The sequence below is a fragment of the Monodelphis domestica genome, chromosome 8 (assembly GCF_027887165.1).
Source record: "Monodelphis domestica isolate mMonDom1 chromosome 8, mMonDom1.pri, whole genome shotgun sequence".
In the NCBI taxonomy this organism is placed as follows: Eukaryota; Metazoa; Chordata; class Mammalia; order Didelphimorphia; family Didelphidae; genus Monodelphis; species Monodelphis domestica.
This window is the reverse complement of record NC_077234.1, coordinates 177,525,793-177,597,881: the sequence shown is the minus strand read 5'-3', so window position 1 is coordinate 177,597,881 and position 72,089 is coordinate 177,525,793. Positions and strand designations below refer to the sequence as shown.

General features: G+C 34.4%; 1 protein-coding gene across 1 annotated transcript; it reads right to left on the bottom strand.

Annotated features, from left to right (window-relative positions):
* Positions 1-20,782: 20,782 nt before the first annotated feature.
* On the bottom strand, positions 20,783-70,429 carry TNFSF13B (TNF superfamily member 13b). The gene is made up of 6 exons (XM_007501306.3): positions 69,938-70,429; positions 69,708-69,807; positions 47,231-47,287; positions 26,953-27,065; positions 26,716-26,866; positions 20,783-24,799 (listed from the first exon to the last, which is right to left on the bottom strand). Exons 1-6 carry the CDS (start codon positions 70,259-70,261, stop codon positions 24,687-24,689), a joined length of 858 nt encoding a protein of 285 aa, XP_007501368.2. The 5' UTR covers positions 70,262-70,429; the 3' UTR covers positions 20,783-24,686.
* Between the last annotated feature and the right edge of the window lie 1,660 nt (positions 70,430-72,089).

Here is a 72,089-nt window from a genome sequence, read left to right as displayed (position 1 = left end):
AGAAAGGAAGATCAGTGGAATAGACTGGGGGAAAACGACCTCAGCAAGACAGTATACGATAAACCCAAAGATCCCAGCTTTTGGGACAAAAATCCACTATTCGATAAAAACTGCTGGGAAAATTGGAAGACAGTGTGGGAGAGACTAGGAATAGATCAACACCTCACACCCTACACCAAGATAAATTCAAAATGGGTGAGTGACTTAAACATAAAGAAGGAAACCATAAGTAAATTGGGTAAACACAGAATAGTATACATGTCAGACCTTTGGGAGGGGAAAGGCTTTAAAACCAAGCAAGATATAGAAAGAATCACAAAATGTAAAATAAATAATTTTGACTACATCAAACTAAAAAGCTTTTGTACAAACAAAACCAATATAACTAAAATCAGAAGGGAAACAACAAATTGGGAAAAAATCTTCATAGAAACCTCTGACAAAGGTTTAATTACTCATATTTATAATGAGCTAAATCAATTGTACAAAAAATCAAGCCATTCTCCAATTGATAAATGGGCAAGGGAAATGGATAGGCAGTTCTCAGATAAAGAAATCAAAACTATTAACAAGCACATGAAGAAGTGTTCTACATCTCTTATAATCAGAGAGATGCAAATCAAAACAACTCTGAGGTATCACCTCACACCTAGCAGATTGGCTAACATAACAGCAAAGGAAAGTAATGAATGCTGGAGGGGATGTGGCAAAGTAGGGACATTAATTCATTGCTGGTGGAGTTGTGAACTGATCCAACCATTCTGGAGGGCAATTTGGAACTATGCCCAAAGGGCGACAAAAGAATATCTACCCTTTGACCCAGCCATAGCACTGCTGGGTCTGTATCCCAAAGAGATAATGGACACAAAGACTTGTACAAAAATATTCATAGCTGCGCTCTTTGTGGTGGCCCAAAACTGGAAAACGAGGGGATGCCCATCAATTGGGGAATGGCTGAACAAACTGTGGTATATGTTGGTGATGGAATACTATTGTGCTCAAAGGAATAATAAAGTGGAGAAGTTCCATGGAGACTGGAACAACCTCCAGGAAGTGATGCAGAGCGAGAGGAGCAGAACCAGGAGAACATTGTACACAGAGACGGATACACTGTGGTATAATCGAACGTAATGGACTTCTCCATTAGGGGCGGTGTAATGTCCCTGAACAACTTTCAGGGATCCAGGAGAAAAAAAACACCATTCATAAGCAAAGGATAAACTATGGGAGTGGAAACACCGAGAAAAAGCAACTGCCTGAATACAGAGGTTGAGGGGACATGACAGAGGATAGACTTTAAATGAACACTCTAATGCAAATACTATCAACAAAGCAATGGGTTCAAATCAAGAAAACATCTAATGCCCAGTGGACTTACGCGTCGGCTATGGGGGGTGGGGGGGAGGAAAAGAAAATGATCTATGTCTTTAACGAATAATGCTTGGAAATGATCAAATAAAATATATTAAAAAAAAAAAAGAAAGTGACGGAGAAAATATTAATAATACTGAATTAAACTTAACTGTGAACCATTTGTTTTCCAGAGAGTCAGTTGTCAAACATTTACCAACATACCCTGGGATGTAACTCACCTAAATAAAAGATCCTTAATAATTTTTAATATTAAAAAAAAATTGTATGCATCATAAGAGTAGTTAGAAGAAACATGCATAGGGAAAGATTGGGGCATTAAGAAGATTTGGTGAAAGTGGGGGCAAAGAAAGGAAAAGGGAGGGGGGAACCATCAATAATACTAAGATTTACTTCAAGAAATGGGGAGGGGCTTAATAAAATAATCTTTCCCATATAAAGATACACATGGAAAGGGGAGGGGAAGAACTCTCATATGAGAAGGAGAGGAATAGAGCGTGAAGTGGAATTACTTAAACCTTACTCTCAGTGAAATCAGATCTGAGAGGGAAGAATACCTAGATCCAGTGGGATCCTGAATTCGATCTTATCCAACAGGGCAAGAAAGAAAGGAAAATTAAAGAGGGGGAGGAGGGAGAGAGTATCAAAAGGGAGAGAAGGAGAGGGGGGAGGGGAAGGGAGCATAAAAAGGGAGGAGCTAGAAAGGGAAGCATATCAAGGGAGGGGACTAGGGGGACCTACCTAAAGTAAATCACTGGTTCAAAAGGAGATAGCTAAAGAAGAAAGGTCAGAACAAGGGGAAGATATCAAAATGCCAGTGAATCCACAAGTGACAATCATAACTTTGAATGTGAATGGGATGAACTCACCCATAAAACGTAGACAAATAGTAGAATGGATTAGAACCCAAAACCCTACCATTTGTTGTCTTCAAGAAACACCTATGAGGCGGGTTGATACTCACAAAGTTAGAATTAAAGGTTGGAGTAAGACCTTTTGGGCCTCAACTGATAGAAAGTAGGCAGGAGTTGCAATCATGATATCTGACAAAGCCAAAGCAAAAATAGACCTGATCAAAAGGGATAGGGAAGGTAAATATATTCTGTTAAAAGGGACTCTAGACAATGAGGAAATATCATTAATCAACATGTATGCACCAAATAATATAGCACCCAAATTTCTAATGGAGAAACTAGGAGAATTGAAGGAGGAAATAGACAGTAAAACCATATTAGTGGGAGACTTAAACCAATCATTATCAAATTTAGATAAATCAAACCAAAAAATAAACAAGAACGAGGTAAAAGAGGTGAATGAAATCTTAGAAAAATTAGAGTTAATAGACATATGGAGAAAAATAAATAGGGACAAAAAGGAATACGCCTTCTTTTCAGCACCACATGGCACATTCACAAAAATAGATCATACACTAGGTCACAGAAACATGGCACTCAAATGCAGAAAAGCAGAAATAATAAATGCAGCCTTTTCAGAACACAAGGCAATAAAAATAATGATCGGTAAGGGTTCATGAAGAGCCAAATCAAAAATTAATTGGAAATTAAATAATATGATACTCCAAAATCGGATAGTTAGAGAAGAAATCATAGAAACAATTAATAATTTCGTTGAGGAAAATTACAACAGCAAGACATCCTTTCAAACCTTATGGGATGCAGCCAAGGCAGTACTTAGAGGAAAATTCATATCCCTGAGTGCATATATTAACAAATTAGGGAGGACAGAGATCAAGGAATTGGAAATACAAATCAAAAAACTTGAGAACGAACAAATTAAAAACCCCCAGAAGAAAACCAAACTAGAGATCCTAAAAATTAAGGGAGAGATTAATAAAATTGAAAGTGATAGAACTATTGAGCTAATAAACAAGACTAGAAGCTGGTACTTTGAAAAAACAGACAAAATAGACAAAGTAATGGTCAATCTAATTAAAAAAAGGAAAGAAGAAAGGCAAATTAACAGCATCAAGGATGAAAAGGGGGATCTCACCTCCAATGAAAAGGAAATTAAGGCAATCATTAAAAACTACTTTGCCCAACTATATGGCAATAAATATACCAACCTAGGTGATATGAATGAATATTTACAAAAATATAAGTTGCCTAGACTAACAGAAGAACAAATAGGTTTCTTAATAATCCCATATCAGAAAAAGAAATCCAACAGGCCATCAAAGAACTTCCTAAGAAAAAATCCCAGGGCCTGATGGATTCCCCCAGTGAATTCTATCAAACATTCAAAGAACAGCTAACTCCAATACTATACAAACTATTTGACATAATAAGCAAAGAGGGATTTCTACCAAATTCCTTTTATGACACAAACATGGTACTAATTCCAAAGCCAGGCAGGCCAAAAACAGAGAAAGAAAATTATAGACCAATCTCCCTAATGAATATAGATGCAAAAATCTTAAATAGGATACTAGCAAAAAGTATCCAGCAAGTGATCAGAAGAATCATTCACCATGATCAAGTAGGATTTATACCAGGGATGCAGGGCTGGTTCAATATTAGGAAAACCATCCACATAATTGACCACATCAACAAGCAAACCAACAAAAATCACATGATTATTCCAATAGATGCAGAAAAAGCCTTTGATAAAATACAACACCCATTCCTATTAAAAACACTGGAAAGCATAGGAATAGAAGGGCCGTTCCTAAAAATAATAAACAGTATATATCTAAAACCATCAACTAATATCATCTGCAATGGGGATAAACTAAATCCATTCCCATTAAGATCAGGAGTGAAACAAGGATGTCCATTATCACCTCTATTATTTGACATTGTATTAGAAACACTAGCAGTAGCAATTAGAGAAGAAAAAGAAATTGAAGGCATTAAAATAGGCAAGGAGGAGACCAATTTATCGCTCTTTGCAGATGACATGATGGTCTACTTAAAGAATCCTAGAGATTCAACCAAAAAGCTAATCGAAATAATCAACAACTTTAGCAAAGTTGCAGGATACAAAATAAACCCATATAAGTCATCAGCATTTCTATATAATTCCAACACAGCTCAGCAACAAGAACTAGAAAGAGAAATCCCATTAAAAATTACCTTAGACAAAATAAAATACTTAGGAATCTATCTCCCAAGACAAACACAGGAACTATATGAACGCAACTACAAAACACTCTCCACACAACTAAAACTAGACTTGAACAATTGGAAAAACATTAACTGCTCATGGATAGGATGAGCCAATATAATAAAAATGACCATCCTACCCAAACTCTCTATCTATTTAGTGCCATACCCATGGAACTTGCAAAAATTTTTTTTACTAATTTTGAAAATACCATAACAAAGTTAATTTGGAAGAACAAAAGATCAAGGATATCCAGGGAAATAATGAAAAAAAAATACAAAGGAAGGGGGCCTTGCAGTCCCTGATCTCAGACTATATTATAAAGCAGCGGTCACCAAAACAATCTGGTACTGGCTAAGAGACAGAAAGGAGGATCAGTGGAATAGACTCGGGATAAGTGACCTCAGCAAGACAGTATATGACAAACCCAAAGATCCAGCTTTTGGGACAAAAATCCACTATTTCATAAAAACTGTTGGGAAAATTGGAGGACAGTGTGGGAAAGATTAGGTTTAGATCAACACCTCACACCCTACACTAAGATAAATTCAAAATGGGTAAATGACTTGAACATAAAGAAGGAAACTATAAGAAAATTGGGAGAACACAGAATAGTACACATGTCAGACCATTGGGAAGGGAAAGACTTCAAAACCAAGCAAGAATTAGAAAGAGTTACAAAATGCAAAATAAATAATCTGGAATACATCAAATTAAAAAGTTTTTGTACAAACAAAACTAATGTAACTAAAATCAGAAGGGAAGCAACAAATTGGGAAACCATCTTCATAAAAACCTCTGACAAAGGTTTAATTACTCAAATTTACAAAGAACTAAATCAATTGTACAAAAAATCAAGCCATTCTCCAATTGATCAATGGGCAAGGGACATGAACAGGCAGTTCTCAGCCAAAGAAATCAAAACTATTAATAAGCACATGAAAAAGTGCTCTACATCTCTTATAATCAGAGAGATGCAAATCAAAACAACTCTGAGGTATCACCTTACACCTAGCAGATTGGCTAACATGACAGCTATGGAAAGTAATGAATGCTAGAGGAGATGTGGCAAAGTGGGGACACTAATTCATTGCTGGTGGAGTTGTGAATTGATCCAACCATTCTGGAGGGCAATTTGGAACTATGCCCAAAGGGTGATAAAAGATTTTCTGCTCTTTGATCCAGCTATAGCACTGCTGGGTTTGTACCCCAAAGAGATAATAAGGAAAAAGACTTGTACAAGAATATTCATGGCTGCACTCTTTGTGGTGGCCAAAAATTGGAAAACGAGGGGATACCCATCAATTGGGGAATGGCTGAACAAATTGTGGTATATGTTGATGATGGAATACTATTGTGCAAAAAGGAATAATGAAGTAGAAGAATTCCATATGGACTGGAACAACCTCCAGGAAGTGATGCAGAGCGAAAGGAGCAGAACCAGGAAATCATTATACACAGAGACAGATACACTGTGGTACAATCGAGGTAATGGACTTCTCCATTAGTGGCAGTGTAATGTCCCTGAACAATCTGCAGGCATCTAAAAAACACTATCCACAAGCAGAAGATAAACTGTGGGAGTAAAAACACCAATGAAAAGCAACTGCTTGACTACAGGGGTGGAGGGGATATGACTGAGGAGAGACTCTAAATGAACACTCTAATGCAAATACCAACAACATGGAAATGGGTTAGAAACAGGAACACATGTGATACCCAGTGGAATCGTGTGTCGGCTATGGGAGAGGGAAAGGGGGGGTGGGGAGGAAAAGAAAATTATCTTTGTTTCCAGTGAACAATGTTTGGAAATGACCAAATAAAATAATGTTTAAAAAAAACCCAATGCACAAGATGAAAAGGGGGATTTGTAATATAAGAATGAGAGATCCAGGGGATTGCAATGAGAAGCCAGACTGAAGGAGATATCAGCTGAAGAGCAGTGGGAGGGGGACAGAGAGAGAAGCCTGGCAGTTCTAAAGTAGTTAGAACTCTGAAGCCAATTGTCAATGCTTTGTCTTCCAGCCTGGTAGGTGGAGGAGGAAAGTGGTTTTCCTGGAAGCTGAGAAAGAGCCCATCCATATGGGACCTGTTATTCCTTTTGGGACCCAAAAATACCTCCACTAAGACTCTTCAAGGACAGTTACCTGAATTCTCAAGGGGGTTTGGATTTGGACTCAATCTGGCCAGAACCATCCAGAGGTTTCCCTGAGATTTCTCTCTCTCCCTGACTTGTTCCTGGATTCCTGAATTATAAGCTAGTTAGCTGAGGAATAGGAATCAATCAGCAGCTGGCCAGAAGAGGATTCAAGGCACTCAGCCTTGAACCCCAAGAACTTGGGGGACCAGTCTGCCAGAGGGGACAAGTGTTAGAGTTTCCTACTCCCCATTTTCCTTGCCTGACACCCCTACCTCTCCTTCCCTGCGTGAACCCAAATAAATTGTTTACTACTTTAGAATTAGGTCTGGCTGTTTTCTGATATTAGGAAAGGGGGCAGAAGATTTGGGGAGAATCACATTTCTCCCCAAAGGGGAAGGTTAGCTCAGGATCCCAGTGATCCAAATTGCCTAACCCAAGGAACAACATCTCTCCTTGATAGTGGGGTGACCCCAGGTTTCTGAAGGGAAGTGACAGTGGGTGTCCCTAAGGAGACCAAAGGCAGAAGAATCCATCCTGCTTCCAACAATAGCTGAGACCAAAGGGGACCTAATCTCTCCAGGTCTTGTCTTCCATCTCCCAGAACTATCCTCTGAGAAGACATTCCCTCTGTCAGGGAGACAAGACTTGGCTACCTTTCTCCCAGAAAAGAGAGGGGGAAGAAAAAAATCCCCCTCTCTCCACATTTCCCTCTCTCTCCTTCCACTCCCCCTGTTCCCCTCCCAATCCTTCTATTACACTAACTTGCATCTGAAATCTTTTACAGTCTTTTCCCCCATTAGAATGTGAGTTTAAAAACAGGGATCATCTTACTTTTCAATCTACATCCTCATTACTTATATCTCAGAACAGTGATTTTTACATAGCAAAAACTAAAAACTGCTTCATTCATTCAAGCTAGCTTAGTAACCATTGTCAAATCACTTAATGTGTCTGAGTTTCAGTTTCCTCATCTGTAAATCAGAAGTAATGAGCTGGAATTAAAAAATTTCAAAAGAAAACAGGCAAATTATCATTTATAATCTTAAAAAATGTTTAGAATCAATACTATCTGGAGAAATTAAAATTAAAAAAACATTGACACATTGCCCCATACCAATCAAATTCACAAAGATAGTAATAGAGGTGATAAGTCAATATTGGAGTGACTATGGGGAAAAAGGAATGCTTTCCCACTACTGTTGGAGATGTTAATTAATCCAACCATTTTGGAAAAATATTTGGAATTGTGCAGAAAGGTTTCTAAGTCTTTCATATCCTTTGACCCAGAGATTGCCCTGACCAAGGAACTTAGTGACAAGAAAAAACCCAAATGTACAAAAAATTTCATTATTTCTAATAATAGGTTGGAAATCAAATATGTGCTCAACAATAGTGAATGGCTGGACAAAATATAGTGCATGAATGAAATGGAATCCTATTTTGCCCATTATTTCATTGTAAGGAATGACGAATATGAATAGTTCCAAACCACATTGTAAGATTTTTAAGTGATAGTGAGAGGAGAAAGAATGATATCCACCATACTGAAGCAACATGTAAATGTAGAAAATACATGCTTGTTGAAGTTCAAAGATGGGGAGGTGAGAATGGAAAGGTAAACAGGGAATATGCTTGTAGAGTATTGAGTTAAATGAAACTTTAGCTATAACCTGTCATTACTATTATTAATTTATTTTGTATATATTTTGTTTTGATGCAGCAAAAGTTCAAACAACTCCACTTGTGGAACAAATTCACCCATAACAGCTTGACTCATATTGGCAGAGGGAATTTCTTCACCAAGAGTTCCTTATAAACAAAAAATTACATTTTATGATTTTGATTGATAATGCAGTTGTTTTAATTTTTAAAGTTCAATTTAAAAAAGAACATGTACTTTAATTCTGATAGTTTGATGACAACCTAGTCTATTGTCTTTGAACTAAATTCAGTTCTGTTTTTCCAATTTCTCATAATAGTAATGTGTGGGAGGAAGAGAATACAAAGGTGAAGAAGGACTAGGGAAGAGGTATTAAATGAATTTATTCTTATCTGTGATGGACAAAAGAGGAACAAAACAGAAAAAGAGACACAGATACACAAACAAATGCACAAAAACACAGTTTGGTTTAGAAATACATCAACCTCAGCAGGAATACAAGCAGAGATAGTGAGAGCTAACAGAAAGGATGACACGTGGAGGAAATAATCTTTTTTTTAAATTTTATAGTATTTTATTTGATCATTTCCATGCATTATTCATTAAAAACAAAGATCATTTTCTTTTCCTTCCCCCACCTCCCGTAGCCGTCGCGTGATTCCACTGGGTATCACATGTGTTCTTGATTCGAACCCATTGCCATGTTGTTAATATTTGCATTAGAGTGTTCCTTTAGAGTCTCTCCTCTGACCTGTCCCCTCAACCACTGTAGTCAGGCAGTTGCTTTTCCTCGGTGTTTCTACTCCCACAGTTTGTCCTCTGCTTATGGATAGTGTTTTTTCTCCTTGATCCCTGCAGATTGTTCAGGGACATTACACTGCCACTAATGGAGAAGTCCATTACGTTAGATTATATCACAGTGTGTTTGTCTCTGTGTACAATGTTCTCCTGGTTCTGCTCCTTTCGCTCTGTATCACTTCCTGGAGGTCGTTCCAGTCTCCATGGAATTCCTCCACTTTATTATTCCTTTTTGCACAATAATATTCCATCACCAACATATACCACAATTTGTTCAGCCATTCCCCAATTGATGGGCATCCCCTCGTTTTCCAGTTTTTGGCCACCACAAAGAGCGCAGCTATGAATATTTTTGTACAAGTCTTTTTGTCCATTATCTCTTTGGGGTACAGACCCAGCAGTGCTATGGCTGGATCAAAGGGCAGACAGTCTTTTATCACCCTTTGGGCATAGTTCCAAATTGCCCTCCAGAATGGTTGGATCAGTTCACAACTCCACCAGCAATGAATTAATGTCCCTACTTTGCCACCTCCTGGAGGAAATAATCTTAAGAAAAACAAGTTTTCCAGATCCTGAAGCAGTCATTAAAAGGAAATTAAGAAAAGTAAAGAATTAGAATTTAAGAGATTTTCCTTCATTAGAGAATTATTGAACACTTTTATATAAATATAAGAAAATATTATTGTACTATAAAAACGATGGGACTATTTTATAGAATCCTGGGTATCATGAATTGACAGAGTAAAATGAGCAGATCAAGAACAATTTATATACATTAATGATAACACTGTAAAGAAAAACAACTTTGAAATATTAGAACTTTGTTCAATGCAATGACCAATCTCATCTCCTGGCAGAGAGATGATCTTCAATATTATTATAGATTTCTCTCCAAAATCATTCCTTTCCCATACTTGCTTTTGATGCTACATTATAAATATATGATTATCTGGAAATACAAAATCAAGCTACCTACTTTCACAGAGAAAGAAGGTCAAGTAAATTTTGGCCTCTCCATTTGGGGAATATTTCCTGGAGAAAACAATCAGTCTGGAAAGACTCCCAACCTCACAAATAGAAAACATCTTTAATAAGACACAGACTCCTTGCACATAAACTGCTTGAAGAGAGTCTATGTTCATTATTTTTACCGTAAAGTGACAGAAATAGCTTTAAATTGTTGCTAATAAAACACTGCTTTAAAGAAAAGTGGATGGAAAATAATTATTTTTGTAAATCAACAAGCTAGAAATTACATTCTGTAAAGGATTAAAATGGTAATACAGATGGCAATTCCTCTAATTCAGCATCAATGAGATTCTGAATTTTCCAGGTAATTAAATTCCAGGCCAGCAAGCACAGACTGCACCTATTAGATGAGATTACCTAATGTGTCCTAGGACCACAGCTTAAATACATATGTAAATTGTGGAGATTATCAGGCACACATTCAGGCTTATGTATGTAATAACGCTGTGTAAAAGCCTCATTAGGTGTGATTAATTAAAATGAGAAGAAAGCTGTTCCCAAACACATTTTTTTTCTGACCTCCTGCCTTGATGCCTGTGTTCGCTGGGTCCTTACTGAGGGTGATGGACACAAAAACAAGTCCGTGGGATTTGAAGAGTACATGCAGGGTTAAGGCAGGCTCCCTAGACTATATGAAAGTGTTGTGGGGAAGAAATGAACTCACTAGCGATGGGCTGTCTACACATCTCATTTGGTATTTCATTTAGAACTGTTTGTTGTCTCAGGAACTACAGTACCCTGAGAGAACTTCCGATCAGTGACTCAGAAACACCTGCGCATTGGCTGGTACCTTTGCGCTGCTGGACAAGCCCTGAAATTATTCCTGGCACCTGTTGTGGGTTGTGCAGGGGAGGCATCAGCGGAAGCACTCGGCTAGCCGCGTTACTTTAGCTTTCAGATTTCGTTAAAACGAAAGGGAGGACAATAGAAGGAAGTCAGTCAATGCAGAAGCTGGTGAGCTCGGAGTCAAATCCTGTGGTTAGGATGGAGAGCAACTATTTTCCCCCTTTGTTGTCGTTAGCAATTTCTACTTGGATAACGGGTTTCATGCCAAAGCAGCAGCACCTTCCTAGAATCTGCGTACCTGAAGGTAAGCGGATGGATGAACTCTCCCTCTTCCCTTTTTCCTCTCCTGCAACAAGGAGCTGCGTACAACCACGAGGCTGGCAGGATGAAATATATCCAAGAAATGGTGATATGGGCACTCAAACGCTTCCTTTCTCTGCTAGGCTTGCCCAGGGTTCAGAGGAGAGTTAATATAACCTAGTAATTACAACTTAACAAGAGGGGCAATGAAGCATGGTGGGTGCTTTGGACACCTCTCACCTCTGACACACACTAGCTTGGCTCTAAGCACCTCTCCCTGCTTCAGGACCCTCTAAATTATGAAACGCAAATGCGATGTTGGTCTCGCTTGGCCAAGGGAATTTCTTCACTAGGAGTTCCCTATAATAATGAAATCACTGAATAAAATAAATGATTAAAATGATTTACAGCACATTTCTTTGGTCTCCTATAATTCCGAGTCTGATTTTGACGTTATTTTTCTCCCATCCCCCTACTTTTTCAGTCTTATTATGGTAACTAGAAACTGAGCCATCTGGGGGTATTTGCAAATTAAAGCAATTGAGACAGATTGCACATTGGGGTATGGAGGGGGTGGGGAGGAGAAGGAATGTAATACATGTACTGGGCTGCTGGGTGGCTCAGTGGATTGAGAGCCAGGCCTAGAGACAGGAGGCCCTAGGTTCAAATCTGGCCTCAGACACTTCCCAACTGTGTGACCCTGGGCTTGAGCCCCATTGCCTAGCCCTTACCACTCTTCTGCCTTGGAGCCAATACACAGTATTGATTCCAAGATGGAAGGTAAGGGTTTAAAAAAAAAAAAAGAAGCTTCCAAAAGTGGGGAAAGAGAAGCTTTTATAAATTTGTTCAAAGAGACTGAAAGGTAATAGAATGATAAATCCCACCACCATTACTAGGTAAAATGCTTCCTGACTTTCTAGATACCAGACTAATATGTATCCCACTATAGAATGCTGTCCTCTTGAGATTTCTCTCTATTTGATGTGCCTCTTAATGTTCATTTTAACCTGATTTCTTCTATGATAGGAGCTCAGAATGAGGACCCCATTACCTGTAAGCATGGCAGGTTAAGGTAGCCTGTGTGGGTAATCTTCCCTTTCATCCACAGCATTTTTGTCAGTTTGCAAGTTAAACTTTTTCTAGGAAGAGGAAAACTTGGAAAAAAGAAATTGTCTCTATTCGAATACTGAGATCTACAGACTAATGGAGGACCACTTAACTGGACTGAGATGCCACATTATTGTGTGCAGGCTCAAGAGCCCAAAAAGAACAATGCTCAATCATGTATGTTTAAGTGCCATCACTTAACTTGCCTCAATTTCCTAAATTCTTATTAATTTTCTAGTTAACATTTAAATAGCATATTCTATAACTAGACATTAATGATAATTTTAAGAGGCAGAAAAAATTATTTGTAATCATCCATTTTAATCAAAATTGTATTATCCTGAATATAAAATATCTAGTTAGCATAAAAGTTATAATTATTCCATTGAAGTTTATTAAAAATTAAATCAATCAATCAACAAATATTTGTTAAACATCTACTATGGGCCAGGCTTCATTCTGGGCACAGGTAATTAAAAAAAAAAAAGGAGAACTCCTTGGACTTGAGGGGTTTCTAGTCTGTCATAGGGAGGTATTATGCACAAATGCATGTACATAAAAAAGATACCAAAAAGACATGGTGATGTTCTTCAATCATTTCTGACTCTTTTTGACCTTGTAGGGATTTTCTTGGCAAAGATACAAAAGTGGTTTGCTATTTCAAACTTCAGCTCATTTGATAGCTGAGGAACTTAGGAAAGCATAGTTAAATAGCTTGTTATGGGTCACACAGTAAGTAAAATTCTTAGGCTGAATTTGAACTCATGAACATGAGTCTTCCTGATCCAATGCCTAGTATTCTATCTATTGTACCACCTGTCTGCCCCACCCACCAGAAATAAAAGATATTTTTGGAAGGCAAGCACTAGCTGCTGGGAGTAGTGGAAAAGATTTCATGCAGTTCATAGCACTTGAGTTAATTCTGGAAGAAAGCTAAGGAGAGAAAGTGAGGAGAAAATGCCTCCCAGGGATAGAGAACAGCCCTTACAAAGGCATGGAGACAGGAGATGGAGTAGTTTGGATGAGGGACAACTTCATTCAGAATCAAAATATTCAAACTGAGAAAACACTTTTAGTGCCTATAACTTTATTTGTCTTTATGATTGGCAATAAATGTGTTTCCTATATGGCTTCCATTTCTGTTCCATTGTCTAACTCATTTTTTTAAATAAAAGCTATTGAGTCTTTTGATAAAAAAAAGGTTTCATTGAACTATAGGGTGCATGTGAAAAGGAGAAACTTAACACATCTGGAAAGGTAATATAGGTGCCATCTTCTATCCACCCCCTTTTTTTACATATCATCTAAAACAACTTATCTCTGCCTATGAATAATTCTTCTATCTATTATGATAATGAAAACAATTTTTGAGGGTTACAAATATAATTTTTCAATATAAAAATATAATCAATTTAACCTTACTGAAGTCCTTACATTTTTTTCCTCTTTCTTGTTTACCTTTTTATGGTTTTCTTGAATTTTATATTTGGGCATCAAATTTCCCATTTAGTTCTGATCTTTTGGAATGTTTAGAAATCTTCTGTTGTGTTAAATGTCATACTTTCCCCTGAAAGTATATAGTCAGTTTTGATGGGTAATTGATTCTTGGTTGTAGACCCAATCCTATTGACTTCTTGAGTATCATATTCTAAGCCTTGCCAACCTTTAGTGTGATTACTGCCAGATCCTGTGTCATACTGCCTGGGGTTCCTTGATATCTGAATTATCTCTTTCTGGCTGCTTGCAATATTTTTTCCTTGTCTTGGAAGGTCTTGAATTTGGCAATTATATTCCTGGGGGCTGTCTTTTCAGGATTTACTGTAGAGGGTGATCTATGGATACTTTCCATGTCTATTTTGCCCTCTTGATGAAGAATATCAGGGCAGTTATCTTGAATAATTTCTTGTAGTATGATGTCAAAGTTTCTGTTTATTTCTGGGTTTTCAGGTAGACCAATGATTCTCAAATTGTCTCTTCTAGATCTGTTTTTAAGGTCATTAATTTTTTCAGTGAGATATTTCATGTTTCCTTCTATTTTGTCATTTTTTTTTACTTTGCTTTATTAATTCTTGCTGTTGTGGTAGATATTAGCTTCTGTTTGCCCAATTCTAGTTTTTAAAGACTGGTTTTCAGTTATGATCTTTTGATTTTTGTTGTTGTTGTTTTGGTCTATCCTGCTTTTCATGGTCTCCAATTTGTTTATTTCATTTGATCTCTGTGCTTCTTTTTCTATGTGGGAAATTTCGTTTTTTAAACTGTCATTTTATTTTAACTACTTTATTTTTCCCATTTTTCTTCTATTTCTTTCTTGGTTATTGAACTCCTTTTTGAGTTCCTCAAGAGCTTGTGACCAATTTCCATTGTTTTTTGTTTGTTTGTTTGTTTTGTTTTGTTTGGAAAATTTAGATGTATTTGCTTGTTTGTCACTCTCTGCTGTGGCTTCTACGTTTTGCTCTTTTTCCTTAGAAATTACCCAGCGTCAAAAGCTTTTTCTGTTGCTGCTCATTTCTTTTGGTACTTGTGAACTGTGGTTTCTTTGTTTTGGTGGACATCGTTGTCTTAGCTTCTGTCTCAGTATTATCTTCCCTTACCAGCCAGAAGCTTGAGTGAGGAGGGCAGGCAGTTCTTTGTGTAGTAAGCTTTAAAGAGTTTTGCCCTGAGGCTATTTTTCCAGTCCCTGGGGCCTCTGCTATGACCTGCCTGCTTCTGCCCAATCTCTGAGCTCTGCTGCCCAGGCTCTAGGCTCTTCAGCCTTGGGTCCAAAGTCTCACTGACAAGGCCTTGTACTTCCCTCAGAGGTAAGTCTCAACCAGTCCTGGAGAATTTAGAGATTGCCCAGCCCCCACTCTGATTCTGGCATGGTAGGTGGTGTGGGGGAGAGGTGATCAGCTAGCACTTTGTAAGTGTATTTTTGTCCCCTTATAGAGTGGAAACCCCCAAACACTGACTACCTTTAAGCCTGTGCCCAGTGGGAGTGCCCCTTTACTTGTCTGATTTTGATTTCTGTAATTTTAAGATGCTTTGTATTGTTCAGTTGGAAGGAGATCCCAAGAGTTCCTGCTACTCTGTGGCCATCTTAGCTCAGCCCTCTGGAAAGGTAAGTAAGTGTAATAACTAAAGGCATGTAGAGGACAGAAGAGGTATACTGAAGAGAGGACAGGAGATAAAGGGAATGGAGGAGTTGAAGGGAGTTAGGGAATATGGCTGTCAGTGAGGTAAACTGAGATACCCCTGCTGAAAGGCTATCTTTGAAATTGGGGTTCCCGAGAAATGGACCACCTATGATAGCCTGAGGGGATATCTTCTCTATTGATTGATTTGAAGATACCCCAGAGCAGGTAAACACGAACCCTCCTGAGGGACAAGTCTCCCCCAGACCAAGGTCACCCAGCAAGGGTCTGATGAGGACTGTTTATGATTGAATGGCTGTCATTAGATTCTGCTCCCTCTATGTCCCTGAAATGATAGTCCTCTTATCTGTTTGTGGTTATTTAAATAAAGATGAATTTAATAACAAGTTTGGATTGGGAAGTATCAGAGAAGAGGGAATCTCTATTTCCCTAGATTGGGTTTGAGTCTCTCTCAGTTTTTGAACTGAGGCCAGGCCTCACAAGCTAGTGGAGGGTTTCTTTTATTCCTGTCTAAGTGAATCTATGCTAGTTTTCTTAAGTTCAAAGTCTTTAGCAGTAGACACAAGAAAAGGTTCTGACCTTCAGAGCTGGTTGGACCTGTCTCTTCTGGGCTGAGGCCCCTAAATACCAGCCTTATAGTTCAAACCACTCCCCTTAAATCCTTTTGTTCAATGACATGATCACAGGAATCCAGGTAGAGCTCACAGTTGGGGAAATCAAGAATGGAGGTACTTCTATCCCAAGACAGGGAGAGAGTGCTCCTTCCAATCCAAGAGCCAGGAATGAAAGTCACAGGACCGTCACTCTAAGTTGCCCTTCCCCCAACTAACTATCATTCTTGTCAATATCTTCTTTCTAAGATTCCAAAGGCTGTTCCACCTGAGTGGCAGACAGTCCAGAACTTGCTTCAGTTTTCCTTTCCACAATCATCTTTTTTTGTTATGACCTTCCCAGGGTCACTTAGATTTATTATACTTACCAAGGTACTAAATCTACTTTCTAACTATTCCCACCAAAATAATAGACTTCCCTCAATTACTCTATCACTATATATGCTAACTTTATCTACTCTAAGGAATTCTATGCAGGAAAGTTTGGGTAAAGGTAGTTTTAGGGTTTTAGAATAAATTCAGTACAATCAATGGTTGAACAAAATCATTACAAAGAAATTTGAATCTTAGTGCTAATACTACTTACTCTTGCTAAGTTAAATGAATACAAACATTTTTCCTATTTTAATTATCTATAATTAATGACAAATTATTCTCTCTATATATATTTCCATTAAATACAATTTCAGCATCAGCTTTACAATTAAAAGTTTACTATTTGCAAATGCAGTTTAAGTCTATTCCTAAGTATAACTGTCTATGTTATGCTTAATTTAACTTACTCCTAATCTATTCCCTACTTATTATAACTATTCTCTAAATCCCTAGTGTAATCTATAACCTAATCTTATGTACAATATATATACATGCTATGCTACATATTTACAGACCCTATCACTATGTTACTAACCTAATTATGGTATATACATTATTTATAGAGATTATTTACATATAATACAATAATATGCATAGTTCCCTAATCTTGATGATAGTCAAATAGAAATATCTATTGATCTTTCTATTTGCCTAAGACCTTATGGAATTAACTATATACATATTTACATTTTGCATGAATACATTTTCAGACACTTGTTTATTTAAACAAGGTCTCCCTATATATCAGTTTGTGATTTTGTGTTTTGTGTCTAATAGTGTGGTGTTGAATTAATACTTACCAAGTTTCTTCAGATTTCTACTTCTCATGTTGACAGATGGATCTCTTCTTTCTTCCAAGTTATGTAGTGTTGCATGCTATTTCCCTAATATGTGAAATTATTTTTGTTTTATGCTTTCACTGCACTCAGTCTTACATATAAGTCCTGTTTTCCCTCTGTCCTCTTCTTACATGAACAGATTTAAAAAGTTCAGAGTCTTAGCTGTCCATTTCAGCTTTTTCCTCTTTGTTTCTTCTCTCTAGCAACTATTAAACAAATTTATAAAGTTTAAAGTCTTAGCAATAGACAGCAAAAGGAAGAAGAGGTTCTGATCTTCCGAGCTGGTTGGGCCTGTCTCTTTGGACTGACTCTCCTAGAGACCAGCCTTAAAGTTCAAACCACTCCCCTTAAATCCTTTTGTTCAATGACACGATCACAGGAATCCAGGTAGAGCACACAGTTGGGGAAATTAGGAATAGAGGTACTTCTATCCCGAGACAGGGAGAGAGTGCTCCTTCTAGTCCAAGGGCCAGGAGAGAGTCACAAGACCAACTGTCACTCTAATTTGCCTTTTTCCCCACGACTATCACGCTTGTCAAAAATTTGTTAATTAGAATTAGAGTAAGAAAAAAGTTTTGAATGCTTTCATTAACATATGAATTTATATTTAAAAGATGTTCTCTACTACTCAGAACCTGAATATATTCAAATAGATTCTCTCAGGACATTTATTACTCCCTTATTGAAAATGAAGTATCACTGGAAATTATATTAACCTTTCTAGTTTATCACAGAATCATTTTATGTTGTAACCTAATAATTTAGTTTTTCAGGACAGGATTATAAGATATTTTGGAAAACTGTGCTCTACAATGGAATACCAGACAAAATCATTATCTCTAAAGCCCTATTTCTTTGCATTGGAGAAAATTTCTGGAGTGAATTTACATTCTGAAATGGAGAGGCATATTATAATATAGGAAGCTCAATAGTTCTAGGTATAGAGAATCTGGGTTCTAAAATTCCTTGTCACCCACTATCTGTGTCCTTGGACAACTGATAACCTCTTAGGGCCGTAATTATCTCATCAGTAAAGTGAAGAGAGTGGATTAAAATTGCCTCAAGTGATTTTCTTAAAGAACATATCTGATTTTGTCACACCTTTGATCAATAAACTTCAATTCCTTTCTATTACTCACAATTTGCCTCTATGCCTTTGTACTATTAGTTGCTTCCTAGAATCCAGTTCTTCCTCGCATCTGTGAAATCTTCATTTCTGTACAGTATAGGCTTTGCAGTATAGGCTCACCTTCTATATGAAGCTTTTCCTGACCTCTCTCTACCTACTAATTTCTTCTTCCAAAAATTATATTCTATTTTGTATTTAATTTGCATAAACCTATATATGTTCATGGTCCCTGTCTTCTTGAAGAAAGTCTTTTTTTAATATCCCCAGTATCTAGTACAGTACTTATTAAATAAGTACTTAATAAATGTTTATTAATTATTTGATTGATTGACTTTAGATGTCTGCCAAATCTAAATTTATGACCTCTCCATTTTTTCCCTCCAAGTTCTCTTGGTAACCTCATCAGTTCATATGAGTTTAATTATTTTTTAAATTTAAATTTATTTATTTGTTACTTAAAATACATGAAATGGACATACATACAGACCATGTATTATTATTTATTCTGTCTTAATCATTTGTTATTTTATTCTCTATTTTTAAGTAGGTTTTACTTCAGATGTTATATAATAACTGATACGTTCCCAATTGATTTAGGAGTCATAGAAAATATGGACATATGCATCAGTAAAATCTAGGAAGGAAAATATTCAATTTTCCTAAGACATTTACTTCTCCTATAGCTTTTCTATTTACACTCCCATTTTCCTGCCATCACACCCCCTACACATATTTCATCACATAGAATGATTAAGAGATTGAATGGAAAGGAAGACTGGTAAAAATTATCAGAACTTCCTATTAGTGAATATGTGGCAATAGTTCCTCAAAATTATGATTCACAGATGGGTGGAATTTGCTGTTACAAACCACACTTTCTGGGGTATTTGTTTCCAGCATCCTCATAGTGGCCTGACATAGAGTGACTTGACATTTGTCCAGTCAAAAATTTGTTTAAGAAATTGACCTCATTTTTTAATGATGAATTTCTACAAAAATGTAATAGAAAACTATGATGTGGGTTATATTAGCATACTACTACCATGACTAAAAATAATAATACCCAATAAACAAAATATAGAATTTTATTGTGCCAACTCTTCAGAGGTAAATGCATTTTACAAATTTATCATACCTATATGTACAAAATAACTCATGCTATGACAGATTGTTTTTTAAGATGAGGAAAGTAAAACATAGACCACAATAACTTGTTCAAAGTTATCCAACTCATAACATAGTTTCTTTTGATTTTATTTTTTATTTAAGAATATTTTATTTTTCCAATTATACATGATAATCATTTTCAACATACATTTTCCAAAGTTAAAAGCTCTAAACCATCTCCTTCCCTCCCTCTTATCAGAGATGGTATGTAATTTGATTGGGGCCATAAGTATAGTCTCTGTACCTAGTGCAAACTAACTTTTTGTGACTATTATTAATTCTCAGCCATCGCTAACAGCTCACCACTGGATTAGCTATTCTATAACATCATCTGTATTAAAGATATCTGAGAGTGACCAGTCAGACAATTTTAATACAGATACTTATGGTAATAAGGACAATTATTGTCATTCATTCCAAGAAAAGTTTGTAGCTGGTTCCAATTTTGATAAATGTTTGTGCTTGGGCAAAATAATTTTCAAACCTAGGCTTAATATAGGAATCAACAACAAACATCACAACTCACTATTATATTCTTCAAACATTTCATAGGGATTCCATGGTACATACAAGCTTACAAAATAATTTCAGTTACAAGATAAGACTAACTATAAATTTAATATGCTAATAGAATAATGTCGATTTATTTTTCCCTTTTGGTCAAGACCTGTGACTTTATGAGTCTAAAATTTTCTTTGGGAGGAAAGAAGGGAGAAAAGTCTCTATGAATGCACAATTGCAATTGTTTTGCAATATATCATCTCAGAGTTGTCAGGGTAAAAAGAGAAGTGAATAGGAGTTGCTAAAGGTCACAGAATCAGTACCTGTCAGAGGGGAGACTTGCAAGCTAGGTCTTCTTGACTCCATGACCAACTTTCTATCCACTATAACTATGTGCCGTCCATTTGCTAACCCTAGGGTAATGTCTTTTGTTTTTAATTATCAGAGTTATTTGAAGAGTGGCGTCATGGGAGAAGTATTGGATCTGGAGTCTGACATGGATTAAAGTCTTGGATGTAACACAACTACAATAAGGTTAAAAAAATGTAAACTCCATAAATTTCAGTTTTTTCATCTGTGATATGGTATTAAAAATATATCCACTACCTCAAAAGAATATTGTGAGGAAACGTTTTATAAAACATAAAGCATCATATATATTTAAGTTGTTCTTACTATTGTTTTATTATAACAAAAAAGAAACACTAGAACAATGGAATGTACAAGGCAAAAATTTATTAATTAGAATTAGAGTGAGAAAACAGTTTTGAATGCTTTTATTAACATATGAAATTATATTTAAAAAAGATGTTCTCTACTACTCAGAACCTGAATATATTCAAATAGATTCTCTCAGGACATTTATTACTCCCTTATTTAAAATGAAGTATCACTGGAAACAGTATTAGCCTTTTTAGTTCATCACAGAATAGTTCTATGATGTAGTGACCTAATAATTCAATTTTTCAGGGCAGGATTATAAGATATTTTGGAAAACGATGCTCTACAGTGGAATACCAGACAAAATAATTTTCTTTGAATTGATATGTTTATGCAGTGCTCTGCTCACAGATACATCAGTGGCTACCCTCTTACCTGATAAATAAAGTTCAACCTCTTGAGTCTGGCATTGAATACCTCATTCAATTTAATTGAAGCCTCTCTTCCTGAGTTAACTCATACTACTCTTTTCCATATGTTCTGTGTTCCAGGAAACCTAGAGTAACCATTAAGCCCCAAATAAATGCTATACTTTCCCGGTTCTATGACTAGCTCATGCCATTCCCTATGTCTGAAATGCCTTTTCTTCCAGCTGAACCACCACCTATCCTTTCAAGCCAATTCATATCCTATCTTCCATGAAGCCTTGCTCTTCTCTCTCTCTGTCTCTCTCTCTCTCTCTCTCTCTCTCTCTTTCTCTCTCTCTCTCCCACCTCCCTCCCTCCCTCCATACCCTAATTATTTTTAGACTTCCACAGACTTCACTTGTCAGTTGATTTATTCCACTCTTATATACTTATTCATTATTTAGATAACATTTATTTGTGTATGACTATGATATCCCCATACTAGATTATAAGTTTTATGTTTTGTATAGAATTGAGAAGCACTTAAATGCTATAATGAATAAAATACTAGCCCTGGAGTTAGAAGACAAAGTTCATATCTTGCCTTTGACACTTAGCAGCTGTGTTACCATAGACAAATCACTTAATCTCTGGTTTTCTCAACATTAAAATGGGAATAATAAGCACCTATCTTATGGAGTTGTTGCAAGGATCAAATGAGATAATATTTTAGAGCTCACCACACTTTCTGGCACATAGTAAGTACTGTAAGAATGCAAGTTATTGTTACAATAATAATAATCAGAGAAGTTTCCATTTGAAGAGGAGTCTGGGCCATTTAGTTCAACTTTTACCCAAGCTAAGGATCCCAATGACAAACAATAAAAGGTCATTTACTTTTTTACTTAATGATCTTCAATGACTCAAGATTCACTAAAAGAAGAAATGAACCATTCCATTTTTGGTGCAACTCTTAATTGTTGGGAAGTTGGTTTTCCTTTCTATTATGGAACTAAAATCTATATCTTGGAACAAAGATAATAGATTCTATCATTCTTCCACATTTATTCCCTGTTAATAACTAACACAATATGCTACATATAGCAAGCACTTTTAAAAAATGGTCAATGAATTTGGTCCATTCGTCCATTGATTTTTCATGACATTTACAATACAAATTAAACCACACTTGAAATTTCCTGGAATATGAAATACAATCAATTAAAAGAAAACTTTTAATGTTGTCAAATTCTCTCCCTACTTTCAGATTTTGTTCAAATCACTTTTTTAAAAGATGCACACTTGAAGGTATGAAATCTATGTGTATGTATTTATCACCAGGATTTTCTAATGGCATCTTCAACTTTTTTTGAAGAAGTTCTTAATTCAGATCTTAGTTTAGTTAAAAATTTTTCTTTCCCTTTTATTCCCAGATTGTGATTTCTTTGGTATTGGAATTCCTAGTGAGGAAAAGCCCAAGCAATGAGAATATGTAACAGTTCTGCACACTTTAGACCTAGAAATTGGCTGAACCATGGAAACTAAATGACTTGTAGGAGTGCACACAGCCACTTATGTGTCTAAGATTAGACTTGAGGTAAGGTCTTCCTTATCAGAGGCTAATTCTTTACCTACTCTTCCATATTATTTATGTCTTATCGTAATATATTTTATTGTTGATGATGAGGGTCATGTGAAAAGGGATATCATAAGAGAAGTACCAGATTTGGAGTTAAATTTCTGGCTCTGGAATTTGATAGCAGCTGTATGATTGTATGAATCATTCATTCCTCCGAACTTCAGTTTCCTCATCTGTATAGTAGCAGTAATGCCACTTAATGCTAGCTACTGAGTGAGACTTTCTCAGAAACACATACATATTTCATACATATTTCAGAGATTGAACTTGAACCCAGGTCTTCCTAACTTAGGCTATCCTCCTATCCACCATGCCATGTTGCTTCTTTCAAGTATAATACTAATTCAATAATTTTCAAATATGAAAAATGCAAATTTCATAATCTATTTTATGTATGAACATTTTAGTTTTGAAGTGTTTGGTAACTGTGAAGATGAAAAATTAATTGGGGGTCACCTTTAAACAAACCAAATATACTTGATATAGGTCAGAATGTTATAATAAAGGAAATGAGCAATAAAAAGTTAAATTATTTAGTTAATTTAAATTAGTAGCAACAAGAAATATAAACAAAAATTCCACATTAGGTATGGTCGACCAATCAAATTACCTCTTTTTTCAATTTATGTGTTGTTAGGGGAAATACATTGATTTTTAAAATAAAAACTATAAAATTATCTTTAAACAACAGGAGTAGAAGTTAATTTTAAACACTGCATAGATGGAACTGAGGTTTTTTATTTTTATGATCTTATTTAGGGAGTGAACCTGAATTGCTTCTTCATAAGGAATGCTGCAAAATGAAAGAAAAGGGTGCAGCACTGATAGACATGCTTCTTAACTGAAAGAAAAATCATGAGAAATTTTGGCTTCTGGATTCCCAGAATTTAAAGATCAGTTATAAAATATGACATGCTGTACATACTCAATTACTATGACCGCTAATTGCAGCGTTTTCAGTGCCATTTACTTGTAAATTACAATAGCAGCAATTTGAGACAGTTATAGGAAATGGTGCCATAGTATGTTAAATAATAAGAATGGAATTTGCTCATTTTTTATGCTATTGAAATCATAATTACCTAGAAATTTTAGTTACACGTGCATCCAAATTTTAGATTTGATTTCCAGTCAAATTACACATCAAATTGCATGATTTCTTTTGATTTTCTCCAATGATTTTGATACAGTTTCATACTTAATTTTCTTTGCTTCTTTCACATAAAAAATTTGAGTTATGTTAAGTAATTCAGCAAGCTAAAGATAAAAATAACATGGAACAAACAAGGCTCTAGTAGTCCTAATATAGTATTTTGGGCAAAATTGTTTAATAACATACCATTATTATTATTATTAACTCTTTAAAGATTTTCCACAGATATAATTTTGTTTTTAGACTGCTCTATTTTATATAATACTAGTTAGAAAAATTGATCAAATGGATGCAACATAAAAATTGACTTCTGTATAATACATGTGTGTATATATATATATATATATACATATACATATACACCTATACATAAAATCATTGACAATATTTTGTGGGTGCCCTCACTTACTTTTATTAAACTATAGAATGTGTCTTTTGAATGAATCCTCATTGTCCATTTAAGTCAAAGAAACCTCCTGAAAATGAAAACATAGTCCAAGGGCAAAATATGCCAATGAAGTTAAAAATGATTTCTATGCCAAATTTCTCATCATTCATATGACTATAATTTCATCATGGTTGTCTGTTGAGTTTCCTGTTTTGGTCTGGATTCATCAAATCAGGACAAATGGTTCAAGGAAAAGACTAACCATTTTTTGATACTTTGTTTCCTTTCCCCTCCACCATCCCCCACCCCCAGACGCTGGGAGGTATAGAAAAAGGGAAGGAAATAGCCACAAACATGGTGATCAAAAGTATGTCACAGCAGCTTCAGTGCACCAAAAAAAGTGCCATCTCCATCCTGAGATATTTTGGCACTCTCACGAGGTATTGCAAGTTGAAGTTCATCTCCTTCTTCCAGCTTTGCAATGCCTGGGAAAACAATTCAGAAGAACTTTAAGTGAATATGCAAACAGGAGAGAAAAAAATGCTCACTTAATTGAACACTTTAAAACAGAAACAAATGGATTTGATTACTTCTCCTTACTTTGTAATTCAGACATTTAAATCTAAGTAGAGTCTATCCTAAAATCAAAGTGGATACTATTCAGTTTGGAAAAACTATTAGCAAATCCTTGCAAAATTCAAAAGTGAACAAGCTAACTTTTAATGCAGTGTATATACTTTCTTTAAAAAAATATTTTTTTCAGTTTTCCAAATGGAATAGCAATCAAAACAGATGAATGAACATTTTGAAAGTTCTACTCAAAAATTCATAAATAATCCTATCATTCACTCTGTCTTTACCAAATTATTTGATGATAAAATATAAATTGAATTAAGACTAACTAAATCAATTATCCAGAAATGTATATTTCTGTTCAACTTTGAATGATCTTAGTAAACAAGAATAAATAAAAATAATTATACATGTTACGTGGCAAACAATATTTTGACTATTATGTTGTATATTTAATCCTTTAATTTTCCCAGACTGTACTATAAATCTCTTCTATGAAGTTCTTTTTCCCATCTATAATTATGATAGATATATATGCGAATTTTGTTTACAAAAGAAAAGATAATATGCTCTTTAGGGAAGAAGGAGGCAATGGGGGAGGGAAGATGGAATTAAAGGATTGGCTATTTTTTGTTTGTTTTTATTTCTCTATCCTGTCTTACACATATCTGCCTCTTTCTAGTACAGACCTAGATCACCATAATAAGAGTATACCTAATACTGTAGGGAATGAGCTGAGAAATTTGCTTCCTAGGATAAAGAAGCCTAGTGTTTTAGTGGAATAAATAATTTAGCAAGAGATAAGAAAACTAGAAAGCAAAGTGATTTTAAAAAAAAGAAAAAGAAAGATTAGACATACACATACCATACAATAAGTTCAAAATAATTTGCAATCTGAATGTTAGAGGTTACATCATTTTTTAAAAATTAGAAATAAAGGGGGAAGCTGGGTAGCTCAGTAGATTAAGAGCCAGACCTAAAGATGAAAGATCCTATGTTCAAATCTGGCCTCAAACACTTCCTAATTGTGTGACCATGGACAAATCATTTAGCACTCATTGCCTAGCCCTTACCACTCTTCTGCCTTGGAACCAATACACAGTATTGATTCCAAGATGTAAGGTAAGGATTAAAAAAAGTGATACTGACTGCTGAGAAATTACAATGGCCAAACTTAGCCCCAAAGAACAAATACAAAAAGACACTTCCTCTTACTTCTTAGAAGAGTTTGGGTCTATGGGTGTGGAACCCTACATATTATGGAAGATATTTTTGATATGTTAGCTAATTTGGTTAGACTTTTTTCCTTCTTTTTTTTCTTCTTCATTATACGCTCTAACTTTCTGGGAAGTGAAAAAGAATACGCATCGGGAAATGTGATATGATGTTATAAAAAGACTTCAATAGGATTTATTTTTAAATACCACATATATCTTAAGCTCAATTTTATACTCTCATTTCTTCCTTTTCTTTTTTAAACTCTTACCTTCCATCTTGGAATAAATACTGTGAATTGGTTCTAAGGCAGAAGGGTGGTAAGCGCTAGGCAATGGGGGTTAAGTGACTTGCCCAGGGTCACACAGCTGGGAAGTGTCTGAGGCCAGACTTGAAGCCAAGATCTCCCATCTCTGGGCCTGGCTCTCAGTCCACTGAGCTACCCAGCTGCCTCCTTATACTCTCATTTTTTAAAAATTAAATGTTATTACTAAAAGGAAAAAAATCATCTCAAATCATTATAAAGTGGGTGCCTGAGTTGTGTTCTAGTCATATATTAACTGCTATTAATAGACTTTCTTTGTTTCTGTGCCCAACGAGAGCCAACATTTACCAGCTGTATAACAGGAATTATTAGGGAGCGTTGCTGGCATGTTTTGGATACAGCGGAACAAAGTCACCAAACTCAGTTCATCTCCAAAAACATGGACCTTTTTTCTCTGTATAAGATGTCCCATAGCAAAGGTGGTATCTGTGTACAGAACCTAAGAAACAAAAAATAAAGTCTTTAAACATTAAGGTTTAAAACTGCAGGCATACAAAGTGGACATCAAATCATCCCTGCAAATACCTGGCCATAGATGAAAAAGTAACCAGTTTCTTTAACAAGTATTTTATTTTCTTTTTCTTCTAGGGCTTTTCCTCTTTTAAAACTGAGAAGCCAAGGAACAAAGGTATACGGACCTGTAATGAAGAGAAAATACACATGAAGGGTCAGGGGTGTTTGTTTGAATTTCCATTTAGTTTGCTGCATCTTGTCAGAAAGAGAAATCCCCATTAAAACTCCCCCAATACTGCACTGTTCCCAAAGGTTCATTAGTGTTTAACCAAAGAATCCAAGAATAGCCGAGGTAAAGTGTTTCCTCTATAAATACTATCTTCTTTGTTCCTTTTACTTTACTCCTACTGTTAATAACTAACAGGGAGTAACAATAAAAAAGACTCAATAGAATGAAAATTATCTCCTCTTAAATGTGGAATGCATGGAATCTTCCTGTTCAGCTCTTGTAATACTGCACTTCCTTGAAGTCCCTGTGCAGAGGTTGCCAGCTACATGAAGCCTTTCCTGATCTCTACACTTTTCCCCCCTCCTATTTTCACGGCTGATTCTCACTCAAACATAATTGTGTTCTCTGTATGTATGCTGCATCCCTATCAGAATAGAAGTTCTTTGAGGGCAGGTTCTCTTTCATGTCTGTCTTCAGAGTGCCTAGAATAGTACCTCAAACATAGTAGGTACTTAATAAGGATGTATTGAAATAAAATGATGCAAATGAAGTATGCAGAATATAGGGGGTCCTCATCCAAAATACTTGTACTTATCTATAATAAAGATTGAGGAGTCCCAAATATAGCATTAAATATTGAAGAAGTTTCTAGTTTTACTCAAGATTTATAAAATTCTGTTCCTATGGTAACATAGTAGTCTCACTGGCAAAGACCTCTCATTTAGAAAATCAGCAGTTAACTTAAAGTTTACAAGTGCTCTAAAAATGATTTTATCTTTAGCACCCTCTCTCCAAAGAAAAATACAAAATGACCCTCAATCCTACATAGTAGTACTCTACTGCTTCATAAATAGTAAACCAAAATTAGCATAATGAAATTATAAGAATTATTATTCTTTTATCCTCACAATGGGTAGCCATCGGGTCATCGACCTCTGGTGAACCAGGGCTTTGCTCACCCAGCGTGTGAAGACTGCTTCGGCTAAACAGACGGAAGAAACCAATAAGAAGGTTCAACGGCTGAGATGGCGACGCAGCAAAGCACTGTGGAGTGCTTAGGGCGTGTTGGAGCACAAAAGACAACACGGCCATCCAATGCAGCTGAGGAAGTCTCCAGGGGTAATGACCTTTCGTGCCATTGGACCCAGGCTTCCAACGCCGAGAGAGTGGGACTGTCTCTGTGCATCAACTTTTCCACTTAAATCTCCCTCACGCACAAGTGTCTTTGTGCACACTATTCTATCATAGATGAAAACGCACAAAGACAATCGTCATCCTCGGTTACCGAGAGACTACTACTACTATCTTCACAATAGAGTAGTTGAGGTAAACGTGGGTCAGCTTACATGTATTATAAATGTAGGTCTTTTCCAAAATTTTTAAATTACTATAAAGATTTAATTTAGGTACTGTTTGAAACAATTGCTAAACATAAAAAGTTGACAGTATAGAAAATATATGCTGTTTGATGGAAGTGGAAGTGGAAGTGGATCTATGAACCAACCACAGATGGGAATTCATTTTATTTCCAGGTACTATGACTTGGTAAGCTTTTTAAAAAACAGCTTCATTATCATCTCTATTTTGTGTGGTAACTTCTTATTTTGGTTTTAAAATATTTTTATGGTTCATATAAGTAGTGTGCCACTTGGGAAAACCATTAGGTATTTAGATAACTTCAGTCCAAGGTCAACATTAAGTAATATGGTAGATAAATAACAGCCCTGTGTGTAAGCAGTGTTAGACTTAATAATCACTCTTGGGGCAGCTGGGTAGCTCAGTGGATTGGGAGCCAGGCCTAGAGATGGGAGGTCCTGGGTTCAAATCTGATCTCAGACACTTCCCAGGTGTGTGACCCTGGGCAAGTCACTTAATCCCCATTGCCTAGCCCTTACCACTCTTCTGCCTTGCAGCCAATACACAGTATTGATTCCACGATGGGTAAGGGTTTAAAAAAATGAATCACTCTTATTTTAATGCACTCTTTATTCTTATATTCTTATATATTCTTATATTATTATTAATATCAAAATATTACATAAATGTATGGATGTAAAAGATAGAGACAGGAAAATATGGGAATGTTACATCTTCAACTTGGTATGAAAAAATGGTAAAATCCACAGGACCCCAGGTAGAAGGTAATTGCAATAGGAATTTGGGAAACTTTAAACCTGTCATTGCTTAAAAAGTATAGGTGAGTGCCAAGAGGAGAGGAAAGAGTTATCCACTTATTTGCCTAATGCACTGTATATTTTCAGATCACATTGGAATAAGTAGATAATTCATTACCTCTGTGGCTAATTTTAATTCCACTTAAGCAAGACTGAACATGGAAAAACTGGGAGGTCCCATGTTTCCTCTCAAAAAGCTTTGCAACTGATGAAAGAATTTTGGGAGGCAATGAACACAGTCTCATCAACTTTTTTCTTTTTAAAATTGTTAAATTAGTTAAACTTTATTTTGATCAATGTCACCAACTTATTGGATTTCAAACACTTAATTAAATTGCCATATTTTGGATGCGATATTTCTCTTCTGAATATTTCATAGTACTCTGATCCTCTCTATTTATTTGTCATATCCTGATATATATAATACTTTATTCATCTATCTTGTGTGAGTAACAAGGTACCCTGAGGTACCTCAAGGGTAGGGATCATATTTCTGTAAAGGAAAGGGATATGGTCTTCTGAAAAATAAACATTCTTTTTAAATGCATCGGTTTCATGAGATAGTCCCTTCACTTATTTCCATGCTGTTGCTAAAGGTATCTTGGAAGACACACAGAGGTTTTGCAAGGAAAAACAAGGGGGAAGTTGGAAGATAGAGGACAAAGACGAAACACTTAATTAAACTTCATGTTTAGTCTATGCTGGTATTAGCAGAAGGGACAGATGTGGCAAGATGACTAGGGGAGAGTCATGAACATGTAGATATCCCTTCTGGTCTCCAGGCACCTGACTTGCTTCTCTAGCAAGGAGGAAATGGCAGTATCAGTGGTAGCCCACCTTAGTACACGAAGCCCTCCTATGAGTTACAAAACTATTCTCTTTTCTGCAATGGTGAGAGATAGAAGAGCTATTTTGAAGAAGGTAAAAAAGAAAACTGTGTATAGACTGAGTACCAGTTTGTTAGATCAAAATACAAGGAAAATGTAGAAGGACTGAATTCTCAACGGGGAGATTGGGAGGAGATGATTCTGGGGTATGGTTGAGAGAGTAGGTAGTAAATATATTTCCCTGATTTTGTCCTATGTTTCAATTTCAAATAGAATACCCCTTTTCAACCTAACAATAGGAGTCATATAATTAATATAGTTGCTGTTAATGGGAAAGAAATTCAGAAAGAAAAGGCAATAATAAAGGGGGGTTTGAAGTATTTAGGGAGATATGAACTCTGGTCCAGTTTAAATATCTATTTAGTAACAGAAGGGATTTTGACATTTCTCTCCCACAGTGCTTAACATTGTGCCTTACCTAAGTAAATATCTAAATTTTTTTTTATTGAAATGTTGCTGGTCAAAAACAGGATGTTTGTTATATTCTAAAGATACAGCACAGCTGAAAAACAGAATTCAATGAAGGACTCAAGATTTGACATTTTTTATTCTTTCGTCTCATTTTTCATCTCTTATTGACATTATTCTATTTTGCTTGTCCAGTTGAATAGTCTACTACAACTAATTTGCAAATGATAGTGTAAAAATGGAGATTTGAACTCTGGACTCCATTCCCCAGAAGTCTTTGCTCGCTTCCCAAAATGCCTTGTAACCTCACCTGGGCCGAGAGCGAGATGGGGTATTTAACCTGGTTGCAAAGGTTTCTGCCTCTCTCTTTTCTACTTCCGCTTCGGGTCTCTCATGATGTGAGTGAAATTGAATTGGGCCTCTCAGCCCACCTAGCACGTGCCTTTCTTACTTATATTTTCTTAAATTCTCAACCTTTAATAAACCTCTAAAAAATAATACTCCTTGCAGAGAGAAACTAATTTCTACCTGCCTCAGTTCCTAAATTTTAATCATAACAATAAGAATCTAAGTATTAACTTATTTAATACTCTAAAATTACAAAAAAAAAATAACTTGGTCAATGAGCATCAATTAAGAGACAATTATGTAGCAAAATGAGAGAGTATGTAGCATAGTAGATAACGCATCAGGCATAGTTAGGAAGACTTATCTTCCTGAGTTCACATCAGGCTTCAGACACTTAATAGCTATGTGGCTCTGGGTAAGTCACTTAACCCAATTTGCCTCAGTTACATCTACAAATGAGCTGGAGGAGGAAATAACAAACCATCCCAGTGTCTTTGCCAAGAAAACTTCAAGTAGGGGGCAGCTGGGTAGCTCAGTGGATTGAGAGTCAGACCTAGAGACAGGAGGTCTTAGGTTCAAATTTGGCCTCAGACACTTCCCAGCTGTGTGACCCTGGACAAGTCACTTGACCCTTATTGCCTAGCCCTTACCACTCTTCTTCCTTGGAGCAGAGGAAAGGTAAGGGTTTAAAAAAAAAAGAAAAGAAAACCTCAAGTAGAGTCACAATGAGTTAGCCATGACTGAAAATGACAGCACAACAACAACATCGAGCAAATACTATACTATCTGCTGCAGTCACAAAGTAAAACAGTCCATGCTGTCAAGAGGCTAACATTTTATAGGGGGAAACAATATACACTAATATACACAATAAATATCCACAAAATAAGCACAAAATAATTTTTGGCAGATACTAGTAAATGCTGGGATCAGGAAAGTCTTATCCCATGTGTTTGACTTAGGAAAAATAAATCACATAAGAAGGGAAATGTATGTTGCAATTTTTAAAAGGGAAATGGTGAAATCATATATGCCAGGAAGTTACCATGAATCATTAACCAGGGAAACTAGCCTTCACTTTCACCCAATCCATCACAAAACAACAACAATCTCTTTCATTTTTAAGCAGTCACATTTTAAGAATGAGACATTATGAGTGAAGTACTTCATGTGTTTTTAAGAGTTATATACATGTTAGCTATTAAAGCTATCCTAATAATAACAATGATAAGAATACCTGGCACATCCTGCTGGGCAGTTTTCAAAGTGTTTTTATGTTTAATGACTCATTTGACCCTGATAGCAACTTTGTGAAGTAAAGTAGGTATTATTTCTATTTGAAAATGTTCATCTCTGTTTTTTTAAGGTATCCCACTCTGACCCTTATTTAATTGCACCCAAAAAAAAAAGTAGCAAATTGAATTATATCTAGTAGGCAACATACTAAATCTGTATAAGTGTGGAAGCCTATTAAAGCGTAATGGGAGAGAGAGTAAACAAAAGAAAACAATTAGCTTCCCTAGAGAAATGTAAATCTCCTGACTCAGCAGAATTATATCAAAGAATTGAAATAACTGTTAAGATGCAGTTATTTAGAGAAAGTCAGTGATCACTGAACAATTATGGAGCATGAGAGAGGGGGTATAGCTTTAGAGAAAGGTGATTGTTTTCTCAGTTTAAAAAAAGGGAGAGAGCACAGAATATGCAAACTGTAGAGCAGCAAGATTGACTTCAATTCCTGATAAGATTCCAGAGCATAATACTAAGATGGTTAGTTAGCAACTAGAAAATAAAGGAGAAGATGTATGCACATATACAAATCAGCATGGATTTATCAGTAGAAGATAATGATAGACTAATTGTATTTCCTTCTTTTGACATGATTACTAGACCTGTAGTGAAATGCCATATATGGTTTACCTAGGCTTTAGGAAAGCATTTGACAATTTATTTTCTAATAGTTGTGTGGACAAAATGGGGGAAAGGGAACTAAATAACAGTTAAGAGAATGCAGGACTGTTTGCTTAGTGATTCTCATAAACTATTGTTTAATGGTTCAATATCAACATAGAAAGAACTATATAGTTCCTCAAAGATCTGTCCTTAGCCCTTTGTTGTTTGAGTTAATAGGCTTGAATGAAAACACATATGATACACATCACATTTGTAGATATCACAAAACAGGAAGGCCTGATAAAATGTAACCGACTTCTCTACAAGCAGAGCAGCAATGCAATGATCAAGAAAAACTCTAAGGGACTTAAGAGAAAGAACACTATTCACATCCAGAGGAAGAACTGTGGGAGTAGAAACACAGAAGAAAAACAACTTCTTGATCACATAGGTTTGATGGGGATATGATTGGGGTTGTAGACTCTAAATGATCAACCTAGTGCAAATATGAATAATACAGAAATAAGTCTTGATCAATGACACATGTAAAACCCAGCAGAATTGTGTATCAGCTTGGGGGGGCGATTGGGGGGGGGGAAGAACATGAATTATGTAACAATGGGAAAATATTCTAAATGAATTAATTAAATACAAATTTTCAATTAAAAAAATTTTTTAAAGAACAGGAAGTACTGGTATCACATTAGATGACAAAATGAGAATTCAAATATATCTTGACAGGTTAGAATACTGAGGTTAACTTCACAAGTACAAGAATGGAAAGGTACAACTAGAATACATTTTTCTGAAAAGTTTTGGATATTTCAGTAGACAATATTAATATGGGTCAAAATTGATATAAACAACCAAAAAAGTAATCAAAATTTGGACTCAATTTAAAGTGCCCTGAATGAGGGAAGTTATAGTTCAACTGCATTATGAGCTAGTTAGACTGCATTTGAAATATTTGTTCATTTCTGAGTGCCAGTTGTTTTTTTTTTAAATAGAACTTACTGACAAGATGGCTGCCTGAAAAAAGTCAGGCTACCCACATCCTATATATCTACTCCAGCAAAATCTCCAAGTTCACATTAAGCTACAACCAAAGAGAAACTATGGCGACAATGTCTACTCTAGAAATATAAAAAAAGTCAAAAGGGTATGGTCCCTGAAGCAAAAGAACTACCAGGAACACATGAAGTTTGAAGGACTCCAGATCCAAAGGTAGCAGGAGTAGAGAGTTGTCATCAAAAGTTTCAATATGGTCAGAAAGTTTCAGGGTTCGTATCTTAGAAGCCTTGGGGAACAGTGATAGACAGTGATCTAAATGGTGCCAATTAGTTATCAGACCTGAACCACACAGGCCAAGGGGCTCTTAGTGTTCCTTAATACCGTTTCCTGAAATTTCAGAGAGGATCCTACATATACAGCACTAAGAACATCAAAGACCAAGGGGAAAGAGGAATAAACACAGAGAGATGAAAGTCAACAGAAGAACCCAGAGGATCCACAGTAAGACCATGCACGGTTAATTACCATATTTGAAAATGAAACAATAGCTGACAATAGTTTGATGGTGACTCAAATCACCAATTGAAGAAGTAAAGCTGTAGAGATGAGTAAATAACATTTTAAAAACCACCACCAAGCATTTTAAATGCAAATATAACTATTAAAATAACAAAGTCAAAGAAAAATAGATTTCCCAAAGATCTGATTACATAAATAACTTAAACAACAGAAACATGAGATTCTAAAAAAAAGAAAAGCTAGGCAAAAAAAAGTATCTGAAGAATAAAGAGCTTTGAACATTATCTAAGAAATGGAATTGCTGAAAACTAGAATAAACTAAAAAAGTGATAATTCCTGAGGCATATAGGTGGTGACTCCATAGATAGAGGTCTAAAAACAGGAGGTCCTGGGTTCAAATTTGACCTCAGACACTTCCTAATTATATGATCCTGGGAAAGTCTCTTAATCCTAATTGCCTTGCCCTTACTGCTCTTCAGCCTTGGAAGCAATATGGATTCAAAAACAGGTCAGGGTTTTTATTTATTTCTTTTTTCAATGATTCCATGAGTCATGGGTAGGACAAACTAACATAATAAAAATGACAATCCTATCCAAATTAATCTACTTATTCAGTGCCATACCTATCAAACTACGCAGAAACATTTTTATAGAATTAGAAAAAATTATAACAAAGTTCATCTGGAAGAACAAAAGATCAAGAATATCAAGGAAAATAATGAAAAAAGAATGTGAAGGATGGGGACCTAGCAGTACCAGATCTTAAACTGTACTATAAAGTAGTGGCCATCAAAACAATATGATACTGGCTAAGAGACAGAAGAGTTTATCAATGGAATAGACTAGGGGTAAATGACCTCAATAAGCTAGTGTTCAAAAACCCAAGTATCCCAACTTTTGGGACAAGAACTTTCTATTTTGACAAAAAATGCTGGGAAAATTGGAAAACAGTATGGGAAAAATCAGGTCTAGATCAACATCTCACACCCTATACAGAGTGAAATCATGAATAAATTAGGTGAACATAGAATGGCATACCTGTCAGATGTGTGGAAAATGAAGGAATTTCAGACCAAGCAAGAGATAAAGAACATTATAAAATGTAAAAGTAATGGCTTTGATTATTTCAAATTTAAAAGGTTTTGTACAAACAAAACCAAAATTAGAAGTAAAGCAACAAACAGGGAGAATATTTTTATAACAAAACCCTCTGACAAAGATTCAATTTCCCAAATACATAAGGAACTAAGTCAAATTTACAAAAAAATCAAGGCATTCCCCAATCGACAAATGGTCAAGGGACATGAATAGGCAGTTTTCACATGAAGAAATCAAAATTATACATAAACACATGAAGTGTTCTAAAACCCTCTTGATTAGAGAAATTCAAATTAAAACAACTCTGAGGTACCACCTCACATCTAGTAGACTGACCAACATGTCAACAAAGGAAAGTGATAAATATTGGAGGGGATGTGGCAAAATTGGGGTACTAATACACTGCTGGTGGAGTTGTGAATTGGTTCAACCATTCTGGAAGGCAATTTGGAATTATGCCCAAAGAACTTTAAAAGACTGCCTGTCCTTTGATCCAGCCATACCAATGCTAGATTTGTACCCAAAAAGATAATAAGGAAAAATGCTTGTACAAATATATTCATAGCCACACTCTTCGTGGTGGCAAAAAATTGGAAAATGAGGGGATGCCCTTCAACTGGGGAATGATTGAACAAATTGTGGTATCTCATAGTGATGGAACAGTATTGTGCTGAAAGGAATAATGTACTGGAGGAATTCCATGTGAAATTGAAATATCTCCAGGAATTGATGCAGAGTGAAAGGAGTAGAACCAGGAGAAAGAATGTTGTACACAGAGACTGACACATTGTGGCACAATCAAATGTAATAGACTTTTATACTAGCAGCAATGCAGTGATCCAAGACAAATCTGAAGGACCTATGAGAAAGAATGCTCTCCACATCCAGAGAAAGAACTGTGGGAATAGAAACACAGAAGAAAAACATATGATCGATCACGTGGTTCAATGGGTATGTAATTGGGGTTTTGATGTTAAAGGATCACTCTACTGTGTAGCAGCTGCAGCTGTGTTGGTCCAGAAGTCAGCAGATTTAGTTTTGGGATGTCCATTTACTATATATTATTCACATTAAATAGAAGTACTAATAGGAAATTTCATGCTCAAGCTTATTCAGATCAGTGAATACCTAAGTATGAAGTTATTCTCCTAGGTAGTGATAACATCCAGTTACAGAGATGTAGTGTATTAAATCCAGTTACACTTCTTCCTGATTTGCCAAAGAACGGTGAACCATTACATGAGTATGTAGAAGTGGTAGATCTAGTGTATATGCCTAGGATGGATTTAAAAGACACTCCAATTGAAAATCCAGACTGGTGTTATTCACTAATGGATATTCACATTTGTGTAATGGAATTATATGTACAGGTGCTGCATTGGTCACAAAATTTGAGACACTATGGTATGGCTCATTACCTAGTTACCTTAGTGCTCAAGGGGCAGAGTTGGTGGAATTGAAGCAAGCATATCTTCTAGCTGAGGGTAAAAGTGCAAATTTATATAGACTCTCATTATGCATTTTCTGTTTGTCATGCTACAGGAAAGATCTAGAAACAATGAGGTTTTATTACTGCATCGGGAAACCAATTGCTTGTGCAGAAATAATAACCGAGTTGTTAGATGCTATCCAAAAACCTAAACAGTTAGCAGTGACCCATTATAGAAGTCATACTTATGGCAGAGATTCAGTCTCTAAAGGAAATCAGAGAGCTGATATAACTGCAAAATTTCCTGCTAGGAATGCTTCAGTATATGTAATGAAATTTTCAACTATTGAATTTGATGATCTAGAAAAAGCATATATAGACTCAGAAATTCAAAAGTGGAAGAAGAAATTTGGAACAAGGAAAGAACATGGAATACGGGTTGCAGATACTGGAAAACCGCTGTTACCAAAAGATTTATATACCTATTTGTGTCAAATCAACCACAGAAAAGTTCATTTTGGTACTCAAGCTGTAGTAGTCTCTGTAAAGAGGCAATGGGTAGCACGTGGAATAAATATTGTAGGAAATAAGATCTGTACAAGTTGTTCTGTTTATTGAAAATTCAACTAAGGGGCATTCAGGTCCAAGTGGTAGACTTTTAGCATGTTGACCATTTGAGAGTCTACAAATTGATTACATCAGCATGCCAAAAGCTGGAAGATACAAATTTTGTCTGGTAATTGTGGACAGATTAACTAAGTGGCCTGAAGCATTTTCATCAAATACAAATACAGCTAGCTTTGTGGTAAAAGTGTTGATTAAGGAAATTATTCCTAGATTTGGTGTACCACTTGCCATAGACTCTGATAAGGGATCTCATTTCACCCAAGATATCATGAGATATCTTGGAATATGAGAATCTAGGAATAATACCCAAAGATCATGTTCCTTATCACCCACAAAGTTCAGGTCAAGTGGAGAGGGTAAATAGGAACTCAAGACTATAGTGGGGAAAATCTGTGCTGAAATTCATGTAAAATGGCCAGATATTCTTCCCATAGCTTTGTTTTACCTATGTATGAGACCAAGAGCAGATTTACATGTATCATCCTATGAAATTCTCTTTGGATATGCCATTGCAGGCAAAAATTTGTAAGACAGTCTATACATCTCTCTTAGGAGAAGATTGTCAACTTGCTTCATACTTAAGTGCCCTACAACATCTTAAAGAACTACATAATATGGGAGTATTGATCCAATCTAGTCCATTGGATTATTCTCTTCATAATTTCAAACCAGGAGACATGGTATATGTGAAAAATTTTGCTAACACATCAGCAACACAAGAGAGTTGGGTAGGTCCTTATACAATTGTGTTAGTTTCTCCATCTTCAGTAAAAGTTTTAGGTAGAGATTCATGATAACATGGTTCACATATAAAATTAGCACATGGTATTAATAATAAAAATGTACAAATTATTGAGGAAGAAAATGAAGAAGAGATTGGGGAAAATGAAAATCATTAGTCAAATTGAGTCTGCAGTCAGAGAGATCAGTAAAGAATGGGCCATTCCAGTGGAAAAGGACATTTGGATGGAAGAGAATAGTGCAGATCAAGAGGAGAATTCAGAAAATAAAGGACTTTGTTAAATGACTGAAAAACTTATAAATTTAAAGACTTTGAAGAAATTTTCAATGAAGAGGATCAAGTAATTAATGGTCTAATGGATTAAAAATTTTGGTAATGTACAACACAAAACAACATAACATATATTCACACAAACATTCATAAATATATTTACTTCCATGGATTTGGAGAGGAAGAATTCTTCAATCAAGATGGAATGAAAAGAGAAGGAAAATCTGAAATAGTGATAAATATATTACATGCAACAGTAACATAACACTAACTTAACAGTAACGCTGATATAACACTAGTAGAACAACATAACATAGCAAAAATAACAACATAACAAAGATAAACACAAATACATAAACATGGTTAGTTTACACTGATTCACTATTTGAATGAGTGAAACAATGCATAGCTAAGGTACTAACAATGTTATAATTAGCTATAAATTAGTTACTAACAAAAAATTGTTAGATACTTAGTTTAGTATAGGAATATAGGTAGACAGGAGAATTTTGCAGATAGGGATTAAGTTAGATAGGATTAAAGTAGATAAGGTAAAATACTGACTTACACTACAAAAGGCATTACAACATACATAACAATATGCATTACATGGCATAAATGACATGTAATGTCACATATCACACAAAATTGTAAATATAGTGTGTATTATAGTTAGGATTGTAAAATTAGTCATATTATAATGTATTCATATGTGATGTTATAAACATGAAGTGCACATATGTGTTGTGTGGCATGTGTGTGTTATGTGTATATGTGTATTGTTAATTTTCCATAAATGGGTCACATGTTTGTGTATCTATTGTTATATGTATTTTGCATAAGTGAGTTTGATGTTTTGATTTAATTTTCTGTGTAAAACGTATGCAATGTTGAGTTCATTGTAATTTTCAAAAAATTTTCTCTGCTGTTAATACATTACAATAGTAGTAGAATATTTTGTATTAGTTGATAGAGTAGTATCTATGAGTTTAATATTTTTCATGAAAGTTGTGTTCATCTTTTGCTTTTGACGTTATTTGCTTGTGCTTTTGCATATGCTTGTTCTGTGTTTGAAATTTGTAATTGTTCATTATTTAATTCCCTTTTTTCCTTTCCTTGATTAAATCCCTAGAATAGGATAGTATTAGATAGGTTAAGATAGTTGTGTGTAGGTTGTTTGTTATTTTGGGTAGGTATTTTAGTTTAAGTAATATGTAAGTAAATTAGTACACAAATGCCAAAATGGTGTTTTTAACACAATTTCGGCTTTGTGCAGAGGGGGGACTGTAGCAAGAGTTTGAATGACAGCCTAGAATTATCCAAGAGCTTGCTGGGTAAAAGTTCTAAGCTGTTGAAGGAGGAGGTTTCCAACAGTCAGTCTGGAGTTGGAAGTGAAGACTAAAGCTATGAATCTGAGACTCCCCTGGACAGGCCATCTATTAAGCAACTTGCCTGTGAGGATCAACTGGAAGAGGTGAAGAGGAAATCTCCAGTCATCTTGGTATACAGATTGAGTGGGGAAGAAAATCTCTACCTTGCCTTGGATCATCTAAAACACCATAACTTGGATTCCTGCTCCCTGACCCACCAAAGGATTCTAAGTGAGAATATGGGCTCCCTGTTAGGACTAAGCTTTAGTAATGCTTAGTAACCTTTAGTTTAGTTTAGAAAAGGATGAACCTTAGAAATTAACTATAGTGGTTTGGGGTAAATAGTCAGATGCAAACCCTTCCCCTTATGCTCCCCTATCTTTTCCCTTCTCTGTTAACAAACTCATTTATTTATATGTGATTTCCCTTTGTATAAACCCTTCCTCCTTTCCTAAATTATTATAAGAACTGCAAATATGAATAACATGGAAATAGGTTTTGAACAATTATACATGTATAATCCAGTGGAATTGCTTGTCAGCTCTGGAAGGAAGGAGAGAAGAGGGATGTGAAAAATCGTGAATCATGTAACCATGGAAAAACATTTTAAATTTTAAAAAAGATTCCATGAGGCAACAAGAAGTTTTAGAACAAAATTTAAAAAACTAAAGAGAGAGAGAGAGAGAGAGAGAGAGAGAGATTGAGAGAGAGAGAGAGAGAGATCTGATATCAAAAACAAATGACTTGGGGGAAAAAAGAGAAGTTATTTAAAAATAATTGAATCCCCTAAAATCATATTTTTTTTAAAATCCTGAATATTATTTCAGGGAATTATAGATGAAAACTATTCTGTTCTCTTAAAATTAGAAGATAAAGTAAGTGTAGAAAGAATACACAAATCATCTCCTGAAGCAAAACCCAAAAGAAACAAGTTCAGGAATAGTATAGTCAAAATCCAGAGTTCCCATTTCAAAGAAAAAATAATTGCATGAAGAAAGAAGAGTTTCAATGGCAAGGAATTATAATTCAGATAATAAGTTCTAAATTATAGGCATGTAGCCAAAAATATACTCCACAAACCTGAATATAATTCATTGGAAAAAATATTACTCTTTAATGGAATAGAATATTTTGCAGTTTTTTCTGAGAAGACCAGACCTCAGTTAGGACCTTAGGAACACAAACACAACAATCCAGAGAAGTCTAGAAATGTATGGAACCAATTATAAGAGTTTTATTAGGTAGAACTGATAGATTCAAGTATGTGAAAGACCATAATGTAGAATCATTTCCTTTGTTCTTGGCCTTCAAGCTGAAATAGGCACAATGCTTTAAAACTGGTGAGTTACAGATTGGAATTTAAGATTAGAATATAATCACTAGATCTAAAGTGAAATGGCTTATCTCAGTAGACAATATTTTCCTTTTCACTAGAGACTTTCTAGCAATGACTAGATAACAACTTGTAAAGGAGGATGAAGAAATATTTTGTCTAGTCTGGTTGGAAATAGATGAAATCCCTGCCAACCCATAGACACTTCTACTAAAAGTAAAATGTCAGTCTGCAAAGCAATGTGATTAAAATCAAGGTGGAAATGTGTTCATGGAGATTACCATTCTTAGAATAATATTTTTTTATTTGCTGTGACTGTGTTTCTTAACGTTGATGTTACTTCTGCTTACTGCAAATGTTTCACGACTCTGGATTACAAGGACTACTGTTTCATATTAGACATGATTACTTCACATAAACAGGCTGATGCATGAGTTAATATATTTGGGGATTCTCCCTCAAATCCTATTATGTAAACTGTATATCATTTACAAATTTCCCATTACTATGGCTTGAGTTACGGTGTGGTTTGTTTGCTTATTTATTTTCTAATTCCTTCCAAAAAAATCTTGATTTTCCTTGTTTTATCAAATTCCTAATTAGAATTCATGAAAACAAATTTTGTGGTCAAAATAGTTTAATTTAAAAATGAATTTTGTGTATATTTGTATATATGTGGTTCCTTTATTGTGTTTTTGCTATAGGAAATAAGCCAATGATCTGCTATCCTTTCTCAAAGCCTTCAAGTATGGAAACAAAATACTATAAAATGAAATTTATATGGAGGGATTTGATACATAGCATATCATGAATATTTTATGTAAAGGAAAATATTTTTCTTTTATTTTTCTCAATTGCATGTGTAATTTTAAAACATGTTTTCTTTTAAATTTTAATTTCTAAATTCTGTATTCACTTCTCTACTTTTCCTAACTTGAGAAGGCATACAATTTGATATAGATAATATGTCATGCAAAGCCACACAAAATATAGTTCCATATTGGTCATACTGTAAAAGAAAATACAGACAAAAAAGCAACACAAGAAAAATAAAGAAAAAAAAAGTATGTTTCAATCTGTATTCAAACACTATTAGTTCTTTGTCTTGAGGAGGATAGCATTTTTTCATCATAAGTCCTTCAGAAATGTCTTGGATCATTATATTGATCAGAATGACTACATCATTCACTTTGTGTCAATTTATATGTCTTCTCAGGTTTTTCTAAAACCACCCCCCATCATTTGTTATAGCATAATAGTATTCTATCAAAATAATATATCACAACTTCTTCAACTCTTCCCCAGCGGATGAGCATCCCCTAAACTTCCATTTTTTCACAACCACAAAAAGAACACCTATAAATATTTTGTACATTTAGGCCTTTTCCTTTTTTCTTTTCTTTCTTTGGAATACCAACCTTGTAATGATAATGCTCATGATTTTGGTAAATCACAGACTTGATATGCCTGGGAAGCAGCTAGTTGACTCAGTAGAAAAATGTAAAGGACCTATAGTCAGAAAGACCTGGGTTTAAATACAGCCTAAGAAACTTGCTGGGAGATTTAGGATTTGGCTATAATATTTTGGGGAGTTTTGATCACTCCCAAGTTCTCTTCTAGGAGGATTAGTGGACCCTTAATCATATTTTTTCATATATTTTCTAGGATATTGCTCTAGCAAACATTTACTCCTCATATATCTTTGATCTTTCTCTTTTGTATGAAAGAGTTAAAAAAATAATAGACTAGATATATTTAAGAGGATTTTATTTCATATGTTGGCTTTGCCCTTCACCAGTTGTGTGACTTTGGGTGAGTCATTTAATTTCTTGTTCTCATCTAGAAAAAGAGACAAGATAATCTCTAATGTCCCTTCTAGGGCTAAATGCTATTATCATTGCCACTAGACCTTTTTCCATATTCCTCCAAATACATTGAAGTTTTTCTAATATTTTAAGAAAAATTTTAAAAACCTAAAGCTTTGAGAATTTTCGAACTGTCAATTCTTCTTAAACTATCCTGATCTTGCTTTCTTAAAACTGAAGCTAAACAGAAATAGGCCTTGGGATTTCAGAGCTCTAATGATACTCTCCAAGGCTGATCTTTTGGTTATGCTTCCATCATAAAGATTATATTCCCAATCCTGGAATTTGCTTGATCAACCAGTCATATATTTAAGCTCTGCCTTGTATGGAATACCATGCCTAGATTCACATTTCCAGTGACCTAGAAATAATCTATACCTTAGGAATCTACTCTAATATTGTATTCAAAATGACTAAATTAAAATTTCTTCCACTCGGCTCCCTCCAAAAATAAAACATTGCTCTTTTTGACTTCCTCATTTTTATCAGTGGCATCATCTTTCTCTCAGTCTTCCAGAGTCAAAACTTTTGGGTTTTCTTTGATTCATCTCTCCTTCCAGCCTCTCAGATCCAAGCTGAAACCTCTTTCTTTTGGCGCTACCTCCATGGAATCTTTCTCAGCTGGCATTTCCTTTTTTCTTCCTACTCCATCTTCACAGGCATGTGTTTTCATTACTAGTCAATTGAACTATTCTATTGCAAAGTTATCCCAATTGACCTTCTAACTTCAATCCTTTTATTCCTACAATAATTGTATTTATTTGTTTTTTATCACTTCATTCTCTGTGCCTAGAATAGTCATTCTCCACCTTCACCTCCTTAAATGTGTACCTACCCTTTAAAGCTCAGTAGCTCAATTCAAAATCCACTTTGTATATGAAGGCTTGCCTTTACCCTCCATAATAGTACCACCCCCATCACATTCTTTTGGTTCTGCTCATTTCACTTTTCATAATTTCATGTATGCCTTTTTGCCTTTTTTCAAATTACCCTATTTCTTATGGGGCATTCGTATTCCATCACAATCATGTGCCACAAGTTTTTGAACTATTTTTATATATTTTGATAGATGATTTGACAGACAATAAAGTAATATCAAACATTTTATAGCAAGTTTCTTAAATAAAAGTCACATTTCTGAAATATGTAGGGAACTGAGCCAAATTTATAAAAGAGCTATTCCCCAGTTGATAAATGGTCAAAGGATATGAACACATAGTTTTCAGAAGAAGAGATAAAAGCTATCTATCTACAGTATTATGAAAAAATGTTCTAAATCACTACTAATTAGAGAAATGCAAATTAAAACAACTCTGAGGTATTGCCTCATACCTATTAGAAATGCCAAATGTCGGAGGGCATGTAAGGAAAGAGGTACATTAATAAACTGTTGATGGAGTTGTGAACTGGTCTAATCATTCTGAAGAATAATTTAGACAATTAAGGGTCAACAATTTTCTAATGGTTTTTTGTAATTTTTATAATTATTTTAAAGCATCAGGATTATGGAACAGTAATGACTGCAATATTCTAGCACCAAAAAGGTTACTCTGCCTTGAAGAGTGTACCTGCTTTCCTTTTATCTTATTGAAGCTGCATCATAGTATGTTCCAAAAGGCTGACAGCATATTTCTTGTGCTGTGCAGACATTTTCCCACAATCCCCTTTTTCTTAAAACACTAAATAAGCCTGTACCTTCCTCAGGTCTCTTGGGGGGAAGACTTTGGGTCTATACACTTCCCCATTGCACTCCACATCTATGTGTATTGGTTTTCCAATTCTGTCAATGGAAAAAAACATCTTTGCTACAGAGTTGTATGCTTATTTGCTGTAAGGTTGACAAGACTTATGCCTACAAGGTTATACAACTTTATATAACTTTTGATCCAATGATACCACTACTAGGTCTGAATTACAAAAAGATCAAATAAAAGGGGGAAAGACATATATATAATTTATAGATATAGATATAAAAATATACATATATAAGCATTTTTGTGGTAGCAAAGAAATGGAAATTAAGAGGATGCCTATCAATATGCGAATGACCGATTAAATTATGGTATCTATTGTAATGGAATATTACTATGCAATAATAAATGACAAGGGGAGTATTGGTAAAAACAAAACAAAACACAGGAATAACTATATGAACCGAGCAGAACCAGGAGATCATTGTTTATAGCAACAGAAGTATTGTAATGATGATTGGCTATGAAAGTCTTAGCTGCTCTAATCAATAAAATGATCCAAGACAATTTGGTAGTACTCTTGAAAAAATTTTCTATCCAACTCAGAAAGAGAACTGTTGACTTCTGAGTCCAAAAGTCCAAATTTAAGTACAATTTTCTTATTTTTCTTGCTTTTATGTGGCATGGCTAATATGGAAAAATTATATCACATGAATAAGAGATATCATTGCTTGCATTCTCAGTGGATGGGGTAGGGACTGGTGGAAAGGAGAGTATTAGGAACTTAACCTTTTTAAAAGTTAAACATTTTTAAAGGAATAAAATTTATCTGAAAAATATCAGAAAGTCCTTGCTGCTTAGTTAAACTAGTTTCCCCTGAAAAAAGCTATGGAACTATTTTTAAATTACCCCCTTGGTCCAGAGGACTAAGGTTCAAGCCACCAAAGTAGATCCTTAAGGGATAATAAGCCTAGTGAATGAGTAGAGTAGGTATTTTTTAGTCATGTCATTTTTATAAAAGAAAAAACCTTACCCTCTGTCTTAAAATCAATGCTAAGTATTGGTTCCAAGGCAGAACAGTGGTAAGGGCTAAACAACGGAGGTTAAGTGACTTGCCCAGGGTCTCACCACCAGGAAGTGTCTAAGGCTAGATTTAAACCTAGGGTCTCTTGTCTCTAGGCTTGGCTCTATCCTTTAAACCCACCTAGCAGTCCTTTCAATTAACATTTTAAAAATATCTACTGTGTCAGGCATTGTAATAAGTTCTAGAAGAAACTAAAGAAAGGTCTCAGAGAGCTCACAGTCTTTACAGAGAACATCTCCTTACAAGATGAAGGGATGTATGTCCAATTGAACAAACACTGTATCTTTACTGAATATCCTTTCTGTAAAGTTAAATAAACTTATTTTTTAAGTCATATAATCTATATCAATGGGGAGAATGAATACATATGTGACATCAGAGATCAATTTTTATATTTGTGACTAGGGAAAAAGCAGTACCAGGTTTACTGAATATTCTTTTCAATAGATCAAAGAAACCTTGACTTAAAATCAACAAATGAGTTTAAGTCTTAGTTCTACCACAAATAGTTGTATAAACTTGACAAACTACTTGTTCCAAACTTCAATATCCTCTTCTGTAAAATGAAAGTATTGTTTTATTAGAACCCTTTTAATAGTTCTTCCATTTCTGGATGGCATCAGCTTTTAATAACTCTCAATTAAGAATAGAATCTATTATGTAAATCACAGGCCACAAGACTAATGAGATTCTTACAGGAGGAAGGGAAATAATTTGTTATCTATGCTTTCTTAGTTTGTCCTACTTCCCAAAAGGGCCTAGCTATGATTCTTACATACAGTTATAATTCCTTCCCATTTCTGCACTGGTTTAAGGTTCGTTCAGTACATTTCCCATGATCACCTTGTGGGGAATAATTATTTTATATGTCTCATAAGAAATTAAAAATTCTATAGAACACAAATTATAATAGTCTTTTTATTTAGACTTCCTGGTGTAATATGTAAGTTAAAAAAACAAACAATATTGGGTTCCATTAGAGAATTAGACTGCCTGATACAGAGTTTTTCTATTATGCTTTGGAATCAAAATCCAACTGAAATGAAGTATTGGGTTTATTTAGTTTTAGGAAGAACATTGATAAGTTAAAAAATATCTGAAGAACAAAGGCATTGATGAAGAACTTTTAGATCATTTCATATCAGAATGTGATGAAGAAATTGGTTTAATCCAAGAAAAAGCAGAGCTGAGGGGAGGGGGCTACTATAACAAGGATATTAAGGACCATCATTAAGAAAAAGGATTAGGCATACAAGTTTTGAGGCAGATGTATTGTTTTACTTGTAGTTCAGAATGATAGCATTAGATAACAAGATTCATCATCAAATAATGAAATGTCTAAATGGTGAGAAAATATGATCCATTGTGTTACCTCTTTGTACTGTGGGACTTTTACCATCAGCAATCAACTGCAAGCAGTCTTGTAGTCCTAAAAAGAAAAAATGTTCTGTCACTAGAAGTAAACATTGAACACAACATTATATCAATATGTTATCTGGAAAAAATTTTTAAATAAATAATAAGAAACTTATACAAATGACTTTTCCTGGGAAATAAAGATACTAGTTACATCCATTACTTATTACTTCTTGGCTGGATTATTATAATAACCTCTAAATTTGTCTTGTTGTCTCAAAGATCTCCTCACTTCAATTTATCTTTCACAAAAAGTTGATTTTTCTAAAATAGAAATCTGATAGTATCACTACCCTTCTCTCTACAGCTCAAAAAACCCCAGTGACTCCCTATTTCTTCTAGGATAAAATAAAGTCGCCTCTGGTGGCACTTAAAACTATTCAGAAACACTGTTCCTTTCCTACCTTTTCAAACTTTTTATACATTATTCCCTTCAATGTATTCTATGGTCTAACCATACTAGCCTACCTGCTGTTCCTTATTCATGTATGCTCCCATCTCCATAACTATGTACTCTGTCCCCCAAGCCTGAAATATTCTTTCTTTTCACTTCTGCTTCTTGGAATTCTTGGTTTCCATCAAGATTCAACTCAAGTACCATGTACTGCAGGAGACCACTTATGGTCTTCCCAGCTACTGGGGTCTTCCCCTCTAAGGTTAGCTTATAATCATATATATAAAGTTACTTGGTAATATAATAAATTTATGTATATTTACATATGTATATATGTATGCATAAATGTATATATGTTATTTTATTTTTGCCTTTGTTTCTTCAATACAGTGTGGCGCACCATAACTTAACAAATTCTCATTGATCACTTGATAGATATACATACCAGCACGTCAGCACAATATCCAAAAAACATGTTTTCCCACATGTAAAGAGTCCATGAATGCTCTTAGTTTCTTTTTCAATGTGTCTCTGTGGGTGTGAAAATCAATTTTTTTGAAGTAATGTGTACTTATATTCATATTGTCCTAGAGGAGCTCCAGAAATTGATGGGAGCCTTGCAATTCATCTTTAGTATGTAATCCAATTTTGTTTAAAATGTCAAGTGTTTATCTTAGGGACTTCAGTAGGATCAGTCTGAAAAATACACTGAGATTTAGAGAAAAACTAGAGAAAACCATAACATTCATGTAGGTGATCTTTTGCTTAGTATGCAGTACAATCAGCTGGAAAATTTAACAATGAATAATGAATTCACATAATAGTACTGACCAAAAAAGAAATCAACATTTTTTCAAAATAAACTATGAGTTCTTAATGAGATTGCATAATCAAGAAAGTGGATTTCAGGAACAATTGTCAGTTGTTTCTTCCAAGAAATAAAAAATTAGATTAAAATTGCAAGCCTATAAAAATCTAGAGGGGGCACACATTAATCTAGTACAGAATATATTCAATATGTTTCCATCACTTGCAACATTGATTGTCTGATTGTGATTTAAAATTTTTTTCAATAATTATTTGCACTTTAAGGAAGTTAATGATACTGTTCTTAGTAGTTATAAAAATCAAACTAAAGGAATTTAAACTATTCTTGGTGAAAAGAACAGAACTGAGTAGAAAATTTGATCGATAATCATAAGGAAGTAATATGAAAGATTAATTATAAGGAATTCAATAAGGTCAAATTGTTTACTTCTTACATGGGAAAATGTAATCTATAACTCTTTAAGAATCACATTACTACTTGGATAGTTTGAAAAAGCTTATGTAGTAGAAGAATTGGGGTCATGTTGAATATAATGAATGAACTAGATAACAACAATAATAAAACATGTAGGAAGAGGTAAAATGGATATCTCAAACAGAAAGGGCAGGAGTAGTCGAATTGTCACAGAAAGGAGAAGAAAGGAGTAGAGGGCTGGTATTACTAGAACCCTATACTCTTTAGATCTGAGTTAAAAAGGGGACAGCTTCTACAATTAAAATGGCAAAAGTCTTCTTAACTTACAGAGCAACAACAAAGTGAGGGGATAAAATAAGGGAGGTACTAAGAGCCTCTTAAGGGACTAATAGAAGGAAGCATGGATCAAGAGAAAAGAGGACAAGGGGATAAGAATAAGGAGGGATTCCTAGAAGGCAGTACATATCAAGAAACTGGAGGTCAAAGTGAGGGGATATGGAAGGAATTCAGAATAAGACAAGGGGGAGAGTCTCAAAAAGGAATTAATATCAAGAGATGGAAGGGAAGGAGTAGGGTATGAAGGAGGAACTTTTGCAATGTGGACAGAATAAGAAATAGGAGGTAAGGGGTAAAGGATTAGGTGAGACCCTTAGAAAGGCCAGTTGATTTAGAACTAGAAAGATAAGGGGAGAGGATAAGGATAAGGATAAGGATAAGGATAGGGATAAGGATAAGGATAAGAATGCAGTTAAAAAATAGGAAAAGGGTAAATTAAAAATCTCCAACTAAATACCAAATTGGAAATCCTAAAAATTTCAAGACAAGATGAATAAAATTAAAGGTAGGAAAAGCATTGATTTGTAAATAAAATTAGGAACTAGTTTTTTTAAAAAATCAACAAAATAGATAAATCATTGGTTAATATTATTTTTTAAATAAAGAAAAAACCAAATAGCATTTAAAATGAAGGGTGAATATACCTCCAAAGAAAATGAAATCAAAGCTATTAGGAATGATTTTGCTCAATTATATGCCAAGATATTTAATAATGTAAGTGAAATGGAAGAATACCTACAAAAATATAAACTGCCTAGACTATTAGAGTAGAAAATAGAATATCTAAATAAATCTATTTTAGAAAAAGAAATCGAATAAGTATAAATGAATATCAAAAAAACTGTTTAAGGATAGGATGGATTTTAAGTGAATTCTACCAAATATTTAAAGATCAACTAATTCTAAATTAAAGAGATCATTAAAAAAAAAGGCAAAGAAGGAGTCTTACCAAACTCCTTTTATGAAACAAATATGGTACTGATACCTAAACCAGGAAGAGCAAAAACAGAGAAAGAAAATTATAGACCAATTTCATTAATGGATGCAAAAATCCTAAATAAAATACTAGCGAGGAGAGTACAACAATAAAACACAAAGATTTTGCATTGTGGCTAAATAGGATCTATAACAGAAATATAGAACTAGTTTAATATAAGAAAAACTACCAATATGATTTATTATGCTAATAATAAAAGTTAAAAACCATATGAATATATCAAAAAATAAAGAGAAAAATCTTTGACAAAATATAACATTCATTCCTAAAAATGAAATAATGAAAAATATGAAAGCAGAGGAATAGAAGGATTTTTCCCCCTAGAATGATAACTGAAGCATCTACCTAAAACTATTAGCAAGGATTATATGTAACAGGGATAAACTAGAAGTCTTCTTAATAAGATCAGGTATGAATAAGAGATACAGAACATCATGAGATGTAAAATGGATCATGTTGAGTACGTTAAATTAAAAAGGTTTGTATAAATAAAACTAGCAAGTTTAAGGTTAAAAGGAAAGCAGAAAATGGGGCACGAGGCAATTTTTATAGACAGTTTGCTGAGTCAAAGGGTATGCACGTTTTTATGGCCCTAATCCTCATGCTTTTGGACATGGTCCCAAATTGCTCTCCAAAATGGTTGTTTCAGTTCTCACCAGCAGTATATTAGAGTCCCAATTTTTTCATGTCTATTATTTTCCTTTTTTGTCATGTGATCCAAGTTTTGCAGGTGTGAGGTATGCTGTTTATGTTTTTAAATAATGTAGATGACACTAAATTGAGTAAGCAACTTAAAATTCAGGATTATCTTTTATTTTTCTCTATATTTCTAGAATTTAGTACACTATCTGTCACAAATTAGGTCTTAATAAATGTTTATTGACTATTTGACTATTTATTGACTATTAATGAAAATGAAGATTCAAAAATATCTTTGACAATAAGAGCCTTGTGCTATCTGATGAGATGAAATTTGGTAAGGATAAATGTACTTTTGTCCTTAGACACAAAAGAAAACATTCAAAGTATAACATGGGATTGGCATGATTAGAAAAATGTATAGGGAAAAGATTGCTTTTATAAATATGAGTCACCAGTTAAAAAATTCGGCAGCCACAAAAGCTAATCATATTTTGGATCTTTTTACAAAAGGCATAGTTTGCAGAATAAGAAAGGATAGTATCCCTGTATTCTCCCTGTGTCAGCCCTCATTGACAGTTATTGTATTCAGTTTTGAGCCTCATACTTTAAGAACAATGATAAGTTAGAGTGCTTCCAGAGGAAGGAAATGAGGATGGTGAAGGGTTTCAGTCTTATGTCATTAAAGATCATTTGAAGTAACTGGGTTTGAGAAGACACAGAGAAGGACATAGTAGCTTTTTTCAAGAATCTGAAGGGCTGAAAGTTTAGACTTGCTCTATTTAGACCAAAACAGCCAAACCAGGAAAAATGAGTGGAAGTCAGACAAGAACATTTATGTCAGGAATACATTTCCTAAAAACAGTGGAATTGATGACCTTTAGTAGTAGTAGGATCCCCTGAGTAGAGGACTTCAAATACATAGCAGTTGACTACTTGTCAGGTACATTCTACTGGGAAATGCCTTTCAGCACAATTTTGCCTAGATGGTCACTGAAGTACTAACTATCCAATTCTTAAAATCCTGTGATTCTATGACTTGCTGATAAAGTAAGATAATAAAAGCCTATTACATTATTTCATAAATGGAATATTAATCATAAATAATTTTAATAAGTTATCAAAGATAAAAAAGCACATTTAATTCAACTTTGGAAGAATATCTCAGAAAAATCTAATAATGTACTTGATAAGTCAGAGGGCTATATTGGATATTGGTGGATAATTTGATGGATTTAGAAGCAGAAATATATATTGCAGAAATTGTTTTCTTGGAATTCCTTGCAAAAACCAAAATCTATAATGAGTTGTACTAATCAATGATCTTTTAAATATAATTATATTAATTATTTTCATTGTTGTACAACCCAATGTATGCCCCATCACTACATTTACCTAATGCATATTACATGCATCATCCTACTTTTCAGCACAGTTATAGCCTTTGGCAATGATTCTTTCAAATTATAATTATATCACTAATAATCTACTCCCTGTATTTCAAAGTCCTTTCAGAACTCACAAAAATTCAGCAAGCATAATAATATCAGAGGATTGTTCATATAATTAATGAATTGTGGTGTTAGGAACTTTAGAGTCCATCTAGTCCAACCCTTGACCAATATTTTAATTCTCTCTACAACTTTCCCAGTAAATGGTTATCAAGGATAAACTTAAATAGTCTTAGGGATGGAGAAACCACGACTCCTCCATGCAGCCCATTCTGTTTGAGATACCTCTTATTGTTAGAAAATTTTACTTAAGAGAAATCTATAATCTTGCATCTTCAAACAATGTTCCCAGTTCTGCCCTCTGGAGCCATGTAGAATACAATACATTATAGTCTTTATTTCACAAGTTAGATCTTCAAATACTTGAAACTAGTTATCACAGGTGAGTCTTCCACCTTCTCCAAGCCAAATTAAATTACTTCACCATCAAAAATCTTCTTGAAAGTGTGCCTAGGGCAGAGCCAAGATAGCAGAGCAGAAAGTATTCAATGACCTCTCCCAACATTCTTCTTCAGACAAATTTAAAATAACACCTCAAATCAAATTCTGTACTGACAGAGCCAACAAAAGATAAGAGTAAGACATGTTGAATAAGAAGAGGGCTTATAATATGATGTTCTGGAAGGCAAAAGGCTGGGATTATTGTCAACATCAACTGACTGAACAAAATTGAATTATTTCAAGAAAAAGGGGGATATTTAATGATTTCAAGCATTCCTGATGATAAAACCAGAGCTGAATAGAAAAATTTGCCTTTCAAATAAAAGACTCAAGAAAAGCATAAAAGATAAACATGGAAGATAAATTGTAAGGGATTCAGAAAGTCTGAACTGTTCACCTTTCCATTTGGAAAAATACTAAGAATTTTATCATTATAAGGGCAGTTATAAGGATTCTACATAAAAATAGGATATGAGAGTGAGTTGATTATGTTGGAATGGTGTAAGAAAAAGGAATTCCCTGAGAAAATGGGAAGGGAGAAGAAAATTATTTCACAAAAAAGAAGTACACACGGAATACTTTAATATTAGAGAGGAAAATAGTAGCAGAAGAGGCAGGCAACACTTGAACCCGATTCTCATTTAAATAGGTTCAAAGAGGGATAAATATATGTGTGTGTGTGTGTGTGTTATATCACTCATATGGTAATAGAGATTTATTTTAACTCAGTAAAGGAGTAGGAGGGGAATCGAATAAAGAAAGGAGTGATAAAGGGAGGGTGGATAAAATGGCAATGGTAAGAAGCAAAGTAGACTTTTGAGAAGGGACAAGATAAAGAAAGAAAAGGATAAACAGAAGAAAATGGAATGGAGGGAAATAAACAGTTAGCAATCATAACTGTGATTGTGAATGGGATGAACTCACCCATAAAATGGAAGTAGATACAATAAATAAATCAACACTATGTTACTTGCAAGACATATAGAGAATAGAAATAAGGGACTGGAGCAGAATCTATTATGCTTTAGCTGAAATAAAAAAGCCAGGGGGAGGAATCATGATCTCAGACAAAGCAAAAGTAAATAAATAGACCTACTTAAACAGAATAAATGGGAAAATATCCTGCTAAAAGAAACCATAAACAATGAAGTAATATCAATATTGAACAACAACAACAAACATGAAATGCCATAGCATTCAAATTCTTAAAGAAAAGGTTAACCAAAAAATTTAGGAAATATAGAATTAAACCATAATAGTGATAGATCTCAATTTTCCCTCTCAGAGCTAGATAAATCTTACTATAAAATAAACAAGAAGTTAAGGAAATTAATACAGTCTTAGAAAAGTTAGATATGATAGATCTCTGTAGAAAAATGAATAGGAATAGAAAAGAACTTACCTATTTTTTTAATCTGTACATGACAACTTCATAAAAATTGACCACATATTAGGATATAAAAACCTCACAACCAAATACAGAAAAGCAAGACTATTAAATGTAAACTTTTCAGATGAAAATGAAATTAAAATAACATTCAATAAAGAACTATGCAAACATAGATTAGAAATTAATTGAAAACTAAATCTAATCCTAAAGCATGAGTATCACAAAAGAATGTCATAGAAAATCATTTTTATTAAAGAGATTGAGAAAAATGAGTCAACATTCCAAAATGTGTGAGATGTAGCCAAAGCAGTACTTCAGGGAAAATTTGTATTTCTAACAGTTGACAGCAATAAAAGAGAAAAAGAACAGATCTGTGAATTGAGCAAGCAACTAAAAAAAAAATAGAAAAAAAGAACAAATTAAAAGCCCTCAACAAAATGGAAATCCTTAAATTCAAAATAGATTAAGAAAACTAAACATAAGAAAAACTATTGAACTAATCAATAGAGCTGTATGATGTTTTTTTTAAAATAACTGTGCTAATTTTATTTTAAAAATAAAAAAACCAAATTATTGACATCAAAAATAAAAAGAGTAAATGTACCACCAATGAAAACAAAATTAAAACAATTATTAAGTTACTTTTTATATTCTAATAAAACTGTCAATTTAAGTGAAATGGATGAATATTTTCAAAAATATAAACTATTGAAATTAATAGATTAAATAGAATAGAAATACAAGTTGAAATAGAAATTAGAAAATCTGATTGAACCAAAATAATTAACTAAACCATCAATGAGTTCCCAAAGAAAAAATTCCCCAATACCAGATCAATTTGCAAGCAATTGCTACTTAATATAGAAGTAACAACTAATGCTAATACTATATAGACTATTTGAAAAACTAGGCAAAGAGTTCTGCCAAATTCCCATTATGACACAGTTTTGAAACCTAAGCCAAGAAGAGCAAAAAATAGAGAAAAAACTATAGGCCAATTTATTTAATGAACATCAATACAAAAAAAATTTAAATAAATTATTAGCAAGTTTATTAAAGCAATATATTACCAAAATCTTACAGTGTGACCAGGAAGGATTTATACTAATAGTGCAATGACTTCTATTATATCATGTCTATGGTTCAATACTGGACTAGAAATATTAGCTATTGCAATAAGAAAAAGAAAAAGAAATTGAAGGAAAAAGAATAGAAATGAAACTATCACTACTTGAAGATAAAATGACAGTATACTTAGAAAATCCTAGAGGATCCATTTTTAAAAAGTATTTGAAACTATTAGCAACTTTAGTAACGTTGAAAATATTAAATAAATCCACCTAAATCATCAGCATTTCTGTTTTACCAAGAAAACCAAAGAGTAAGAGACACAAAGGGAAACTCCAATTAAGAGAACTGCAAACAACATAAATATTTAGGAGTCTGCCTTCAAAGACAAACCCAGTCACTATATGAACACAATAACACAACACTTTTCACACAAATAAAAACAGATCTAAATAACTGGATAAATATTAATTGTTCATTAGTAGTCTGAGGCAATATAATAAAAATGACAATTACACCTAAGTTAATTTATTTATTTAGTGCAATATCATGCAAACTAGTAATGAATTATTTTTATAGAGCTAGGAAAAAATCATAAAATTTATTTGACAGTGGAAGAGGTCAAGCATATGAAGGAATTAATGAAAAAATGTGAAGGAAGGCAGTCTAGCAGTATCAAATTTCAAACTTTATTACATAGTGAAAATCATCAAAAAACAACCTGATACTGACTCAAAAATAGAGTGGTGGTTCAATGGAATAAGTTAGGTACATAATTTAAATTGTAAACGACCAATTTGATAATATAAAAAATTAAGCTTCTGGGATAAGAACTCAGTTTGACAAAAACTGAGGGGAAAATGGGAAAATGAGAAAAGCAGTTTGGTAGAAACTAGGCATTGACCGACATGTCACATCTTCTAACAAGATAAAGTCAAAATGCATAAATGGTTTAGACATAAAGGGTGATGTCATAAGTAAATTAAGAAAGCATGGAATTTCCATTTTGGCATTTAACTGAGAATTTTTAATTTGCTTTTTCTCTAGTTTTTTTTTTTTAGTTGCATACCCAATTCACTGATCTAGACTTTCTTTTACTGATGTCAACATATAGAGAAATACATTTTCTCTCAAGTATCACTTTGGCTGCATCCCATAAATTTTGAAATGCTACACTTTTTTGGCATTCCCTTTAATAAAATTATTGATTGTTACTATGATTTGTTCTTTCTAAACTCATTCTTTTGGATTAAATTATTAAGTGTCCAATTAATTTCTAATCTATGCTTCTATAGCACTTTATTGAACATAATTTTTGTTGCATTTTGGTCTAAAAAGTTTGTATTTAATATTCTTGCTTTTCTGTATTTGGTTACCAAGTGTTTGAATGAAGGAAGAGTTTATGACAAAATAAGAGAAAGAGATTATCATAGGAAGTAAAATGGAAATTTTTAAAAACCCTTACCTTCCATCTTAGAATCAATATTGTATATTAGTTATAAACCAGAAGAATGATAAGGGCTAGGCAATGGGTATGTAAGTGACTTGCCCAGGGGCACACAGCTAGAAAGTGTCTGAGGCCAGATTTGATCTTAGGACCTCCCATTTCTATGCTTGGCTATCAATCTACTGAGCCACCCAGCTGCCCCAATGGAAAAATTTAATTATATGAAACTAAAAAGCTTTTTCACAAACGAAACTAATGCATACCTAAGGAAAGGAGTCAAATTTATAAAAATAGGACCTATTTTCCAATTAAATGGTCAAAAGATATGAACAGGTCAAAAGATATGAAATCTTCAGAAGAAGAAACCAAAGTTATTAGTAGTCATTTAAAAATTCTCTAAATCACTACTGACTGATTAGAAAAATGAAAAATTTAACAACTCAGAAATATCATCTGACACCTATAACAGTGGCTTTTATGACAAGAAAGAAAAATGGCAACGCTGGAGTGGATGTGGAAAGATTGGGACACATGCACTGAAAGTGGAGTTATGAACTAGTCTGGAACTATGCCCTAGTGGCTACCAAACTATGAATACCTTTTACCTAGTAATACCAATATAGGTCTATATCCTAAAGACATCAAAGGGAAAAAGACCTAATTGTACAAGAATATTCATAATACATATTTTTGTGGTGATAAAGTATTGAAAAGTGAAGGAATACCCATCAATTAGGGAACATTGAAGTATGTGTGATAAATGACTTTGATGGAATACTATTGTTCTATAAGAAATGATGAGGATTGTGGTTTTAAAAATAAGTAGGAAGACCCATATAAACTGATGCAAAATAAAGTAAGCAAAAATAAGAGGACATTGTATATAGTAACAGCAATAAAAGGATGATTAACTCATCAATACAATGATTCAAGACAATTCTGAAGGACCCATGGTGAAAAAATGCTATCCACTTCCAGAAAGAGAACTGATGAACTCTAAATCAGATTGAAGCATACTTTTTAACTCTTTCTTTAAATTTTTATTTAGAATATTTTCCCAAGGTAACATAATTCATTATCCCCTCCTGTAATGGGAAATTACATTGAGTCTGGCAGATTTAGAAATATGAAGAAACAAAAGTTGAAAAACTGGGCAAAAAAAATTTTCATTCCCTTCCCCTCAACAAATATAATTTTTTAAAAATTCTAAACAAGAGGAAAATGTGAATGAAATTGTAAAGGTCTTTGATATTCCCCATTAATTAGTTCTTCTTCCTCTTGCCTAACAATAGATAAGGCCATAATCAAAATTTATATTCCTTTTGAACAGATTGCCCTAATGAATCAAAGCAAAGGGTGTGGGGGTTATGGAATCACCATTTCCATGTGAAGTAGTTTTTTTTTCTCAAAAACTTAAAAATCAAAAGAAGAGAATAGCTTTTAAAAAAGCAGAATTGGCCAAATTGGGGGAGGTGGGAGTTGTCATAAACTCTTCCTTCATTCAAACACTTGGTAACCAAATACAGAAAAGCAAGAATATTAAATACAAACTTTTTAGACCAAAATGCAACAAAAATTATGTTCAATAAAGTGCTATAGAAGCATAGATTAGAAATTAATTGGACACTAAATAATTTAATCCAAAAGAATGAGTTTAGAAAGAACAAATCATATGTAGAATTCACTGAAGAGAAGTTCTTAAAAATCAGGACTGGCCATATGAAAAAAAAGGTACAAAAATTCACTAAAGGAAAGAATTCTTTAAAGTAGAATTGACCCAACGGAAAAGGAAGTTCAAAAGCTCATTCAAGAAAATCATGTCTTAAAAATTAGAATTGGATAAGTAGAAGCTAATGACTCCATGAGATACCAAGAAACGAAAGAAATTAACAAAGAAACAAAGAAAGAAAATGTGAAATATCTCATTGGAAAAACAACAGATCTGGAAAATAAATCAAGGAGAAATTATCTAAAAATTATTCGACTGCTTGAAAGCCATGATTTTAAAAAAGAACTTAGATATTATCTTTTAAGAAATTATTAAGGAAAACTGCCCTGATACTCTAGAACCAGATAGAGAGCAAAATGGAAATGGAAAGAATCAGCCACATACCTCTTGAAAGAAATCCCCAAAGAATAACTGCCAGGAATGTTAAAGTCCAATTTCAAAACTCCCCAGTCAAGGGGAAAATATTGCAAACAGGCAAAAAGAAACAATTCAAAGATCATGGAGCCACAGTCAGGATAATACAAGATTTAGCAGCTTCTACATTAAAGGATCAGAGGACTTAGAATATGATATTCTAGAGGACAAAGAGCAAGGACTTAAACCAAAAGTCTCTTTGCCAACAAAACTGAGCATATTCCTTCAAGGAAAAAAAATGAGTATTCAATAAAATAGAGAACTTTTAAACAGTCGAAAAAAAGACTGAGCTACATGGAAAATTTGACTCTCAAATACAAGACTCAAAAGAAGCATGAACAAATAAACAGGAATGAAAAATCAAAAGACATTCAATAAAATGAAGCTGTTTGCATCCTTACATAATTCTTTTAACTCCTAAGATTTTCATCATTATTAGGACAATTAGAAGGATTTTACATAGAAAGAGGACAATAGTGTGAGTTGAATATGATGGGATGATATCTATAAAATAAAATAAAATAAAATAAAAGCATGAGAAAGAGGAAAGATTTGAGAGGGAGGGGAAGGGAAAAACAGAATGGGGGTAAATTATCACACATAAAAGAGGCATAAAAGAGCTTTTATTGTGCATAGGAAGATGGGAAAAGTTGGAGAAAAAAAGCATGTGAATCTTACTCTCATCTGGATTGACTCAATGAGGAAAGAACATATACATGCAATTGGGTATGGAAATCTATCTTAACCTACTAAAAAGTAGGAGAAGGAGTTAAGAGAAGGGGCTAATGCTGAAAGAAAAGAGGGCAAATTAGGGGAGATGGTGGTTAGAAGCTAAACAAGAGGAAATAGGATAGAGAGTAATACACAGTAATCATTGTAGTGAAAATAGTTTTTACAAGCCTCTGGAATAAAGGCTTCATTTCTGGGGAGAAGCTGGGTGACTCAGTGGATTGAGAGCCAAGCCTAGAGATGAGAGGTCCCAGGTTCAAATTTTGCCTCAGAAACTTCCTAGCTGTGTGACTCTGGATAAGTCACTGAATCCCCATTACCCAGCCCTTACCACTCTTCTGCCTTGGAAACAATACACAGTACTAATTTCAAGACAGAAGAAGGTAAGAGTTTTTGTTTTTTTTAAAGGCCTCATTTTGAAATACACAGAAAGATGAGTTGAATGTATAATAATATGTCATTCCCAAGTTGATAGATCGTCAAAGGATGTCAAAAGGTATTTCTCAGGCAAGATAATTAAACTTCTCTGTATTTAAAATCACTTTTAATTAGAGAAATGTAAATCCAGACAATTCTGAGGTATCACCTTGTACCTATCATATTGCCTATTATGACAAAAAAAAAAGGAAAATGTCAAAATTTGGAGGAGATGTGGGAAAAGTAAAACACTAATGCATTGTTGAGGGAGTTGTGAACTGATTCAAACATTCTGGAGAGCAATTTGGACATATGCCCAAAGGGCTATAAAACAACGCACACCCTTTGACTCAGCAATACCAATACTAGGTTTGTATCCAAAAGAGATTAAAAGACAAAAAAACAAAAAGGGAAAGAACCTATACATGCAAAAATACTCAAAGTAGCTCTTTTTATGGAGCAAACAATTGGAAAGTGAGGAGATACCCATCAATTGCTGAATGACTGAATAAATTATAGTATATGTTTGTAATGGAATACTATTTTGCTATGAGAAATGATGAACAAGAGGAGCTAAAAAAAACTAGAAATATTTACATGAACTGAATCACAGTAAAATAAACAGAACTAAAGAACATCACACATAGTGACAAAAATACTTTATGATGAACAACTGTGAATAATTTAGCTATTCTCAGGAATACAATGATCTAAAACAAACCCAAAGAACTCATTTTTTTAAAATGCCACTTCTTGAGAAAGAACTGATAGATTCTGAATCTAGACCAAAGCTAACTTTATTCACTTTTTCTTAATTTCTTTTTGTTTGAGTGTCCTTATAGAAAGGGATTAATATAGAAAAATATTTTACAAGATTGTGCATGTAAAATCTAAATGATTACTTATCTCAGCAGGGCTAGAGGAGAGTGGGGAAGAAGGGAGAGAAATTGAGATTCTAAAGTTGGAAACCATACATGTAATTGGGGAAAAAAATCAAATTAATTTAAACTAAAGTTTAAAAAATAGGCTTTTTCCAAGACTATGTCCTTCTGGAAAAAATGGAGTTAAATATGTATGGATATAGGTTCCACTAACTAACATCTTATATAATACATAATAAAGAATGAACTTGAAAGTAAATTAAAATTTGTATTTATTACCTAGAACTAATTGATCTGGATGGACGATAGATTACCTCCTGGAGATATTTTAAATTAAGAATAAATTTTTAAATTTGATTATCTTTCTTAAAATTTAATTTAATTAACTTTATTTTAATTTAATCAGTAATTGATTATTTATATAATTTAAAAGTTGATTAATTAAAATTTAATTAAATGAGAAGAGAAGGAAAGAGAAGAGAAAGGAAGGATGGAAGAAAGAAAGGGAAGGAAAGAAGGAATAAGGGAGGTAGAAAAGGAAGGAAGGAGAATATCGAGGCAGTTAAAGAAGAAAAAAGAGAAATCCTGGTAGTGAACTGGGTTTTTTTTTGACAGTTACAAGAATGCAGAAAGGATAAAGGAGGTAGAACTTATAACTCCTTATAAATGAATTATCTGAGAATAAGAGTATAGAGGAAAAGGTGAGAGTAGTTGGGCATCAGAAGAAATTCACTTAGCTAAAATGGAAAAAGATGGTTAAAAACATGCACATAAAGAATATGGTGTCTTTTACATCAAATTCCAGAAGGAAACAAGTAGAGTCAGGAGGACAGCATTTAAGAGGTTAGGAAAATATTGGGGAAAGGATAGTCATGTGTAAAACTTCCTAAAGTAGAAGTTAGATAAGAAAGGGGAGGGAAAGAAAAAAGCTAGAATTCAAGTGGGTACCCTCTATTGCCTCATATATAACTAAGGAATGGCCAAAACAAATTGAAATATATGAACTTAGAGAAATATTATTACACCATAGAAATGATGGGATGATTTCAGAGAACCTGGGGTATTAGGGACTGGGCCAATGTGAAGTGAACAGAACCAGAACAAATTATACAAGGACAGCAATATTGCCGAAAAAAAAATAATATTGACTTAAGAATTTTGAATGGATGACCAACCATATGTCTGAAAGACCTACAGTGGAGCATGTTCCCCAGTTCCTGACAAAGATATGATGGACAGAAAGTAGAGAAAGAAATATATTTTGGACATGGTTACTATATGGATTCATTTGCTTAACAATGTTTACTTGTTACAAGTTTGTTTCTTTTTTCCTATTTCTCTCCACTTTTAATTGAGTCCAGGTTAAAGGTAGGAGTATTGGCAATAGAGATTACAAAAAATAAGGGCTCCTGTAACATTAAAAAAAAGCCAAAGAAAACAAATAACATAAATTTGAAAATGTAAAATTCATTACATGTTTATATATAATAAGTAATATTTTATTGTAAATGTATTTTAATTATATTATTATATTATATTATACATTACAAATATATAATTATATACAATATATTAAAAGTATAAATCTCTTTTTAAAATTTAAACTTTAAATATGAGAAGAATCTCTTCTATAACATTGTGAAGTTGTTATCCAGTTTAAGCTTTCTGATACCAGCCTCTTAATCAATGAGTCACTTCATTTTATAATCTTTATTTCTCACCCCAGTACCTAAGCTCTACATGTAGTAGATATGAAAAAAGTGTTTGAATTATCATTGAATGCCAGCATATTAAAGATGCTTTTAAAAAGGCAAAAGGAAAATTTCCTGCAATTCAACAACAAGGACTTGGGGTAAATTATTTCAAAAGTATGAACATCATCTCATTATTATCCAAAGTCAAAATGATTCCTAAAGATCTAAGATTTTATCATCAGAATTTATTCCATATCACTCATTATAGCACATAAACCATTCTGGATAATTATGGGGTTTGGAAATCTGGTATTTAATAATAGTTGTAAATAATCATGCAATTTCACAATTTACCTAATATAAATAAGATTTTGTTTATCTAGTCTCTCACATGCACACTAGTTTCTCTGGTTCTTGTCCATTTAACGGTGAGTATAATGAAAATTTGATTACATGCTGTTATCTGGTAATATCTTAATTGATAAGTGTAATTAGCATTATTATAAATAATAATACTTTATACATACTTTCTGCTATATGAAGTTATTTACATGATTTGATTGTACTTCACTACGAAAGTTATATCTTAAGTAGAATGGAAACAGAAGGGATGAGCTATAGTAGACTTCAATTTTCTTCATGATCAATGAGTTTCATCAAACTGTATCTTTTCTCAACTGTGTATATCAAATATCATAAACACTTCTATCAACAACTGCTAAGCTATAAAATCACTAAATCAAAGGAAATGACATACTTTTCAAAGATGCAGGAGGTACAAATATTATTGTGCATGAACGATGCCTCTTTCCTCCCACTAATTATAATGATCACCTGCCAATTTAGTATAATTTCTACCATCTAGAATCCCCTCTTTCACCCCTAATTCCATTCAGTTCCTTTATAACTAACTTTCTGATCCTGACTATTCTATAAAACCATAAATCAGTTAATAAATATCTACTAGGCAGCAACCATGTCAAGTATCATATTTGGCACTGAGGATACAAATACAGAGAATAAAATAATTCTTCTCAAGTATTACATTACAATTACATTTTATTTGGGAAGACGATATGCATATGTATACATATGTACAGAATAAATATAAACAAAAATAAAAATACAGACAAGGTAGTTTAGCAAGAAGGATATTGACAAATGAGGGGATCAGGAAAAGCTTCATTTAGAAACTTCTAGAAGCTAGAAGAAGATACTTATTGGGCTGCATCTTGAAGAAAGAAAAGGATTCTATAAGGTAGAGAAGAGTAGACAATAACTTTTTAGCCTGAGAAACATTCAATGCAAAGGTACACACCAAGAAGAGATGGAGTGTCAAGAGAGAGGAATAGAAAGAAGGGTAGTTTGTGCATCACAAAGTGAAGGAAAGGGAGGAATATATAAGTTGGGTCCAGATTGTAAACAGTCAAATAAATGAGCTCCTATCTTTTTTCCAGATGCAATAGGAAGCCACTGAAATTTACTGATAAGAGGAGTCAACTATGGTCAAATCTACACATAAGGGAAATTGCTTTGGCATTTCTGTGGAAAATGAGTTGAAGAAGAAAAAAAGAAACTAAATAGGATACTGTTGTAATAGTCCAACTGAGGAGTAATTGATTAAAGGCTTTTTTAGCTTTTAAAAGTGATTATTGTATGAATAGAAAATAGGAGTCAGGTGTAGAGATAGAAATTCTGGTAACAGATTAGATATGTACAGTTAGGGAAAATGAGACGTTCAAGGATGACACCAAAGTTATGAACCTATTAGGCTGAAAGATTGGTGGTACCTTTAAATAGGAAAGATTGGAAAGGCTTGGAGGGGGAAAAGAATAAGTTCTGTTTATGATATGCTGAATTCATGTTGGGTCTGAGATACTCAGTTTGAATTGCCCAAAAAGCAGCTGTTGACACAGGACTGAAGCTCAGGAGAGAGCCTGTGGTTAAATACATGAATCTGAATATCATATGCATAGAGACAGTAATTAAATCCATGAGAATAGCTGTTGCCAGAAATTTAGTGAAAGAAGAGAAAAAGTCACAAGACAGAGCCTTGGGGAACACCTAGGATAGAGGACATCTTATATAAGATGAGCTTCTTTTCTCTGAGAAGAGACAATTAGAGAGTTTGAAGGACAACCAGGTGGAAGTAGTGTCAGGAAAACCTAGAGAGGAGAGAACGTCTAGGAGGACAATAGGATTAATAGTATAAAATGGTGTAGAGAGGTAAAAAAAATGAAGTGTGATAAAAGACTATAACTATCAGGTTTTACAGGGAGGATACCATTGCTAACTTTGAAGAAAAATGTTCAATTGAGTGGTGAAGTCAGAAGACAAATTATAAAGTGTTGAGGAAAGAATGAGAAAGAATAACTCTTCAGATGGCATTTGTAGACACTTTATATAGGAGCTTGGTTGAGAAAAAAAGAGAAATTTTGGATAATCATACAGTGCAATGAAGCATTTTTGTTTGTTTGAGGGAAAGACTTTTTCCTTTTTGGAGGCAGTACAGAAGGAAAAACAATAGTAAAAGAGAGGTTAGAACTGAAACAATTGAAGCACAACCTGCTGGAAAAAAATGGGAAGAGATGGGATTAAATTCATATGTACAAGGATGAAGTTGGGCCAGGAGAAGGGCCACATCATTATTAAGAACTGGAAGAAAAGGGGAAAGAGTAGAGGCTAAGGGAAAAAAGAAGAAGAATTTCATGGAGAGGATGACCTTAAGCTCTTCAGTATAAGTGATAAGAAGGTCCTCTACTGAGAGGGTAGAGGTAATAGGAGGTATGAAGGACTTAAAGAAAAATGAGGTTTGCTTTAGCTTCTGTGTGGACTGAGATAAGGAATCAATTAGGGAGTAATTAAAAAAATTGTCTTGCCATACTAAGGGTCCACTTGAAGTTGGACGACTTAAGAATTTTATTATACCACGTCAACAAGGTTGTATAAATTCCTTTAACTGCTCAGTGACACAGTAGATGGAGCAAAGGAGGCCAGTGGCAGAAGTCATCCAGACTGGGGTTTGGTAAGGGATGAATGGCAGTAGGAAAAGTGTGCGAATGATCTAAGAGTAGAAGACAGGGGACAAGTGAAACCTTTTTCTTTGAACCCTATCCTCTAGTGCTCTCTTCTTCCTCTGAACTAGCACTAAGGAGTCTTTGGGGCAGTGAATCATGCAGGGTTGTAATCTATTTCACATACCTATCCTGTCTTCATGCAGCCACCAGTAAATCTGCCTATCTCAAAGTAGATCATAAGCTTCCTAAGGGAAGAGAACAGGGCTTATACTCTCTTTTTGTATATCTGCATATTCTCTAGAATCTAGCATAGTTGCCTGAATTCAATAGGCACTAAATACATACTTTTATTCAATTGATTTGATTCGACATTCATTATTTACTATAAGCAGAACTCTGTGTTGAGTTAAACAGAAAAATTGGACAGAATATGATCACTGCTCTCATTTAATATAAAATCTAGCCTGCATATATGATTGATTAGCAGAAAATTATAATATATGAAATAATACTGAATGAATAAATACATGAGAGGTACAAAGTCCTATATGAAAATGGACAGTGAAAATGTTCAGTATTGGTTAATTATTGAATGGACTTTTTCAAAGGGAAGGGAAAATTCAGATTCTGGCTGTTTCTTCTTTAATTCTTCCGTATTAGTGTTTCCATCCATAATTGTACTTGTTACAATCAAAATGCATTACAATAATGAGAAAAAGATTAGTATAGTTCACTATAATTAATATTTGATCTATTAAAAATACAGTTAGCATATATCAAAACAGCAAGAATAGTATTGTCATTATTACACATTATTCCTCATCACCGAGATTTCTGAAACTTTAATCCATTACTGGTATTTTGCCCCCAAATGGGTTAAAAAGAATCCAAATGTGTGAAAAATATTAATTATGAAATCTGTTTCTTCCAGACAAATGAATGGCATGGGGATATATAACATCTTTTTTTTGTTGTTGTTGAACCAAAGAAAATGTTCAACTTGCTTCTTGGCTTTTGATATTCCTTAAATGTCAAAAATAACAATAACAAGGGTTAGAAAAAATAACTTTGCTAGGGCACAGCTGTCAATTTCATATTCCACTTTGACAAATAGAACAGATGTTTATCTTTTGCAACACTAGAATTGTTTCTGATTGTCTGATGCAAGAAAAAACATCCTTGAGGGACAAATTTTGGCCAGAGGGTACAATGCCTGTAGCCAGCTGTCTGTCTGAGACAGGCACAAGCACTGTCTTGATGGAGAAGTTCATGATTGCTTTCTATATAGGCAGGAATGAGGACTCCTTGGTGCTCCCAAAACTCAATATTGCACTCTCCCTTTGGTTTAGCATCCTTAATATCTTTTCTCACTATAGCTTCACAAGTTGCAACAGATATAGAACTCCAAAGGAAATAAATTTGAACAACTTCCCCAAAAATAAATATGGAAAGAAGAGCTAGCTGTCGAAAATAAATAATGTACTTTTAGGACATTCTAAGATCCACAACTCAGACAAGAAGGATTGGAGACTTGGATAGTCAAGTCCTAAGCTAAAAAGAAATGATGCTACCTACTTTCCTTTGGTACCAAAGAAAGGCAGTCTCTATTAGCAAGCTGTTAATAGTCAAACTCTAGATATGTTTATGGGCTTGAACATGAAATTAATACAAGCAATTTTTGGTTATTTGGCACCTCTTTTATACTGGATTTCCCCACATTTCTGTTTGTTAGATTTTAATCAGAAACAATCTTGTGAAATACTCTGAACCCAGCTAAGTCTTTAATTTGAAATGTTAAAAAAGGCTAAAAAAATTGGCACTGAAGAATGAAATAGAGACAAAAACCAAATTCATTAGAATTTTAACTGAAGGAATGTCTGAAAGTAGGTGTTTCTGTGTTCATTCCAGTTTCAAGGAACTCTGACCCCTGATTCACCATCATAACCAAAAGATCTAAACTGCATTCATTCCTCACTGGAACTCTATACTTCTGTGGTGCTGCTCATATGTTTTTAATCAATCATATTAAATATAAATATTGACATTTCATAAAATATTTTCTGATAAAATTCAAACTAAGAAATGAAAGAAATTCAAAAGAAATGCAATGTCTGGCAATCTCAAAGTCATTCAATTCAATATCACTTTAACATTTTTGTAGAATCAATCATTGAACACTTATTTAATGCATACTCTATGTAAGGGATCACTGTGATATAAGGGATCACATAGATACTGTGAAAGAACCAAGGTTTATCCTTCCCCCTTTCTTCTTCCTTCTTCTAGGAACTTTTGATCCTATTGGGCAAATAGAGAATACACATACAAATGTAATCAAGAATGAAAAGTAGAATGTCATAAGTCCCAAATTATGACTTTTACAAGTGAGAAAATTGTAAGAGGAACTCAGAATTTTTAAAAAAAATTATAATGATTTGGATCTGTCAGGAAATGCTCTGCAAAGAAGATAGATTTTAAACTTGGATTTGAAAGACAGATGGATTTTATAAGGATATCTTCTTTTAAAAGGAGGAATTATTAGAGATTTTATAGAAAATGTGATGGCAAGCACTCTATTTGAAGTCATAACTTCATCAACTCTAAAACTTAAATTCCTACAAAATTATAAAGAATTTTTCTGATCATGGACAAATGAGTTCCTGATTGCTAAATGCAAATCAGCACAAATAATCTAAGGCAGTGGGTGATCTCAAATAAGGAATCCAGTCTGGGTCTTAGTTTCCTCTTACATTTACTTTCACTAAATGGGGGAGTCTAAGGTCATCTCTAAACCCTTGTGATCCTATAAGCTATTGTAGTAAATATATTCATGGTTAGAAAAGATGAAGTTGAAGAAGAACCAATGTAGTAAAGGACAGGGATTGAACCACTGATTTCATTGGACTAAGGAGCTCCTAGATGAGAGAGCTCTGTCTAGGATTGTGGGTAGGGACCTTCACTGCAAAAAATGACATTAAAGAGTTGCCTAGAATACTAAATAGTTAAGCGACTTTTACAGAAATGCATAGCCACTTTATTTCACTTTATTTCCTTCCCTCCCCTCCACCCACCCTTCCCGCAGTCAACACACAATTTCATTGGGTATTACTTGTGTCCTTGATCAGAACCTATTTCCATGTTGTTGTTGTTTGCACCAGGATGTTCATTTAGTGATTATTGTAACAAAAAAAAAATTTAAATTAAATAAAAAAAAAAGAATTGCATAGCCAGTATGGTCAGAGGCAGGAGAACCCAAATTTTCCTGATTCAGAGGCCAGCTCTATCCATTTTGACACCTTGCCTCTCTAATACAAGGAAATACTTAAAAATTAAGAACTTCATTCAGAGTTATTTCTAAAAAATTAACAATGCATTCAGCTATCCTATGGAGGAACTAGAGAGGCAATAACATTAAAGCAGGATGCCTTTGGGGGTCAAAGTATCACAAAGTGGTCCATGGAAGAAATGGGTAGATTTTACCAATTCTCTGTCCGAGATGAGCACATTCTACTCTCACAGAGATGAAGGTATTTAAATGAAGGAATGAAAAAAGATCATTAGGGGCTTACCATGTGCCAAGCATGTGTCTATTAGCCAGTACATAACTCCAAAAGCAGACAGCCCCTCATTAGATTTGGGTTCCATAAGTGAAAGGGGGATAGGAAAGGGTGAGGTTTTATGAGGTGAGTCATGCAGAGGCAGCGCTTCTGACAAAGTGGCCTTTATTTTGCTTGAAGATAAATAAACTGCTCCCTTTATCTCAAGCACTGTGAAATCTGTTTTTTAGGAACATTAAAATAGGGAGATTGCCACGAAGAGCCAGAATAACCAAAAGGACATTTTCCTTCCCTGCCTGAACGCTCCTAGATGGTTGACCCTTAAATCCCTTCGTCCTGGCTACCATCTGAAACAATTCAATCAATACCTGTACAAGGTTTCCTTATTTCAGCAACAGGCTTTACTTGCATGGAGCAAGTGTGTGGATCAGACTTTGGGGAAGGAAAACAAATTCACCTCCTGCTGCCCACTTTTGTGCTATGGTGGCTCTAGGTGAGGTCCGGCCAAGACTGCTGCCCCTCCACTTACTCGTTTCCTCTGAGTCGGGAACGCTTCTTCTGCTCCGTCTGTTCGGTCGAAGGCTGATTTGAGGACTGCTTTCTCCTGCCAGAGGGAGCACCCCCAGCTCCTGCTAACAGAAAAGACGCAGGTGATTAGGAATTAATAAATAAGTAGAGGTGGGAAAAGGGGGAAAAAAAAAGGAGGAAGCTTGGAGAGCCTGTAGCCGGGTCAGGGCAGGGCGCTTCTTGGTAACTCACTTGGACTCCTGCGATGGCAGCAGCTTGTGGCTGAAGAATGGTAGAAGAGGTTCCTGCTTTCTCCTCCTGCTGCCCCTGCAGGAGCTCAGTCCTGCTCTGATAAGCCTGAAGTTCACGCCGGAGACTCCCCAGCTCAGCCTGCAGGGTGAACATTTGGTGCAGAGCCACCAGTGCCAGGCCACCGGACAGAAGGGTCAGGAAAAGGGTGGCTGGCCATGGAGAGCCTTTCCCCTGCGGGACAGTGAGTTTCATGTCTTCTCTTTTCTCCAAGACAGAAGTGAAGAAGTAAAGCTCCCCTGCTCCTCTTTGTCTGTCGTCATTCATTTCACTCCTTGAACTTTGAGAGTGAGAGAAAGCAGAATAAGTGACCACACGGAATGGATCATTTCCTGTGAGCCGGCTTTGCTGATGTCCAGCACTGAGTGGGTCTTGGAGCCCGCCTTGCCTCTTCAGGAGGACTCTCCTGAACTTTTTTCTTTTCTCTGCTAGGCATCTCTGAAGTTTCCATAGAATAGGTTTTTACTAACTGGCGTTCTCTCCTCTATTTTATTGCTCAATCAGCCTTCCTCTTTTTCACTTTCAGTTTTTGTTATATGTTTTTATTGGCATCTCTCAGACTGCCGGTGGCAAATGGGCTTCATCGCCCTTCTTTTTAAAAGCAGCCTTGGCCTGTGGCTAAGAGGTATATCTGGGGAGAGGTTTCAGGTTCCAGAAGAACAGACTGGTATGTTTAAGTAGCCATATGGGAAACCATCTCTGGTTAAGGACTGTCCATTTTAAGATAGAGGCAAGTGGGCAGCTGGGTCTCTCAGAGGATGGAGAATCAGGTGTAGAGACAGGAGGGCCTCTGCTTAAATCTGCCCTCAGACACTTCCTAGCAGTGTGACCCTGGGCAAGTCACTTAACTCCCATTAGCTAGCCCTTACCACTCTTCTGCTTTGGACCAATACTTAGCATTGATTCAAAGATGGAAGGTAAGGGTTTAAAGGAAAAAAAAAAGATAAAGGAAGCAAAACGAGAAAGGGTCCAGGGCCAGCCAATAAAACTAAAGAATGATAAAGTAGAGTCAGATAAATAAAATACAGTGCAGTTTTGGAGTAGAATGATTAAAAAATCATATGAAGCACAAAAACAAATGATAGATTATTATATAAGAAATGTTCATCTAGTTTTGATTTCATCTAACAGTAAAATAAGAAATGTGTCCAATCTGGCCTGAGAACCAATAAATAGTATTGGTTCTCGGGCAGAAGGCAAGGGTTTTAAAAAAAGAAGAAATGTACCTAAAGTGAAGAAACAGATTTGGGTTAGCTATGGTGAAAGGGGGAAAAAATTCCAATATCCTATTTTAATTAAAATTCCCTTCATGTTTCTGCATAAATTACTAATGGAGACATACTGAAGCTCTTTAAGAACAAGACAGACCATAACTTATTTTGGATTATCTCTTCATTGCTTTTTATTTACACCATGCACAGTCTCCCCTCCAAATCCTTCCTTATGTTGTTCCTCTGTACCAACTATTCTTTTCATGCTGGGGATTCACTTTTCTCTTATCTACCTATTTAAATCCTATCCATCCTTCAAAGCCGAATTCCAGGGAAACTTTCCAAATCAGAGGACAAAAGAATCACAAGCTTGGAATTCATTTTTTAAAACTCTCAATCAACAGATACATATCAAGCATCTCCTATATGCTGGGGCTGCTAGAAGTTGTAGATGCAAAGGAAAAGAATCACATCTTTGTTGTCCACAAGGAACTTACATTCTAATGGAGGAAAGGAGGAGTATGTATAAAAATGTGTACAACACAAATATAAAGAAAGCTAAGGAGCCATTGGGCATCAAGATAACTAAAAGAAAGGCATGGAGAGTGAAGATGAAATTTCATGTATAAATAACATGGAGAATTCAGAGAATGGATTGTAGAGAATAGGAGGAGAAAGAACCAATTAGGATGGAAAGGTATGCTGGGTCCAGGTTGTCCAGTGCTTTAAAAGCTAAATTGAGTGTATAGTTTATCTTGGAAACAATAAGAAGTTTGAAGTTGGTTCTTTAGGAGAATCACATAGTCAGAACCATGCTTAAGGAAAAAATCTGGCAATGGTGTATGGGGTGGATTGCAGTGGGAAGAAATTTGAGTCAGAGAAAG

Bases quoted from the DNA above. Each gene is read 5' to 3' on its own strand.
- TNFSF13B (XM_007501306.3), bottom strand. From the start codon at position 70,261: ATGAATGACGACAGACAAAGAGGAGCAGGGGAGCTTTACTTCTTCACT. The intron at 47,288-69,707 runs GTAAGTGGAGGG...TTTTCTTTTTAG, and splicing joins TCCCGACTCAGAGGAAACGA to GACTACAAGACTGCTTGCAG. The intron at 27,066-47,230 runs GTAACACAATGG...TCTTCATTACAG, and splicing joins AAGTCCCACAGTACAAAGAG to GTCCGTATACCTTTGTTCCT.